Source organism: Natrix helvetica (genome assembly GCF_964273705.1).
Source record: "Natrix helvetica genome assembly, chromosome: 1".
NCBI lineage: Eukaryota > Metazoa > Chordata > Lepidosauria > Squamata > Natricidae > Natrix > Natrix helvetica.
In genome coordinates this window covers 602,297-671,531 of record NC_138548.1, presented here as the reverse complement: position 1 = coordinate 671,531, position 69,235 = coordinate 602,297, and the positions used below count along the sequence as shown (strand labels likewise).

At 53.8% G+C, this 69,235-nt stretch overlaps 2 protein-coding genes across 4 annotated transcripts; one reads left to right on the top strand and one right to left on the bottom strand.

Annotated features, from left to right (window-relative positions):
* Positions 1–34,631: 34,631 nt before the first annotated feature.
* NR2F6 (nuclear receptor subfamily 2 group F member 6) lies at positions 34,632–51,300 on the top strand. 3 transcript variants are annotated; one of them, XR_014175694.1, is made up of 5 exons: positions 34,632–35,404; positions 44,720–44,814; positions 46,218–46,742; positions 49,527–50,208; positions 51,071–51,300. XR_014175694.1 is itself a non-coding variant. In XM_081956920.1 (4 exons), exons 1-4 carry the CDS (start codon positions 35,118–35,120, stop codon positions 49,799–49,801), a joined length of 1,182 nt encoding a protein of 393 aa, XP_081813046.1. In that variant the 5' UTR covers positions 34,632–35,117; the 3' UTR covers positions 49,802–51,300. The 3 variants fall into 3 exon arrangements, 1 of the variants encoding a protein (XP_081813046.1); XR_014175695.1 differs by having other exon boundaries at positions 50,856–51,300; XM_081956920.1 differs by having other exon boundaries at positions 49,527–51,300.
* Positions 51,301–52,656: 1,356 nt separating this feature from the next.
* On the bottom strand, positions 52,657–68,652 carry LOC309394290 (occludin-like). The gene is made up of 8 exons (XM_081957252.1): positions 68,516–68,652; positions 62,098–62,938; positions 59,661–59,819; positions 57,663–57,802; positions 55,835–56,035; positions 55,093–55,264; positions 54,601–54,642; positions 52,657–53,575 (listed from the first exon to the last, which is right to left on the bottom strand). Exons 2-8 carry the CDS (start codon positions 62,818–62,820, stop codon positions 53,474–53,476), a joined length of 1,539 nt encoding a protein of 512 aa, XP_081813378.1. The 5' UTR covers positions 62,821–62,938; positions 68,516–68,652; the 3' UTR covers positions 52,657–53,473.
* Positions 68,653–69,235: the final 583 nt, after the last annotated feature.

Genomic DNA, 69,235 nt, shown 5'->3' with positions numbered 1-69,235 from the left:
TTTCATGCCGGCTGCTAAATTATTCAGAATTTCATCTGTAGTGACGTCCTTCAGCTAACTTTCTCTGCCTCCAGCAAGCCCCCAGCTCTCCTTTCTGTTAGATTCAGGCAACGAGAGAACAGACTCCAGACGATAGTGACAACAACAGCTCTTTATTTAGTAGTAGTGATCCAGCTTTATATGGGGTCGAGTGGATCCCCTTTTATAGGGGTCTGGCAGACCTCCCGTCCAATCAGAACAACCCCTTGTTCCCGCCCTAGCGGCGGACCTGAGTGGAGACTTACAGCGGTTTATGCTAATATCTAACACCCCTCCCCTCTTAGATGGAGTGTTCCGGTTAGTGACAAAGTCCTGTGAGTATGCCGGTTTCTGCCTTACTCGGGTGGACCTGCGAAGTTCGGGTTGTGTTGGAGCGGGCGTGAGATTGGCGTGTTCCTATTGTTCCGTTTCGCTGAATGGGGACGGTAGGTTCCCCTCGCTTGGAGGCTGTTCCGCTCTATCGTTGATCTCAGGTTCCACCCCAGGCTCTGTGGTGCCGTAGTCCTCTGTGTTTGGATATTCGGGTTGTTGCATTGGCTGATTTTCCGACGGGATGAAGTCTTCATTTGCTGATCGTAGGTTGGAGTGCGTTATGCGACCACGAAGTTGGTCTATGTGCCTTTTCCAGTTTCTACCGTCCTCTAGTTCCAACAAGTATGATCGAGGACCCGTGATACCAATTACCTTTGCCGGAATCCACAGCGTTCCCCCTGCATAGTTGTGGGCGTATACGGAATCACCTATGCTAAAGTTCCGAATTTTGCTTGTGGAGTCTGGGGGCGATGTGGCAGAGTAATTTGGGTGAAGTCGGTCCAGATGAGACCGTAGACGGCGGCCCATGATGAGTTCAGCGGGGCTCCTTTTGGTCGTGGCGCTGGGGGTAATGTGTTGGATTAGTAGGTAATGGTCGATTCGTGTTTGCCAATCACCTGGGCCCATCCTAGCGAGGGCGTCTTTTGCAGCTCGCACCATTCTCTCCGCCTGTCCGTTCGATGCCAGATGGTATGGCGCGACGAGGGCATGCCAAATTCCCTGACTCGCTAAATATGTTTCAAATTGCATGGCCGTGAATTGGGGCCCGTTATCGGAAACCAGGAGGTCGGGCAGGCCGTGAGTGGCAAAAAGCCGCTGTAGTACTTTGATGACTGCCTCTGCCGTGATTGAAGTCATCAGGACTACTTCCAACCATTTAGAGTATGCGTCCACAACTATTAGAAACGTTTGCCCTTGCACTGGCCCTGCGAAATCGATGTGTATTCGCGACCAGGGTGCCTTCGGTTTGTCCCATTCCGTAGCGGGCGCTTCAGGGGGGGCTGGTCTGGATTCTTGGCACGGATCGCAAGTGGCTACCCATTCCTCTATCTCCTTGTCCATGTTTGGCCACCAAACGTAACTCCTGGCTAATGCTTTCATCCTTACGATCCCTGGATGCCCAACATGTAAAGCCTCTAATACATTTCTCCGCAATGTGTATGGTACAACAACTTGATCCCCCCACAATAAACAACCTTGTAAAACCGACAGTTCGTCACGTTTAGACCAAAACAGTTTGAATTTGGGTCCCACACTCCCTTTGGGCCACCCCCTCCATACCCAAGTTTGCACTTGTCTGATTACGTTGTCCTTAGCAGAAAACCTAGCAACGTCCAAAGAAGAAACTGGCCCTGAGTCCAAGCAGTCAATCAAAAGGACCGGTATTTCGGGAGTGGGGTCTGTTAACAGTTCTGGAAGTGGGCAACGGCTGAGTGCGTCTGTGTGCCCTAATGTGGAACCCGGTCGATGTATCAGTTTGTAGGAATACGCAGCCAGGAAAACAGTCCACCTGGTCATGCGCGGGGAAAGTGAGACCGGTGTGGGGCGGTTTCCCGCCAAAAGGCCCAGCAGTGGTTTGTGGTCTGTTATTAGTTCGAAATCGCAGCCGTAGAGATATTCGTGAAAACGCTTGACTCCAGCCACAGCTGCTAACGCTTCCCTGTCTATTTGGCTGTAGTTCCGTTCCGCCGACGACAAAGTCCTTGAGTAGAATGCGATGGGGGCCTCCTTTCCGTTTGGCATTCTGTGGCTGAGTACTGCGCCAACGCCGAAAGGTGATGCATCGCAGGTCAATGCCAGTGGTAGAGTCTGGCTGTACTGGATGAGTAGAGAGTCCGTCGTGAGCAGGCGCTTGACTGCGGCGAAGGCGGCCGCCTCGGAACGTCCCCAGGTCCATTTCGCGTTCTTGGCTAGGAGTCGGTGTAGCGGCTCAGCGACGGTAGCTTTCTGTCTTAGGAAAACGCTGTAGAAGTTAAGAAGTCCGAGGAATGCCTGCAACTCGGTCTGATTTCGTGGTGTGGGGGCGTCCTGGATCGCCTTAATTTTCTTCGATGTTGGGTGTATACCCAGTCCATCGATTTTATAACCCAGGAATTCTACGCTAGGCATGTTAATTTGGCATTTTTCCTTTTTTAGGCAGAGACCCTTTTCTCTAATTCTGGCCAAAACAGTTCTGACACGTTTTAATAGTTGCTCCTCGTTTGCAGCCGACACCAAGATGTCGTCAAAATATGAGACGACTCCTGGTATGCCCTGCAAAAGCCGTTCCATGGCGCTTTGGAACAACCCTGGAGCGATGCTTACGCCGAATTGTAATCGGTTGCATTTAAAAGCACCCCTGTGCATCACTATAGTTTGGGCCTCCGCTGTGGCGCTATCCACAGGCAGCTGCTGATACGCTTGTGCCATGTCTAATTTTGCAAAGATTTTCCCTGCCCCCAATGAGTGCAATAAGTGTTGGACTACTGGCACAGGATACGCGCTTTGTTGTAGGGCGACATTAATTGTACATTTATAGTCCGCGCAGATGCGGACTGACCCGTCTGGCTTAACTGGGGTCACGATTGGGGTTTCCCAGCGCGCGTGATCCACCGGTTCAAGGATCCCTTGTTCTACGAGTTTATCGATTTCTTTGTCTATCTTGGGACGGAGTGCAAAAGGCACTCTTCTCGGTTTGAGTCAGATTGGCGCCACTTTTGGATCCAAATTGAATGATATTGGCTTTCCCACATACTTACCCAGGCCAGGGCTGAACACATCCTCGAACTCCTTAAAAATTTCCTCAGCGCTGCTGTTCTCCACGGCGTTGATTCCGGTGACTTCTAGCCCCAGGGCTTCGAACCAATCCAGTCCCAGGAGGCTCTGTAATGGCGCGCTGGCGACGGTCACGGGCAGCTGGGCTATGATGTCTTTGAACTGGACCCAAAACGTGCCTTGACCCACGATGGGGACCCTGTTCCCCTGGTAGTCTCGTAGCAGGATGTCTGGTGTTCGCAGTTGGTGCTTCTTGAGGCTCGGAATTGCCTTTTTCATGGCTGACCACGAGATGATCGTCAGGGATGATCCCGTGTCGACTTCCAGCTCGCAGGGGGAGTCCTCCAGGAGGACAGTGAGTTTCAGCTTTTTAGGCCGCTTTGTGCGGACCTGACCTATCGTTGTGAGATAGGTTCTCATTGGTTCTCTCTGGGAATACTCTCTCTTGGCTCCCTGGGAAAACTCTCTCTCAGCTCTCTGGGAATACGCTCTTTCATCTCTTTGGGGATACTCTCTCTCGGCTGATCCCCTCGGTTCTCTCTCTGGGCGCCCTATGTTTTTTTGCCAAGCCCCTGGGTTGGGCTTCTGCTGGCGATACCTCGGAGGCTGCCATTGTGTGGCAGGGACTTCGCTCCGGCATACTTTTGCGATGTGCCCCAGTTTGTCGCAATGCGAGCAAACAACGTTTCTGAAACGGCAGGTAGACCGGGGATGGTTCCCTCCGCAACTTGCGCAGGGTGGCAAACGGAATTCGGGTTTCCCCGCCGGTCTTGTGTGACTGCTCCGCATGCGATGACTGTCTTCGTATTCGCTGTCCTCGGTCTCTTGATCGGCGGCCTCATAATGCACTCTGGCTTGTCTGGCTCCGGTCTGGATCATGATGTACCCGCGTTGTATTGTTTCGGAAGATCTGTCCGCCGACTCAGAAGCTCTCGCCTCATCTAGCGCAATTTGCAGGCTTAGGTTGGTTTTGGCCAACAATCGTTTTTGTTACGAAATGTCTTTTAACCCGCAAATGAGGCGTGCCAGAATTTGCTCGTCCAGGTCCCTGAACTCGCAATGCGTTGCTGCTTTTCGAAGTGCTGCAACGTACTGGTTGATGGATTCTCCCGCCTTCTGGTTCCTCGTGTTGAATTCCTGGCGGCGAACGTGGCGGGAAGGTTTTGGCGCATAATGTGTTTGCAGCGTCTGTTGCAGCGCCGTCCATGTTACCGCCTGGATGGGGGTTGGCTCCGAGAGATCCCTGGCCGTCTCGAAAACCTCTCGACCACAGTAGCTCAGGAACATATTCTTTTTCCGGGAGTCTGGTACTCCTGTGAGATCGTTTGCCTCGAGGAAACATTCGAATCTCAGCATGTAGGATTCCCAATGCTCGGCGATTGGGTCATATGGAGTAGGTGGAGCGTGCATCAACATCTTGTCTGCGTTCGAATTTGCCGCGCTGAGATGGCTGCCGGAATTTCTGCCGAACTCCGGGGCTGGATCGGATCCGTAGATTCTGTAGGTAGCTTCTTCGTCCTATCTGTCTCTCGATCCCACCTTCGTCGCCAATGTTAGATTCGGGCAACGAGAGAACAGACTCCAGACGAACGTGACAACAACAGCTCTTTATTTAGTAGTAGTGATCCAGCTTGATATGGGGTCGAGTGGATCCCCTTTTATAGGGGTCTGGCAGACCTCCCGTCCAATCAGAACAACCCTTTGTTCCCGCCCTAGCGGCGGACCTGAGTGGAGACTTACAGCGGTTTATGCTAATATCTAACACTTTCCCCTAATATTGGGGCTCCCATCTTGACCCTATCCATCTCTGGGGCTCTTATTTGGAGACACCCCCCCCCCAAGAGAAACCACATTGATACTTTCTGGGTGGTTGGATAACAGATCCCATCTTCCCCAGCCGGTGAACGATGGTGCACACTGCGATCCAAAACATCGGAAGGCACCTGGGAGGCTGAGCCGGGTTCTCTGAGTGCCTTGGGAGAGCTCAGCTACTTGCAGGGTTAGCTGCAGTGAGATTGAGAGAGCAAAAGTTCTTCTTGCTACTTTTATTTATGAATATTATGAATATTTGATCCTGCCTTCCGACAGACCCACCAGGCTGATGCACAGCAGCTGCACTGATAAAAACATAACCATCAATAAAAGCCTCCTATAAGGTTTAGAGGGACGCTGTGGCTCAATGGCTAAGACACTGAGCTTGTCAATCAGAAAGGTTGGCAGTTCGGAGGTTCGAATCTCTCCCACTCTTACAAGTTATGAATGAAATGATGCCTGAGAGCAGAATACCTAAATCATGGTCAGAAGCATATATTGCATTGCTACCCAAAGAGGAGAAAGATCTAACACAAACCAAGAACTATAGACCAATTTCTTTATTAAATTCAGATTATAAGTTATTTGCATCTATATTGGCAGAGAGACTTAAAAAATACCTAAATAGTTTTATCCACTCTGATCAAAATGGTTTTTTACCAAAGAGGCAAATTAAAGACAGTATGAGAATGATTTTGAACACTTTGGAATACTATGAGGCCCATCCTGAAAAACAAATGGCTTTGATGTTTCTTGACGCACAGAAGGCTTTTGACAATGTGAATTGGCAATTCGTGTTTTTACAATGGGAACAGATGAATTTTGGTAAGAAATTTATTCAAACCATACAAATGGTATATCATAAACAAACTGCAAAGATAATGGTAAATGGAGAATTGACAGATTCTATTAAAATAAAGAAAGGTACGAGACACCGTTACTTTTTGTCTTAACATTAGAAGTCTTAAACAGAAAGATTAGAGAAGAAGAAGAAGAAATAAAAGGAATGAAAATTTAAAAAGAAGAATACAAGCTACAAGTGTTTGCAGATGATTTGGTTTTTATTCTTGAAGACCCATTAGAGACAGCATTCAAATTGTTGGAAAGAATAGAGGAGTACGGAAAAGTTGCAGGCTTGAAAATAAACAAAGATAAAACAAAGATTTTGACAAAGAACATACCATTAAGACAAAAGGAAGAGTTGGGGGAAGTTTTGCAGATTCAAGTCACAAACAAGGTTAAATACTTGGGGATATACCTATCAGCTAGATGCAGTACTCTTATGGAGGACAATTATATTAGACTGAAGCATCAAATTGCAACTGACTTGATGAAATGGGAAAACCTACAACTATCAATGATAGGAAGAATCTCTACAATTAAAATGAACATTTTACCCGGAATCTTATACCTATTCCAGACAATCCCAATCAGATCGGGCAAGGACTTTTTTGAAGATATAAACAAAATAGTTTTGAAGTGTATTTTTGAAGGGAAAAAAAGCAAGAATAAAACTCAAATTGCTACAAGATGCTAGAACAAGAGGAGGATTGGGTTTACCTGACTGGGAGTTATATTACCAAGCAACAAATCTGATGTGGATTAAGGAGTGGATAACACTAAAAACTCTAGATTATTGAATGTAGAGGGTCATGATTTACTGTTGGGATGGCATGCTTTCTTATGGTATAAGGGAACTAAAGCACATGGTTATTTTAGAAGACATTATATAAGGGAGGCTTTGCTATTAAATTGGGAAAAGGTTAAAAGATTACATTACTTAAAAACTCCAGTCTGGATATCAACCAGTGGTGGGTTTCAATTTTTTTAGAACCTCTTCTGTAGGTGTGGCCTGCTCAAGAAGCTTGGGAAATTTTGAAAAATGAGATTACAAAAGCCCAGTCTAGCACAATACCAATGAAGAAGAAAAATAACAGCTCCCAAAAACCCCAGCATGGCTGCATAAAGAACACTCTGACAAATTGAAAGACAAAAAAGATAAGTATAAAAAGTGGAAAGGTGGGGGGGGACATAACTAACGTGATGACGTGAAGAAAGCTAAGGCTCACAATGAAGAAAGGCTTGCCACAAAAGTAAAAAATAACAAAAAAAGCTTCTTCCAACATGTTAAAAACAAGAAAAAAGTTAAGGAAACAATTGGTCCATTGCTGGGAGAAAGTGGCAAGAAGGTGACAAGCAACATGGAGAAAGCAGAACTATTTAACTTATGTTTTGCATCTGTCTTTACACAAAGGGATAAAACAGTCCAACCTGTCAAAAACAGCACCACAAAAATCAGATTAGGAACACAAGTTGAAATAGAGAAGAAAATGGTACGTGAGCACCTGTCTACCCTAGAATTCAAATCACCAGGACCGGATGGATTACACCCCAGGGTTCTGAAGGAACTAGCAGACGAAATCTCAGAACCACTGAACTATATCTTTCAGAGATCCTGGAGCATGGGGAACTACCAGAGGACTGGAAAAGAGCTGATGTGGTTCCCATCTTCAAAAAAGGGGAAAAAACAGATCCAGGAAACTACAGACCTATCAGCCTGACCTCAATACCAGGAAAGATTCTGGAAAAGATAATCAAGCAACGAATTAGCGAACACCTAGAAGCAAACAAAGTAATAGCCAAAAGCCAACATGGGTTTGTCAAAAACAGATCATGCCAGACTAATCTTATTGCATTCTTTGACAAAGTGACAAAATTAGTGGACCAGAGGAATGCCGTTGATATAGTTTACTTGGACTTCAGTAAGGCTTTTGATAAGGTAGACCATAACCTACTACTAGATAAAGTGGAAGAATGTGGGTTAGACAGCATCACCACCAGATGGATTCGTAACTGGCTGACCAACCACACTCAACGTGTAGTCCTCAATGGAACTGCATCTACATGGAGGGAGGTATGCAGTGGAGTACCCCAAGGCTCTGTTTTAGGCCCAGTACTCTTCAACATCTTCATCAGTGATTTGGATGAGGGAATAAATGGGGAACTCATCAAATTTGCAGATGACACCAAGCTGGCAGGAATAGCCAACACTCCAGAAGATAGGCTTAAGATACAGAAGGATCTGGACAAACTTGAACATTGGGCACTATCTAATAAAATGAAATTCAATGGTGAAAAGAGTCAGGTTCTACATTTAGGCAACAAAAACGGAATGCACAGGTACAGTATAGGTGGTACTTGGCTCAATAGTAGTAACGGTGAAAGGGATCTTGGAGTTCTAGTGGACAACCATTTAAATAGGAGCCAGCCATGTACAGCAGCTGCCAAAAAAGCCAACACAGTTCTAGGCTGCATCAACAGAGGGATAGAATCAAGATCACGTGAAGTGTTAATACCACTTTATAATGCCTTGGTAAGGCCACACTTGGAATACTGCATTCAGTTTTGGTCACCACGATGTAAAAAAGATGTGGAGACTCTAGAAAGAGTGCAGAGAAGAGCAACAAAGAGGATTAGGGGACTGGAGACTAAAACATATGAAGAACGGTTGCAGGAACTGGGTATGTCTAGCTTAAGAAAAAGAAGGACTAGGGGAGACATGATAGCTGTGTTCCTATATCTCAGGGGTTGCCACAAAGAAGAGGGAGTCAAACTATTCTCCAAGGCACCTGAGGGTAGAACAAGAAGCAATGGGTGGAAACTAATCAAGGAGAGAAGCAACTTAGAACTGAGGAGAAATTTCCTGACAGTGAGAACAATTAATCAGTTGAACAGAATTTGCCTCCAGAAGTTGTGAATGCCCCAACACTGGAAGTCTTTAAGAAGATGTTGGATAACCATTTGTCTGAAACGGTATAGGGTTTCCTGCCTAGGCAGGGGGTTGGACTAGAAGACCTTCCAACTCTGCTATTGTATTGTATTGTATTGCTTTGTGGGAGTGGCTTGCCGGCCATGTGACCGGGTGAGAGTAGCTTGCCAGCCATGTGACCGAGTGGGAGTGGCTTAGCAGTAATGTGACTGGGTGGGTGTGACCAACTTGTAAAATGTGGTGAAACTCACTTAATAACGCTCTTGGTTAGCAACCAAAATGTTGGCTCAGAAACTCTGGCATTTGAAGCACGCAAGTCTTAAAGCTGTCAAATTACAAGACCCTTGCACCCCTAACCCTTTAGAAAAAAAGACCCCAGGGGTTTTCAAACTTGACAGCACTGTTCCCTCTAAGGTGCGCGGCTGCGCGCCCGCGCAGGTGGCAACAAAACACCGCGCAGCAGTTTCCAACTGCCACGCAGTGTTTTGTACGGTCACAGGTGCCGGAGGCTGGCGAGGTCCTTTGCAGACAGCTAGAACTGGCCGCCCGCAAAGGACCTCCCCGGACTTGTTTTGATGAGCGCGGGGCGACTGAGTTCAGGAAAGCAAGCCCGGAGAGGTCCTTTGTGGGCGGCCAATCCTAGCTGCTTGCGCCCGGCGCTGCAGCTAAAGTAAACCCCCAAAGCCTTTTCAATGCTCCCGCCGGCGCCCCCGCCCATGGTAGCGGCACCTCCCCCTCTGTTCGGAGCACCCGCGTTACCCCTGCTGCCCCCTCCTCCTCTGCTGTGCTTTTGAAGAGCCATGAGGCCGCAGGAGCCAGTAGGAAAGCGGCGGAGGGGGCGGGAGCAGGGGAAAAAAGCCTCATGGCTTCTCAAAAGCAGGGCGGAGGAGGAGAAGGCAGGTAACGCGGTGCTCCGCTCCGAGTGGAGGGGGACGCGCCGCCGCTGCTGCCACGGGCGGGGGCGCCAGCGGGAGCTTTGGCGGCTTCACTCCATATGTGGTGGTGTCGTTTGAGGAGGAGGAGGAGGAGGAGGAGGCAGCTGTTATTCTGGTGGCGGCAAGGGCTCGTCGGCATCTTCAGCAGCAACCCTGCCCCCTGTGAAAAAACCCGAAGATGGAGCAGATCCACGCTGATGACATCGCCGCAACGTGACTGGAGGAGGAATTCTGGGAGTTGAAGTCCACAAGCCTTCAAGCTGTCAGGTTTGAAGACCCTGGGTTGTTGTTTTTTCCTAAAGGGTTAGGGGTGCAAGGGTCTTGCAACTTGACAGCTTTAAGACTTGCATGCTTCAATGCCAGAGTTCCTGAGCCAACATGACTGGAGGAGGAATTCTGGGAGTTGAAGTCCACAAGTCTTAAAGCTGTCAAGTTTGAAGACCCCTTGGGGTTTTTTTTCCTAAAGAGTTAGGGATGCAAGGATCTTGTAACTTGACAGCTTTAAGACTTGCGTGCTTCAAATGCCAGAGTTTCTGACCCAACATTTTGGTTGCTAAGCAGGAGCATTGTTAAGTGATACTATATAACACTTTTAATTAAGCGGGTACCTTGAATAAACATAACTTTGAGTTTCAAATAATACTGATTTTGTTGTTGTCTTAGGTGACACCTGTGAAAAAAATTCAGGTGCTGCTCAGGCATAAAATGTGCCGCTCAAACACTATACTTTTCTGCTGACACTGAAAAATAATTAGAGGGAACATTGCTTGACAGCTTTAAGACTTGTGGACTTCAACTCCCAGAATTCCTCCTCTCGCTCTTCATCTTGATGATGTGCGGACAGGCGGGGGGAGGGAGCTGGAACCGGTTCTAAACGGCACTGTACATTTGTGGAAAGAAGAGGTTAGAACTGGCAGGAACCCACCCCTGATATCAACCATTGAAGCATTTTCAAATCCAATAATATATAAAAAGGAACAAACAGATATGTTGAAATATTGACTACAGAGGGTGAACTCAAATCTATCCAAGAGTTGAAACAAGAAGGAATAGAAATGAATTGGTATTCATATGTGCAGATACACTCTAGATATAATGAAGATAGAAAATCAAAAGGTCTTTACAACAAAATGACTGAGCTAGACAAAATTTTAACAGGTACTGATGAAAAAGTAATTTAAAAACTATATGGATATTTATTAGAGGTTAAACTACAAGAGGAAAAGTTAAAGAAACTATGATAGCTTGGGGGGAAAATTTTGGACATGGGGTAGACTTAGAGAAATGGTAGAAATTGTGGTCTCAAAATTATAAAATGACAATGTCAACTGCATATAGAGAAAATTTGTATGATGTTTTACAGGTGGCATCTACCCCCAACGAGAAGCTCAAGAATGTCTAAGGATAAATCCGAAAAGTGTTGGAAATGTCATCAGATACCGGGTTCTTATTACCACATGTGGTGGACTTGCACTGAAGCTAAAAGATACTGGACTAAAATTCACATGTGGTTGGAGAAAAGGATACACAAACACATAGACCTTATACCAAAGATTTTTTTTATTGGGAATCATACCAGAAACTTATAATAAAGACTTGAAATATCTGATTGTCAATGTTTTAACAGCAGCTAGAATTGTATTTGCAAAAAACTGGAAAAATGAAACAATACCAAAACAGGAGGAAGTTATTCAAAATATAATGAAGTCTGCTGAAATGAGTAAACTGACATTTCAAATTAGAGAAGAAGAAGATGCGCAATTCTATAAGATATGGGATTTGTTTTATCAGTGGCTTGATAAAAAAAAACTGGAAACGAAAAATGTTTTATTTATGTTTCAATTGAAGGAGATAAGTGACAATACAATCATGTTGTTAAATAGATTCATAACAATACAATGAAAGGCTGACATATATGAATTGAATAATTTAGAATATTTTGTTTTTAAATGAAGGATAAGAATAATAATGAATCTATGTGTATTTGATAGATGTTTGGTGATATTATGCATAACTCTAAGTAGCGATGTATATTATAAATATATCTTGTTGATAAATAGTTTAATAAGGAAATAATGAATGATTGGTACATGTATGAAGTGAATATTTAGAATACTCTGTTTAAAAATGAAGGAATAACATTTGTGCTTGAATATGTGATGTATAAGGACAACAATGAACATAAGCATACTTGATGGATGATTGGTGGGATTATGCATAATCAAAAGTAGTGATGTATAAACATAAACAGTTGGAAAATTCTTTTACACTGTAAAAATAATCAGAATGAGATAAGTGATTGAAGTTTCCGGTGGCACCATCGGTGTTGGAACGCCAGCCCCGTGACTGAGTATAAGCTGCTCGAACAGCGTAAATCAGCTGTCTAGCGGCTTGAAAACTCCCCCATCGGGAAAAGAGGGGGAGATGAGCAGACGGGCAATTTGGGTAGAGCTCCCCGGGATCCCCAGGAGCAATTCTGGGGCGCGAAGGGTGAGAGCTCCCCAGAAGCCCGACAGAGCTCCTTGTCTGGGACGCTTCTGCTTTTGCAGAAAGGAAACGTCACGACCACCCCGGCCATCAATGTTTCAATCTACATTTGAATGATACGCAGGCAGAGCAAAACAGGAGTGAATATAATTGTAAGTACAAACCTTAATTCCGATGTAATATACTTCCTTCTGTGAAGACAAAGGGACTTAAAAGGAAGATGGCGCCTGAATAATAAAGGGTGTGTCGAAAGTGAAACTTAAAAAGGACAGCACTTGTTAACTGCCTGCTAATGATGTTAAAAGTCTCAACCTTTACCTTTACCTTTTATTTCGATTTTTATACCGCCCCCTCTCCCCAAAGGGACTCGGGGCGGTGTACAGTCAAATGAAATAGATAAAATAGACTACAAACATGGAAACATAAAAACATAGAAACATAGAAGAGGAGGCAATACAACACTGTACAGGTAAAGCAGATAAAAAACAGTATATAAACAATCCTAAAAAATACCCAATTAAAATACCCAGTTAAAAATATATCTGCCAAGAGGTATAATGAGGTTATGAATGGTCCAGGCCGGCTAAACGGAACAGGTGAGTCTTCAGTTTTCGTCAAAAGGAGAGAAAGTCGGTGGTGGTTCTGATATCGGGGGGGAGGTCATTCCAGAGGGTTGGGCCCATCACAGAGAAGGCTCTACTCCTAGGTGTCGCCCGTTGGCATTGCTTAGTGGACGGCACCCGGAGGAGCCCCTCCCTGTGAGAGCGAATCGGTCGCAGGGAAGTGTGTGGTAGGATACGATCCCGCAAGTACCTAGGTCCTGAGCCATGGAGCGCTTTAAAGATGGTGATTAACACCTTGAAAAGCACCCGAAAGACCACGGGCAGCCAGTGCAGCTCGCGCAGGAGCGGTGTTACGTGGGAGTACCTAGTACTCCCAAAAATAGCCCGCGCGGCTGCATTCTGGACTAGCTGCAGTCCTCGAGCGCGTCCCAAGGGAAGCCCCATGTAGAGGGCATTGCAGTAGTCCAGCCGAGACGTCACCAGTGCATGAGTGACCGTGCGTAGGGCATCCCGGTCCAGTAGGGGGCGCAATTGGCACACCAGGCGAACCTGGTGGAACGCCCCCCTTGCCACGGCTGCCACTTGGTCATCCATTGACAGCCGAGCATCTAGGAGGACGCCCAAATTGCGCGCCCGTTCCACAGGGGGCAATTGCTCGCCCCCTATGGTCAGCGATGGAATCAACTGACTGAACCGGGGTGCCGGTAGCCACAGCCACTCAGTCTTGGAGGGGTTGAGCTTGAGTCTGTTGTCCCCCATCCAGACCCCGACGGCTTCCAAACACCGGGTCATCACCTCGACAGCCTCGTTGGGGTGGTCTGGGGTGGAAATGTACAGCTGCGTATCATCAGCATACAGATGATACTCCACCCCAAAACCACGGATGATCTCCCCCAGCGGCTTCACATATGCGTTGAACAGAAGGGGCGAGAGGACCGACCCCTGAGGCACCCCACAAGTGAGTGGCCTCAGAGTCGACCTCTGCCCCCCTGCCAACACACATTGCGTCCGGTCGGAGAGGTAGGAGCCGAACCACCGCAAAACGGTGCCTCCAACTCCCATCCTCCCCAGCCGGCGTAATAGGATACCATGGTCGATGGTATCAAAAGCCGCCGAGAGATCTAATAGGACCAGGATAGAGGAACAACCCCTATCTCTGGCCCTCCAGAGATCATCGACCAACACGACCAAGGACGTCTCCGTGCTATGTCCGGGCCGGAAGCCGGACTGGCGTGGGCCTAGATATTCGGATTCCTCAAGGTGTCGTGGAAACTGCTGCGCCACCACATTCTCTACAACCTTCGCTAAAAAGGGAAGGTTGGAGACTGGACGATAATTAGCTAGCTCCATCGGGTCAAGGGAAGGCCTCTTGAGTAAGGGCCTCACCACCGCCTCTTTCAAGGCGGCAGGAAAGGACCCCTCGCTCAAAGAGGCATTCACCAGGCCCAGTAGCCAGCCTCGTGTCACTTCCCAGGATGCCAGTACCAACCAGGAGGGACACGGGTTCATTAAACATGTGGTCGGTCGCAGCCGTCCACGCAACCTATCCAAATCCTCGGGGGCAACAGACGCAAACTCCTCCCAGAGTGGTCTCACAAGACTCACTGCTGGCGGCTCCTCTGGTCAACTGAAGGGGGTCCATCCGCTCCGGATCTGAGCGATTTTGTCCTGCAGATATTCCCCAAACTCCTCTGCTCTGCCCTGTAGAGGGGCTTCCCGCGTCCTCTGTGATAAGAGAGAGCGGGTCACCCGAAACAGGGCAGCAGGGCGGTTATCGGCGGAAGCAATAAGAGTGGCACAATGTCTGCGTTTGGCCACTCTTAATGCCACAAGGTAAGTCCGTAAATAGGCTCTTACTTGTGTTCGGTCAGATTCGGAGCGTGAAGACCTCCACCTGCCCTCTAGGCGTCTCCTATGGCGCTTCATCACCCTCAGGTCCTCGGTGAACCAAGGAGCCCGGGTGGGTCATCACCGCAGGAGAGGCCGCAAAGGCGCAACTCGGCCCAGGGCCCCAGCGGCCGCCCTATTTCAGGCGGCCACTAGGTTCTCGGAGCGAGAGCAGGTCAGGGCTACAGGGAATGGCCCAAGCTCCGTCTGGAACCTATCCGGTTCCATCAGGCGCCTGGGGCGGTACCAACTTGGACAGTTTGGCTCCGCCTCCTCGCGGTGGGGGATAGCGCCAGGGAAGTCCAGCCGGAGACATGAGTGATCTGACCATGACAGGGGAGTAATGGTTACATCCCCTCTTCCCAGATCACTCCCCCACTGTTCAGATACAAAAACAAGGTCCAGAGTGTGGCCACCTTCGTGTGTGGGGCCCTGAATTAATTGGGTCAGGTCCATGGCTGTCATGGAAGCCATGAACTCCCGAGCTACCTCGGATGCTTCCCCCGTCGACGGCAAGTTGAAATCCCCCATAACCACAAGCTTGGGGGTCTCAACTGCCGTCTCTGAGATCAGCTCGAGGAGCTCGGGCAGGGCTGCTGACGTATAGCGAGGAGCCAAGTATATAATCAGCAAGCCCCACTGCCTCCCTGGGCCCCATTTCACACCAAGGGTCTCACATCCGGGTATCTGAGGTACAGTGAGGTACACTCAAGAGCTTAAGATCAAAGAAAACAGTATTAGTTAACAAATCTGGGGGAATAGGTGGACTTTTTGGACTTAATAAACTGGCTGTTGAAAAGTTTGACTGAATATTTGGAAATGGCTTCAAAACAAACAAAACTAAGCGTGTCCAAGAGCGCTGGAAGTTCCCCAGCCCAGATACAGAAATTGCAATCTTTATTACCCCCAGTAGAAACACAAACTCTGACACTTGAGGCTCTTCAAAATGCACTAAAGGACCAAGCCGATGTTTTGGAAGGAAAAATTTCAAATGCTTTTAAAGACGTGTCTGATGAAATGTCTGGAATTAAGGATTTAATCCAAACCCGTAATTAGCAGATTAGGGAAGACATAGTGGACGCATTTAAGAGCTTACTTGGTTATGTAACATCTCTGGATGAGAAGGTGCAAGAAATTAATCAGTCTAATATCAAGTTGGAAAATAAAGTTGAGGAGGCACAAAATAAAATCGATAGATCAGAGGCAGAGGTTACAATGATACAATACAGAACAATGGAATTTGCTCTAAGAATAAGAGGTCTGAAAGAACATAACCAAGAAGATCTGAGAGATATTTTTGCTGAAGCTTTCGCTCAATTAACCAGTGAACCAAAGGCAGAGTGTGCCTGGCAGATTGACAAAATTCACCGTGTCAATTCATGGATTGCTAGACAGAGACAACTACCAAGAGATATTGTAATTTATTTTGTAACCAGGAAAACTAGGAATGGAATATTGCAAGCAACTTACAAAAATAAGTTACAAGTGTCAGGACAAGACGTGATAGTATTGAAGGAAATTCCTCCAAAAATGTTGAGATCCAGAAAGGATTATGCATTTTTGGTGGACAAATTTAGAAATTGCCAGATACAGTATAGATGGGAGGTCCCAGCCAGATTGGTGGTGAATTACCTAGGAGAAAGATATCATCTTAATTCAGTTTGGAAAGCAAGAGATTTTTATAGCAATGTATTAAAGGCTGGATACCCTCCATCTCCAGGATCTAGAGGAAGAAAAAAAGCAAGGGAGACCAAACAGCAAGATATTCAGGCACAAGCGGGAGCTGCTCAAGCTCTGGATTTCCCTGAGGAGACAGAAGAAATTATGGAACAAAGACAAACTTGAGCGGCCACTAAACACAAAGAGCAAGAATTAAAGATCCAGCAAGCCCAGACAATAATCCAAGAAATTACAAATACGAACATAGAAGCTGTGGGGGGAGCAAGACCAAAGGTGAAATCCCAGCAAGATTTCCAGGCAGCTCTTAGAAAGCTTCAGGGAGCTGAAGATGACAATTAAATTTCTAACCTGGAACGTTAATGGTTTAAATTCACCACAAAAAAGGAAAAAAATATTTCACTATCTGAAACAATTTAAAAATGATGTAATTTGTCTGCAAGAAACACATATTAGAACACAGGATCAGAAATACTTGATGAACGCAAGATTGGGACCATACTTTGTGGCATCTGCTCCAGAGAAGAAAAATGGTATAGTTATATACTTAAGAAAAGACTTAAAGACTGAATTAATTGAAGCAGATCCTCAAGGAAGATATATTGCAATTGAACTACTAATAGAAGGAAAGAAAACACTCTTAACAGGAGTATATGCTCCCAATCAACAACAAGAAATTTTTTTATAAGTTGCTTCATACTAAATTAACACAATGGGATTATAGATCGTGTATACTATTGGGTGACTGGAACAGACTATTGGACACCATCAAAGACAAGAAGAGACTCCTGCAAAATAGTCAAACACGAACAAGATTGCCTAAATCCTTTTTTGAGCTGATGGATGATATGGAACTGAGAGATATTTGGAGAGAACGGAATGTTAAAGAATGGGACTTTACATTTTTTTCCAATAGGCATCAATCCTTTTCCAGAATCGACTTCATACTAATTACAAATGATTTCCTTTCTAGGGTGAAGAAGATGAAGATATGCCCGAGAAATCTAACAGATCATAATCCAGTTTGGATGGAATTGGAATATAGAGAGGGATCTAGGAGGTCTTGGAGGTTAAATGAAAATCGATTTAGATATGAGATAAATGTTATAGAATGTAAAAAACTATTGAAAGAATATTTTGCTTTTAACATGCATAAGGGAACATCGATGGAAATGGTTTGGGATGCAAGCAAAGCTTACATGAGAGGTGTCTTAATAAATTTGAACACTCTATATAGGCATAGATAGGGGGGGGGAAACGAAGGGAATTAGAAGAAGAGATAAAAAAGAAAGAGCAGGCATTAATATCTAACCCAGATGATAAGAAGACAAGAGAAGCAATTACTTTACTGCGAGGGCAGTTCAATATGTTGATGTCAGATTAAGTAGCCACTAATCTGATATATGCTAAACATAATACTTTTTGTAATGCAAATAAACCAGGTAGATGGTTAGCATACATGTTAAGGAAAAAACAAAAGTCTCGTACTATAGAGAAAGTAGAATACAAAGGCAAAGAAGTCTATCAACAGGACATGATTAAAAAGGCTTTCTCAGAATATTATACTAGATTGTACGCTGGTGATAAAATACAAGGTTTAGATATAGATAGATATTTGGAGAAAGAGAAAATACCTATAGTTACAGATGAACAAAGAGAAAGACTGAATCAATCTGTAACTACGGAGGGAATTCTCCTGGCAATTAAGCAGTTAAAAATTGGGAAGGCCCCAGGTACAGATGGATTGACAGTGGTTTATTATAAAAAGTTACTATTAGAAATGGTAGAACCTCTTAAGGAATTATTTAATAAAATTCAAACGGAAGGAAGGTTACTGCCATCTTGGAGAACAGCCTTTATTTCCCTGATTCCGAAAGAGGATCAGGATCACACTCAGCCAAAAATCTATGGGCCTATTTCATTACTTAATGCAGATTATAAAATTTTTGCTAAAATATTAGCAAATAGGTTGATGTCAATTATACAGCAAATGATTTATAATGATCAATCTGGTTTTATACAGGGGAGAAAAATGAGAAGTAATGTAGGACAAATTGTTAATACATTGGAATATTTGGGGAAAAACAACCAAGTCCCCGCAGTGCTTTTATTCTTAGATGCGGAGAAAGCATTTGATCGAGTGAATTGGCAATTTCTAATAAAAAATAATACAAAAGATGCAGTTTGGAGAGTATTTCACATGATCTATTAAGGCAATATACCAGAAACAGACAGCACAAATTATAGTTAATGGTAGTTTAACAGAATCCTTCAAAATTGAAAAAGGAACAAGACAGGGGTGTCTCCTGTCTCCATTATTGTTTATCTTAACCTTGGAGTTACTGCTGAATAGAATACGTGGGTCAGATGACCTACAGGGAATTAAGGTTAGGCATTATGAATATAGAGTACGAGCATTTGCGGGTGACTTGGTTGTAACTTTAACCCAACCGGGGAAATCAGTTATAGGTTTAATGAATATAACTAATCAATATGGTCAAGTATCCGGGTTTAAAATAAATCTAGGGAAAACAAAGATGATAGTTAAAAATATGACTATAAATCAAAAAGAAGAATTAGAAAGAGTAACAGGATGCGAGATAGTAGAAAAGGTTAAATATTTAGGAGTTTACATTGCAACCTCAAATGGGAAATTATATAAGTATAATTATGAACCATTATGGCATAAAATACAGTTAGAGATGAATAAATGGAAAAAATTACAATTGTCCTTGTTGGGAAGGATAGCAGCAGTAAAAATGAATGTTTTGCCTAAGTTTCTATTTCTCTTTCAAATGATACCAATACTTTAAAAAGATGCAAATTTGGAAGAATGGCAGAAAGGTACTAATAACTTTGTCTGGGCGGGGAAGAAACCAAGAGTAAAACTTAAAATAATGCAAGATATACGGGAAAGAGGAGGTTTGAAAATGCCTAATTTAAAATTATACTACGAAGCAGTAGTTTTATCAATAATTAGTGATTGGATTAATCTAACAGAGGATAGAATACTGAATATTGAGGGATATGATTTGGTATATGGTTGGCACGCTTATTTAATATATGATAAGAAGGTGGATAAGATTTCTAAAAGCCATATATTAAGAAATGCCCTATTGCGTGTCTGGAAAAAATACCAATCAGTGACGTGCAGTCAGGGGAGGCAGGGGAGGCACAGCCTCACCACTGTCATCATGAAAAGAAAAGAAATGTAAAGAGAAAAAGGCGAGAGCTGAGGTCAGACTGAGCTAGTTGCTGCCTGAGCCTGCCTCACTGTGGATGACTGCTTAACTGTTTAAAAAAGCCTCTAAAAAGCGCCCTTTACTATGAGGCAGGAGAACTGCGTGCCGCTCCTATGTCAGGAATTTTAAGTTAAGCAAGGGTTAAAAGGCTAAAAATTCCTGACGTATGGGAGGCACCCAGTTCTCCTGCCTCAAAGTAGAGGACGCTCGTTTGGGCGGGGCTTCTTCAGAGGACCCGAGGCAAGAGCAGAGTTGAAATCCTCTCTGAAACAGCTGGAAAAGGTATATGTGGGTCGGAGGGAGGGGGAGGAATTCAAACTTCATCCTCCTGGTGCGGGGCTTTGGCAAAGGCTGGAGGGAAGGACTCTGGCTTGCTTGTGCTCTCCCTTGCAGGCAGAGCCACGTTGCCTTTTCAAACCTGTAATCAGTGAAGCTGGGCTGGATCCTTCCGGGGCTGTGGGAAAGTGTGTGTGCTCCCGTATGGCTCTTTGACTGGCTTCCTGCCTCCCCCTCACATACTTTGTGTGTGTGTTTGTTTGAGAGAGAGAGAGTGAGAGAGAGGGAAGGGGGTAGGATAGTCCAATCCAACTTCTGTGTGTGTGTATGTGTGTGTGTGTGTGTTTGAGAGAGGGAGAGGGAGGGAGAGAGGGAGGAAGGAGGGGAAGGAAGAAGAAAAAGAAAAAGAAAGAAGTAAACTTCTTTCACAAAGGAGAAAAACAAATGCTGTCACTTTAAATTGGAACTGAGGATGCCTGGCTGTGGAATTCTGGGAGTTGAAGTCCACAAGCCTAAAAAATTGCTGCCTCACCAGCCATAAACCTCACCGCAGGTCACTGATACCCATATAGGCTAAATGATAAGATACCTATGTGTGTAGCACCCAGTCTGGTAAAACAAATTAGGGACCAGAGTCAAATGCATATAAAAAGGTTGTGTAATATACTGATAGAAATAGACTCAGAAAAAGAGTTAGTTAAAGGTTGTATGATAAAATGGGCACAAAACTTCGAAGAGCCAATAATGATGGAAACATGGGAAAAGATTTGGGTAATAAATGTAAAATTTACGCAAGCTCAGAATTTGAGAGAGAATTTTTATAAGATGATATATAGATGGCATTTAGATCCCAAAAAATTATCTTTTATGTATCCGAATTTACAACCTAAATGTTGGAGATGTGATTGTGCTGATGCTATGTATTACCATATATGGTGGACTTGCAAAAAAGTCAAAGCATTTTGGATAAAAATATGGTGGGTTATTCAAAATATACTTAAAAAGAGGATAAAGTTCACTCCCCAGTTGTTTTTGGTATAATTACAGACTGTACAGACTGTGATGCGGTTGTGAGACCCTTACTCAAGAAGCCTTCCCTGGACCCAATGGAGCTAGCCAATTACCGTCCTGTCTCCAACCTTCCTTTCTTAGCGAAGGTTGTAGAGAGTGTGGTGGCCCAACAGTTCCCATGTCACCTGGAGGAGAATGATTATCTAGACCCGCGCCAGTCCGGCTTCCGACCCGGGCACAGCACAGAGACGGCCTTGGTCGCGTTGGTAGATGATCTCTGGAGGGCCAGGGATAGAGGTTGTTCCTCTATCCTGGTCCTATTAGATCTCTCAGCGGTTTTTGATACCATCGACCATGGTATCCTCCTGCACCGGTTAGAGGGGCTGGGGGTAAGGGGCACTGTTCTACGGTGGTTCTGCTCCTACCTCTCCGACCGGACGCAGCGTGTGTTGGCAGGGGAGCAGAGGTCGTCCCTGAGGCCTCTCACTTGTGGGGTGCCGCAGGGGTCAGTCCTCTCGCCTCTCCTGTTCAACACATATATGAAACCACTGGGTGAGATCATCCGTGGTTTTGGGGTGGGATATCATCTGTACGCTGATGATACACAGCTGTACATCTCCACCCCGAACCACCCCAACGAGGCCGTTGAAATGATGTCCCGGTGTTTGGAAGCCGTACGGGTCTGGATGGGTGACAACCGACTCAAACTCAACCCCTCCAAGACGGAGTGGCTGTGGCTTCCGGCCCCCCGGTTCAATCAGCTAATCCCAACACTGGCCATTGGGGGTGAGCAACTGGCCCCCATGGAACGGGCGCGCAATTTGGGCGTCCTCCTAGATGCCCGGCTGTCCATGGATGATCATGTGGCAGCCATGGCGAGGGGGGCGTTCCACCAGGTTCGCCTGGTGCGCCAATTGCGCCTCCTATTGGACTGGGATGCCCTTCGCACAGTCACTCATGCGCTGGTGACATCCCACCTAGACTACTGTAATGCTCTCTACATGGGGCTTCCCTTGAGATGCACTCGAAGACTGCAGCTGGTCCAGAACGCGGCCGCGCGGGCGATTATGGGGAGTACCAGATACTCCCATATAACACCTCTCCTGCGCGAGCTGCACTGGCTCCCTGTGGTCTATCGGGTGCGTTTCAAGGTGTTGATTACCATCTTCAAAGCGCTCCATGGCACAGGACCTAGCTACCTGCGGGATCGCATCCTGCCCCATACATCCCTACGACCAATTCGCTCTCACAGAGAGGGACTTCTCTGGGTGCCATCCACTAAGCAGTGCCAAAGGGCGGCGCCCAGGAGCAGGGCCTTCTCTGTGATGGGCCCAGCCCTCTGGAATGACCTCCCCCCGGATATTAGGATTACCACCGACCTCCGCTCCTTCCGTTCAAAACTCAAGACCCACCTTTTTCAACTAGCAGGCCTGGCTCAACCATAGCTCCATTTGATTCCTCCTAGCAATTTTTAAACTTGTACTCTCCATTGGGGTATTTAATTTTAACTTATTTTAATATTTCTATGTTATTATAATGATTGTATTGTGTTTTTATACCTCCTCCGTACAATGTGTAATTTTATAATATGTGTTTTTATTTATTGTACGCCGCCCCGAGTCCCTTTGTGGAGAGGGAGCGGCTAACAAATTTTATTATTATTATTATTATTATTATTATTATTATTATTATTATTATTATTATTATTATTATTATTATTATTATTATTAATAATAATAATAATAATAATAATAAACATAAACAGTTGGAAAATTCTTTTACACTGTAAAAATAATCAGAATGAGATAAGTGATTACATAAAGGTATATTGTTATTAAATAGATAATTAAGAATGCAAGGGAATTAGGTTTGCTGAAAAGAAAGAAATATTAACTGTAATTGAATATATGATGTACAATGAAAGTGAGGTACTTAGTTATATTTGATGGAAAATTTGTGATTGTATACGTAATTGAAAATATAGATTCACAAATGCTTGTAACCAAACGACAAGCTGTATGTAATGGATGAGAGTTTTATATGTTGTCTTTTATGTTTAAAAAAACCCATAACCATCAATAAAAGCCTCCTACAAGGTTTAGAGGGACGTGGTGGCTCAGTGGCTAAGATGCTGAGCTTGTCGATCAGAAAGGTTGGCATTTCGTAGGTTCGAATCCCTAGGGCTGCGTAATGGAGTGAGCTCTTGTTACTTGTCCCAGCTTCTGCCAACCTAGCAGTTCGAAAGCACGTAAAAAATGCAAGTAGAACAAGAGGAGGATTGGGTCTGCCCAATTGGGAACTATATCGCCAGGCAGCAAGTTTGATGTGGGTTAAAGAAAAAATAGTGTTTTACTAAGGAATACCAGACTACTGACCCTTGAAGGACATGATCTGTTGTTGGGATGGCATGCCTTTTTATGGTACAAGGGAACTAAAGCACAGGGGTATTTTAGAAGACATTACCTACAGGAGGCCTTGCTACTAAATTGGGAGAAGATTAAAATATAATATTATTTTAAAATTCCAGTCTGGCTATCAACTATTGAAGCCTTTTCATATGCAATAATTTACAAAAAGGAACAAACAGTTAGATATGGTGAAATATTGAATGCAGAGGGTGAACTTAAATCTATGCAAGAATTGGAAAAGGAAGGTATAAAGATGAACTGGTTTTCATATGTGCAAATACAACCTAGATATGACAAGGATTGTAAAGAGGAAGGTTTTTATGATAAAATGACTGAGTTCAATAAAATTTTGATGGGTACTGATGAAAAAGTAATTAAAAAACTTTATGGACACTTACTAGAGGTTAAGTTAGAAGAAAAACAAATTAAAGGAACTATGACAGCTTGGGGGGAAAATTTTGGGCATGGGATCGAATTAAGAGATGTGGCAGAAATTGTGGTCTCAAAATTATAAAATGACAATATCAACAGCATATAAAGAAAATTTGTATGTTTTACAGGTGGCATCTACCCCCGACAAGAATAGCAACCTGTTGTTGGGATGGCATGCATATTTATGGTATAAGGCAGCGATGGCGAACCTTTTTTGGCTCGCGTGCCACAAGTGGGGGGAGCGCGGGGGGGTCGTGTGCGGGCGTGCCACACCTATAATGCAACGCGCAATCCCCCCTGTGCACATGCGCGCACAACGCGCGCCCCTTCCCATTTTTACATGCTTTTTTCGCCCTCCCCAGGCTCCAGAGGATTTATAGGAGCCTGGGGAGGGCGAAAAGAGCCTCCCCCCCCCCCGAGGCCCTCCGGAGGCTTCAGGGACCGTCCGGAGGCTTCCCTGAAGCCTTCGGAGCGCTTAAAACCACCCTCTGAGCAACCCGGAAGTCACTTCCGGTTTGCTCAGAGGGTGGTTTTAAGCGCTCCGAAGGCGTCAGGGAAGCCTCCGGACGGTCCCTGAAGCCTCCGGGGGGGGGGGCGGGGAGGCTCTTTTCGCCCTCTCCAGGCTCCTATAAAGCCTCTGGAGCCTGGGGAAGGCGAAAAATAGCTTTTAAAAAGGTGAACTCAGCTGGCCAGCGCGCACATGCGCGCTGGCCAGCTGACAGGGCAGTGCCTCGTGTGCCCTGACAAATGGCTCCGCGTGCCGCTTGTTATCACTGGTCACTGGTATAAGGGAACTAAAAGGCATGGTTATTTCAGAAGGCATCTTATAAGAGAGGCTCTGTTATTAAATTGGGAGAAGGTTAAGAGGGGGGGGATGGGAGTTGGAGGCACCGTTCTGCGGTGTTTCGGCTCCTATCTCTCCGACCGGACGCAATGTGTTTTGGCAGGGGGGCAGAGGTCGACTCTAAGACCACTCACTTGTGGGGTGCCTCAGGGGTCGGTCCTCTCGCCCCTTCTGTTCAACGCATATGTGAAGCCGCTGGGGGAGATCATCCGTGGTTTTGGGGTGGAGTATCATCTGTACGCTGATGATACGCAGCTGTACATTTCCACCCCAGACCACCCCAACGAGGCTGTCGAGGTGATGACCCGGTGTTTGGAAGCCGTCGGGGTCTGGATGGGGGACAACAGACTCGAGCTCAACACCTCCAAGACTGAGTGGCTGTGGCTACAGGCACCCCGGTTCAGTCAGTTGATCCCATCACTGACCATAGGGGGCGAGCAATTGCCCCCTGTGGAACGGGCGCGCAATTTGGGCGTCCTCCTAGATGCCCGGCTGTCGATGGATGACCATGTGGCAGCCGTGGCAAGGGGGGCGTTCCACCAGGTTCGCCTGGTGCGCCAATTGCGCCCCCTACTAGACCGGGATGCCCTACGCACGGTCACTCATGCACTGGTGACGTCTCGGCTGGACTACTGCAACGCCCTCTACATGGGGCTTCCCTTGGGACGCGCTCGAAGACTGCAGCTAGTCCAGAACGCAGCCGCGCGGGCTATCTTGGGGAGTACTAGGTACTCCCACGTAACACCGCTCCTGCGCGAGCTGCACTGGCTGCCTGTGGTCTTTCGGGTGCGTTTCAAGGTGTTAATTATCATCTTTAAAGCGCTCCATGGCTCAGGACCTAGGTACTTGCGGGATCACATCCTACCACACACTTCCCTGCGACCGATTCGCTCTCACAGGGAGGGACTCCTCCGGGTGCCGTCCACTAAGCAATGCCAACGGGCGGCACCTAGGAGTAGAGCCTTCTCTGTGATGGGCCCAACCCTCTGGAATGACCTCCCCCCCGATATCAGAACCACCACCGACTTCCCCTCCTTTCGACGAAAACTGAAGACTTACCTGTTCCGTTTAGCCGGCCTGGACCATTCATAACCTTATTACACCTCCTGGCAGATATATTTTAACTGGGTAATTTTAATTGGGTATTTTTAGGATTGTTGAAATATTGTTTTTATCTATTTTACTTTGTACAGTGTCATATTGCCTCCTCTTCTATGTTTTTATGTTTGTATGTTTGTATTTTCAATTTAATTTTTTATTTGACTGTACACTGCCCCGAGTCCCTTTGGGGAGAGGGGGCGGTATAAAAATCGAAATAAAGGTAAAGGTAAGGTAAAGGTTGCACTACTTGAAAATTCCAGTCTGGATATCAACTATTGAAGCTTTTTCATACTCAATAATATATAAAAGGGACGAAACAGTTAGATATGCTGAATTATTGAATACAGAGGGTGAACTCAAATCCATACAAGAATTGAAACAGGAAGGTATTGAACTCAATTGGTATTCATATGTGCAAATACATTCTAGATACAACGAAGATCAAAAAATTAGGGTTTTTATGATAAAATGGCTGAACTAGATAAAATCCTGACAGGTAATGATGAAAAAGTAATTCAAAAATTTTATGCCTACTTATTAGAGGTGAAATTATATGAAGAACAAGTTAAAGGAACTATGTTAGCTTGGGGAAAAAACTTTGGGCATGGGATTGATTTAGAAAAATGGCAAAAACTGCGGACTCAAAACTATAAAATGACAATGTCAACTGCATATAAAGATAATTTGTATAAGGTGTTTTATAGGTGGCACTTATCCCCATCGAGAATAGCAAGAATGTCTAAGAATAAATCCGAAAAATGCTGGAAATGTCAACATACGCCGGGCACATTCTACCACATGTGGTGGACTTGTTCTGAAGCTAAAAGATACTGGACTAAAATACACATGTGGTTGGAGAAAATGATACATAAACATATAGACTTAAAACCAGAACTCTTTTTATTGGGGATAATACCAGAAATATACAACAAGGACTTGAAATATTTGATTATAAATGTGTTAACAGCTGCTAGAATTGTATTTGCCAAAAACTGGAAAAATGAGAAATTACCAACAGAGGAAGAAATCATTTGGAAAATAATGGACTGTGCTGAAATGAGTAAACTTACATTTGAAATTAGAGAACTAGAGGATGAGCAATTCTATAAAGTATGGGATTTGTTTTACCAATGGCTGGATAAAAAAACCTGGAAATGAAACTGTTTTTTTTTAATCATATATGTAATAATAGAAAGTTATATTTAATGTTGTGAAAGTTTTTTTTCTTTCTTTTTTTATATGTTAATTTTTTACTAAGAAATAGATTACTTGCTTATACGATATATGAAGAATAATAATGTACTTAATGTATAAGACTGGAATGATTTAAATCGTTACATATAATTGTAGGTAGTGACTATTTTATAATATAAAATGGATTAATGATTATGTAATGAACAATGGATACATATATAAATTGAAATACTTAATGACTACATGGATTGATAATTAACAATGAAAAATTATATTTAGAGTTGCGGATGATTGAAAATTTTATGGTTAACTGAAAGTAGAAATGTGTAATATGAAGTAATGGGAATTTTTTGATTTAATCCTTATTCTTATTTCTTAGAGATTGATGATATTATAATCCTATAAAGACTTACTGTTACCTAATAGATAATTATGGATTTAAGGAAATAAGGGCTACCACAAATGAAAGAATACTAATGGTAATTTGAACACACAATGCTCAATGAAATATTTAGTTATGTTTAATGGACAACCAGTGACTTTATTCTTAACTGTAAAAACCGCTGCACAAAAACTTGTAACCAAACGACATGCTTGATGAAATTGTTTTTCCTTTTTTTTTCCTTGCTCTTGTTCTATGTGTTGTTTTGTCTTTTTTAAAGAAAAATAAATAAATAATTATATATATAAAAAAAAAGAATAGCAAGAATGTTCAAGAATAAATTGGAAAAGTGTTGGAAATATCATCAGACATTGGGTACATATTACCATATGTGGTGGACTTGCGCAGAAGCTAAAAGATATTGGACTAAGATTCACATGTGGTTGGAGAAAATGACACAAAAACTTATAGACTTAAAACCAGAGATTTTTTTATTGGGAATTATACCAGAAATATATAATAGAGATTTGAAATATTTGATTGTAAATGTTTTAACAGCAGCTAGAATTGTATTTGCAAAAAATTGGAAAAATGAGAAAATACCAACGCAGGAGGAAATTATTCAAAAAATTATGGAATGTGTGGAAATGAGTAAATTGACATTTGAAATTAGAGAACAAGTAGATGAACAATTTTACAATGTTTGGGATTTGTTTTATCAATGGTTAGATAAATATCATGGTAATGGGAAAAGTGGGAGAACTTTTTATATTTTAAGAATAGAATGATACATGCAATACTATATGGGTTTAGCGTTGTAAAACAGATTAGAACGATGTAATGGATGTTTTTAATATATAGAATATTCTGTTTAAAATGTAGGAATAATAATTAGAGTTGAATCATTGATGCAAAATGATGTTGTATGTATGGATTCAATATTTAGAATACCTTGTTTAAAATTAAGGAATAATAATTATAGTTGAAATATTGACACATAACATTAATGTATCTTATGTTTACCAAATGAACAATTTGTGATTTGATATATAATTGCAAGTGGTGACCATGGAAAAGACGCACAAAATATTGTAACCAAACGACACGTTATATGAAATGGAAGAAGGATGTATGTGTTTTACGTTTTTGTTTGTTGTTTGTTTTTTTTAAAAATGCAAGTAGAAAAACAGGGACCACCGTTGGTGGGAAGATGACAGCATTCTGTGCACCTTCGGTGTTGAGTCATGCCGGCCCTTTGACCACGGAGATGTCTTCAGGCAGCGCTGGCGCTTCGGCTTTGAAACTTTTTTTTTTTTAATTTTATTAAAAGAGTTTTATACAAACAGATTTTCCCCCTTTTCACCCCCCCGCCATACAATGTAAATCTCATACAAATGCTATACCCCCCCAACCCCCCCGCAAAAATTCACATTCAAATATTATACCAAATACTTTGCCCCCTCCCCTCCCCCCGTCTTAAAGTAAATTACTTGTAACCCCTCTCCTCCCAACAAACACAATATAAATTTCTCTTAGATTAATAATAACACATTGATCCCATTTTCTAAGCTAATTTAACATCTATAACTCTTAATATAAATTTCTCCTAAAATAACGTTTCGTTAATCCCATCTTCTAATTTATTCATACATATATATTGCCCCGCCCTCCACCCTAACCCTCCCCCACCTCCCACACAAACCCACCCCCCTGACTTTGAAACTTTGAAACCGCCCCCTAAAGTCGGGAACGACTAGCACCTATGTGCGAGGGGAACCTTTACCTTTTAAAAGGTTTAGAAGAATAATAAACTCAGTGAAAACCATTTTCAGAGGCCAAGTTTTGTTTTTTAGATATATACATATATATTTGTGTGTATAAATGGGCTAAAAACAAACCAAAGCATTTTGTTCTTTGATGTTGGGTGGTTGCGTGACATCCTGAATCCTTTTGTTTGTGGGTGGTTTGGTCTTCCTGCCCACGTCCCCTCTGACAATGGCTTGCTGGGGCCAAGATGGGCCCATGGACTCACAGCAGTCAATGGGGGGGGGGGTCCTTGGTGGTTTCTGTCCATCTGGTGGAGGAATGTAGTGAGGTGAAGGCCCTGAAGCAGAAGAAGAAGAAGCAACGGGGGGGGACGGGGGGGGACGAACGACTCACCAAGGAGAGAAGCAACCCAGAAAGGAGGATAAATTTCATGACAGGGAGAACAAGGAATCAGTGGAAGGACTTGCCTCCAGACGTTCTGGGTTCCTCAACATTGCAGGCTTTTAAGAATAGGTTGGACAACTATTTCTCTGCAATGGTATAGGTCTCCTGTTTTGGCAGGGGGGTGGACGAGAAGACCTCCAAGGTCCTTTCCAACTCTGTGATTCTGTTACCTTGAGGTTCTGCCTTGGGTCCAGAACTCCTGAACATTTTGAGTAAATGTTGACAGTTTAGAAAGAGAGCAGAGAAGAGCAACAGAGACGATTAAAGGTGACTAAAACATATAAATAAGGTTTGCAGGAACTGGGTAGGTCTAGTTTAATGAGAAGAAGGACCAGGGGAGACATGATAGCAGTCTTCCAATATCTCAGGGGTTGCCACAAAGAAGGGGGAGTCAAGCTATTCTCCAAGGCACCTGAGGGTAGAACAAGAAGCAATGGGTGGAAACTAATCAAGGAGAGAAGCAACTTAGAACTGAGGAGAAACTTCCTGACAATGAGAACAATTAATCAGTGGAACAGAAGTTGCCTCCAGAGGTTGTGAATGCCCCAACACTGGAAGTCTTTAAGAAGATGCTGGATAGCCATTTGTCTGAAGTGGTGTAGGGCTTCCTGCCTAAGCAGGGGGCTGGAATAGAAGACCTCCGAGATCCCTTCCAACATTATTTTAAATAACCAAAGACAATGGAGAAAAAGGATCTTGATAACAGTTTTGGAGGACCCAAAGCTGGAGGGATTGCTAGAAGGCCAGAGAAGCTCAGGAGACCAGCTGGGTTCCAAAAGATCTCGACAGACTTGGGCTGAAACGTTGCTGAGGGTTCAGGACCGTAACGGTCTGCACTTTGGCAGAGAACCAAGAGAAGGGACACCATGGAGGGTAAGGAAGAAGGTCTGGACCAAGGTGGGCCAGATCCATTTCTCAAGTGACAAGAGGGAAAACAGAGCTTAAGTCCAGAGCAAGCAGGAAGCCTGTGGAGAGAGACTTCGAATTTGGTCTACCTGGCAGGGCTGGCATTGACTGCAACAGTCCTACTCCTTGCCAGAAGGATCTTGGTTCCCGGGTGGGCCAGAGAGTCAGTGGGAGCCACAGCTGCCGTAAGAGCCAGTGCCATCCTGGGCTGTGGCAACAGAGTTTAATACCCGAGATCACAGGAAGTGATGATGTCACTCTGTGCCACCCTGGTCAGGCCGCAGCTGGACAATTGGAAAACATGCAGAGAAGAACAACAAGGATGGTGAGGGGGTCCTGTAGGCGAATTCCCCGGAAGAGAAATCAAAGGAACTTGGCTTAAGGAAGAGAAGGCTTGTAAAGGGAGTCCGAATAGAGGCGGAAGGGACCTTGGAGATCATCTAGTCCAACCCTCTACCATTCCAGAAAGGTGGCTGTCCACTCTCTTCTTCAAAATTCTTCAAACTTTTAGGCCCAGGCAGCCTCATGCCATCTGCCCTTCCGCCCCTGGGGGTGTTCAGGCCGAGGCTGGGCAGCCTTGGGTCTGGGATGGCCAGAGGACTCCGGCCTTGGTGGGGGCGAGGGGTTGGCCGGAGTCTCTTCTGCTCCCCCTTCCTCCCAGCAGTGGGGCAGAGCCAGGCCCTTTGGCTCCCAGGGCAAGGCCTCCTCCGACGGGGGCGGGGCGGGGGCCCTTTCCAGCCAAGGCAGGCAACCCCCGCCCCCCCCTTCTTCAGGGCTGATGCCCGCCTAAAGAAACCCCCTTTTTCTAACCCCCCCCCCGGCCCCTCTTTAGAGGAGATTCCGGGCGGCCGAAGGGACGCAGATCCGCTGGCTCGGCCCCCTTTTGTGTCTCCGACCAGCCCAGCGTCTCCGGAGCGGCCCCCGCCGATGCCCCGCAGTTCAAACGCGCCGCGCCAGCTGGACGGACCTGCCCAAAGAACGGCGGGCCGGGCGGAGGGGCGGCCTGGAGAGCGCCGGCTCCGCTTTCGCCCTTTGTCTCCCGCGGCCGCAGCGCCCGCAGCGGGGGAAGAAGCCGGGGGCTGGGCCGCCTGGGCTCCCCGGTCCTCCGCCCCCTCCCAACCCGGGCCTCTCGGGCCGAAGGGCGCAGCGGCCTCCCCGGACTCCATTGGCCGGACGCCCGCCCGGCCTGGCCTTTGCCCCGGGAGGCCCCGGCCCCTCCTGTGCGGGCAGCCAGCGCGGGCCGCTTCCGGTCACTTGGCCCTCTGCCCTTTGTGTGTCCGAGGGCGGCCAGGCTCCGTAAATAACACGCTCCGGAGATTCAATGTCAGGCTTCGTTCCTGCCAACTTTCTCCTTCGGATGAGCTGCTTGGGTTTAGCGGGGGGGGGGGGGGAGGCGGTCCCATTTAAACTTGAATCTGCTTTGGAGAAAACGATCCAGTTGCTTTTAATTTTGATAGGGATCTGCCCTATACTGCTAGAGAGATGGATAGATGACAGCTATAGATAGCTGGATGATAGATAGAGATATAAATAGGCAACAGATAGATGATAGTGGGGGGGGGGGGAGAGAGAGAATGTGTCTGTGTGTGTGTTTGGTCCTCACAATGTAAAGACGATGAGACTGGAGAGTGCAGAGAAGAGCAACCAAGATAATCCACGCTTGGAGGCTAAACTACATGTAGGAATTATGCATGGTTAGTTTAATGAGAAGAAGGACGAGGGGCAAGCTGATAGCAGCATTCCAATATTGGAGGGGCTGCCAGAAAAAAGAGGGGATCAGCCTGTTCGCCAAAGCGCCTGAAAGCATAGATGTGTAAGGAGAAACTTCCTAACAGTGAGGACAAAAAGCCAATGGAAGGGAAGTTGCCTTCAGACGTTGTGGGGCCTCCATCCCTGGAGGCTTTTAAGAAGAGCCTGGACAGCCCCCTGTCTGAAATGGAATAGGCCAGGGTCTCCTGCCTGAGCAGGGGGCTGGACTAGAAGACCTCCAAGGTCCCTCCAACTCTGTTATTCTGTTAAATTCTGGTAAGATAGATACATGATAGATGATAAATTTGCTGTAGACAGGGAGGTGATAGAGATATACGTAAATAGACCAAAGATAGATGACAGATGATAGACAGATATAGATGACAGATGCAATAGATGGTAGTGGGGGAGAGAGGTGGATAGACAGACAAAAAGGTAGGCTGTAATTTGTGGCAAAAGAAATAATCAGATGTGGCTTATCGGATATCACCTTTTCTGAATTGTCACACTCTGAATTCAAAACCAGAGGCCCTTCCGTACAGAGCCAGAAGGGGCTAAATAGAGGCAGGATTGAACTTGAGGCAAGGAAAGGGGGGAGGACAGGATGGTTGTGCAGATGTGAGTTACATATAACCTGCATGTGCACCAGCAGCCTATATCTCCCCCCCCCCATCCCTTCCCTTCTTCACACCCCAATTTCATTCCTGTCTCATTCCGGCTACTCCTGGCCTCTGAAAAGATTTGAAGCTTTTCATAATATTTATGAGTCATTAAAGGTGCTTTCAGGCTCCTTTGAATATTTGGCTACTACCGAGTAACTCCTTTCTCTTCCTACAACAGTTTTCCACCTTGGTAAATTTGAGGTGTGTGCACTTCAACTCCCAGAATTCCCCAGCCAGCCTTGCAGGGAAGGAAGGAAGGAAGGCGGAAGGAAGGAAAGAGGGAGGGAGGGAGGAAGGAACCTCCAGTCGTGGGTCAGCATCTCACAGCCTGGTGTAAGGCCTGAGAGGCCAGTAGAAGAGGGGCCGAGCACCCTTCCCAGCTGGGTGTGGTGCACCTTCTTAGGTGGACTCCAATGTGTGAATAGGCCTAAGACAAGATCAGCAGAAGGTCCCCAAAATGGATAATGGATAACCCATCAAGGAGAGAGGCAACCTGGAACTGAGGAGAAATTTCCTGACAGTTCAAACAATTCATTAGTGGAAAAAACTTGCCTCAACACTGGAAGTTTTTAAGAAGAAGTTGGATAGCCGTTTGTCTGAAATTGTATAGGGTTTCCTGCCTGAGCAGGGGGCTGGACTAGAAGACCTCCAAGGTCCCTTCCAACTCTGCTATTCTAAATCAGGCGTCCTCAAACTACGCCCTGGGGGCCAGATACGCCCCACCTGAAGCCATTAATCCGGCCCCCAGGGGAGCATGAGGCTGCCCACATCACCCCGCCTACCTGCTGGCCCCCACCTGCCTTCTGGAGGCCAGGGTGGCCAAAAAACGGGCCCATTTTTTCCTCCCCTGCCACTAGAGAGGGAAGGAGGGAGAGAGAGAAAGAGACAGACAGACAAACAGAAGTCCCTCCTATACACCCCAGGGCAGCCACCTCCCTTCACTAACTTGCTTTCCACTCTCAGGAGCAAAACAAAGTTTGTGTGTGTGTTTTGGACCACCCGGTCACATGACCACCTAGCCACGCCCACCCAGCTGTTCCTGCCCCCCAACAGTCTGAGGGACTGTGAATTGGCCCCCATTTACAACATTTGAGGACCCCTGTTCTAAATGACATTCGGCCTGGTGGCTCCAGCTGCTGTGTGATGAGATCCGGGGTTCTGTCCCCCCATGTTGACCTCTAGCCCAGCCTACTTCACACAAGGCTCCCCCAGTGCTCCCCCCTTTCAGCTGCCATAAGGGCTGGACGGGGACCAGTTCCTGCTACGCCTACAAACGGGCAGACATGGGGGTGGTCCAAGGGAGCCTGGGGGCCTGGAAGTGGGGGGGGGGCTTCCCTTGGCCAAATGCCTGAAGCATTGGGGGGGGTCAATTTCAGCCCTTGGGGCTCTGAGCGGAAATGTTTTCAATGCCCACAAGTTGAAGGGGGTGTCAGGAGTGTTTGGGGGGGGGGATTGTCCCAAAAGGCCTTGCAAAGAGGCCCCTGGGCTCCACCTGGCCTCCCCTTCACTCTCAGGAATGGGCCTGGAAAGACCCCACAGGCTCCTTGGCCAGCCTGACTGGTCATCATCTGGGGGTGGGGGGGTTGTAGACCCTCACTCAGGCACGGAAAGGACCCTCCGGGCATCCCCCACCCTAAAGGGAAGGAGAAGCAGCGACAGTGTTGCAAAGGGATCCGCACCTTCCTCCGCCCTGCTGGCTCTCTCGCCGCGCTCTCCGGAGCTTCTCCCGCTGCGGGACGCCCCCCGCCAAGCGGCCCCCTCCTAGGGCTCCTTCCCCTCCAGCCTGGCAGGCGCGCGGGGCCGCCTGGGGTGCCCGGAGCGGCGGCGGCGGGCGGGCGGGCGCCGGGCGCTCTGCACACGCTCAGAGGCGGCCTGCGGCCAGGGCAGCGGCGCGGGCAGGAAGCGGCGGCCGGAGCGGGAGGCGGCCCCGGCGAGCGGGCTGGCGGGCAGGCGGAAGGGGAGGGCCGGCGAGGGAGGAGCGAGCGAGCAGCCAGGCAGGCAGCAGGAGGAGGAGGAGAGCTGTGCGCGGCGGGGCTGCAGCCGGAGCCCGCGCGGCCCTGAACTTTGCGCCGCCGCCGCCGCCGCGATGCGTTGAGGGCGGCCGGCCGGGAATCCCATCGCCGCCCGCCCCGCCATGGGCGCCCGGGACGAGCTCCCGCCGCCGCCTCCCCGCCCGGCGCCCCCGGACCCGCCGCGCTGCTAGGCGCCCCTCTCGGCCGGCCGTCGGCGGGGGCGGCGTCGGGGGCGGCGCCGGGGCTGGTCCGGCCAACTTCGGCAGGGGCCGCGCCCGCCCGACGCCCCTAGCCGCCCCGGCCCAACTTTGCCTCGCCGCCCCGGCCGGGACCCCTCGCGCCCCGATCCAGGGAGAGTCCGTCCGGCGCAGGAGCGGCAGCAGCAGCAGCAGCAGGCCGGCCGGAGAGCCCCCCGCGCACCCCCGGCCCCGCTCCGCCGCGCCCCGGCCGCTATGGCCATGGTGACCGGGGGCTGGGGCGAGGCGGCGGGCGGCGGCGGGGAGAGCAACGGGCTGGAGAAGGGCTACCCGCGGCCCGCCGAGGACGACTCGGCCTCCCCGCCCGGCGACCCGGAGCGCGGCGGCGGGGGCGCGGAGGAGGAGAAGGCGGGGGCGGCGCCGGTGGACTGCGTGGTCTGCGGGGACAAGTCGAGCGGGAAGCACTACGGCGTCTTCACCTGCGAGGGCTGCAAGAGCTTCTTCAAGCGGAGCATCCGCCGCAACCTCAGCTACACCTGCAGGTGCCACGCGGGGGGGCGGAAGGGGGGGTCGGCCGGAGTCCCCCCCCCACGCCCTCCGGCCAGGCCGCTGGGGGGGGAGGGAGGCGGGGGCGAGGCCGGGAAAAGCCCCCCCCCCGGCCGGCCTGCCTGCCTGCCTGGAGAGGAGCGGGGGGGCTGCGGCGGAGGGCCGGTCTGGCGGGCGGGAGGGGGAGGCGGCCATCCTCGCCGCGGCCTCTTCGGCTCCTTTGCCTGGGCGGCTGCGGGACTTTTGCCCGGCGGGCGGCCCCTCCCTTCCCGCGCGGGGGCGTTGCTCGCGGATGGAGGGCCAAGGCGACGGGGGGGGCAGCCCCCCAGGAATGGCCGGTCGTCAACGGGGGACGCCCGGGGGGCTTGGCGAGCGACGGGGCCCCCGGAGGGGGGTGCCGGCGCCAGCGACCCCCGGGGCCCCGTGACGCCCTCCCAGCGCTGCAGGTACTTCGCCCGCCGGCACCTGCCGCCCGGCTGGGCCACGTGGAGCTGCTTGTGCCGCAGATTGCCCGGGCGTCCCGGCTGCCCCCTCGTCACCCCCGGGCCCACCTGAGGCCACCCGGGGCTTAAGGCACCTGTGGCCCGGCTGGCTTGGCGTGGGAAGGGTCCCTGCTGGGCCGCTGCGTCCAGGGAGGGGCCTGCGCTGGTCCCTTGATCTCCGGGGGGGGGGGAACGGTGAAGGGCTGAGCGGCTCAGGTGGGGCGCAGGGGGAGGGGGTCCAGCTGGCTCCCTTTGCCAGCCCAGCCTGGAAGAAGCCCAGCTGGGGGGTCTGGGTGAGGACTCTGGGGGGCAAACAGGACCTGCAGTTTTGGGGAGCAGTGAGTGGGCAGTTCAGGGTCTTAGAGGGTCAACACTGGGCCACGTTGCTCCCCCAGTCCCCCCTCTCCCCCCCATTCCTGGGGAGATGGGAGGATTCTCAGCTGGAGTCTCCCACCTCAATCTTCTCCTGCCATCCCCATTGGGAAAGAGGCGAGGGGGGCTCCTTCCTGAGATTGGGGTGCTGGACGTCTGGGGTCAGCTAGAGGCATCCCACCCCCTGCCCAGGATTGCCCAAAAGAGACCCCTTTCCCATAGCTGTGGTCCTCAGGGGTCTCCGAGACCCTGCAGATGAAACTCTTGTGCTGAAGCTAAGGCGCCAGTTCTCATTATGCACTGGAAGCCCTTTTTTCCTTTGCCTTCCCAATGGCCTTTCCATGCTCCCTGGCCAAGGTGGGGGTGGGGGTTGGCATGGGCAAGACCGGATAGGTTCCTGAGAGCTGATTGCCATTGGATTGGCAAAGACCGTCTACCCCCCCACCCCAAGTTTCCAGACCTCATGGTGTGAGTCTCAAGGGAGAAGCTGCAGCCTCCAAAGCAGTTGCGTACACACTCCACACCAAGCAGGAGGGGACTTTCCCTACTTGGAGACGGTGGGGGCCGAACTGGACGCCCCAGTGGTCAGCAGGGAGCCCCCTCCCCCACTTCTGCCCAGGCCTCTGATGGGCTGGGCCCTCCCTGGAAGGAACTCTGTCGGCATCAAGGCCCCGGCCTGCCCTCCCCTCTGAGCCTCTGTGGCTGCTGTGGCTCCTGCCCCAGGGAAGGGCCACTGACCCTCCCGGTCAGTTTGTGGCTCCTCTTGAGTGGGTGATGTGACACTGAAGAGGGATCTGCTTTCAGCACTTGGATAGCCCCCACCGTGCCCCTGCCCCTCCAGAGCCCCCCTTGCCTTCTGCAAAATGGGGCAGACCTTCTCAGGAAGCCTCTGCCTCTGCTGGGCTGCTTCCCTGACTCTGTAAGACGCTAGTCCTCATGAGGCAGGTCTGAATGGTCGGTCGGTCTGCCTGGCCTTCCCAAGGCTGCTGCTGCTTTGCCCTGGTCTTGTCTCCCCCTCTGCCCACCGGACAGTCCTTGGCTAAGGCCCGGTCAGTCTCCTGGGGGAATGGCCTGCTTTTCCTCCTGGGGAGGGCAGGTGGGGGCTCAGGGAAGGAGGGAGAAGGAGAATAGTTTCAGGGTCAAAGTTCTCCAGAGGCCGCTCAGCTTAGCAGTTTTTCTCATGGGCACATGCCACCCCTCCCCCCCCCCAACTGAAGGCAATTGGCACATTTCTCCAGCTGGGCTGTTTTCAGGCAGGGGGCACCTCTGGCCCATTCTGGATCCCACTTCTCTCTCTCAACTTGCTTTCTGGGGGGCTCTGGAGGGCCATGCTTGCCCCCCCCCCCCGAATTTGCCAGTCTTTTGTTCCTTCTTGTGCCCAGTCTAGGCCCGACCAGCGGGCAGCATCCAGGCCGATGCCCAGCCTGTGTTGCAGCCACAGAAGGCAAAGCAGCCAGACAGACGTCCCTTTGATCCGGCCTCTGCCTGGGAAGGAAGCTTTGGAGAAAAAGGGATGCAGAAGAACAGCTTCTCCCCCCCCCCAATATCCCTTGGGGGAGGGGCATTGCAGAAGGATGGGACTTCCAGACATGGGGGGGGGTGTCCGCTAATCCCCTGCCTCCCCCCCCCGTATCCTATCTGAGCACCCTCTGCGCTGGGCTTCCCAAGACAGACAGCCTCATCTGCATCTCATTAATCCCCCCCCTCCAGATGGAAACAGCGGTGGGGGGGTGTCACATAGCTGGGAAAGGGAGGTCCTGGGGGGGGGGTGGCTTTGGGTCTCTTCCCTCCCCAAAGGGGTGAGAATCAGCCAATCTCCCCAACGCAGCTGTCTGGCTTGCTCTTTTGGCCATATCCACCTGGGCCTGGGTCTTTGCGTGGGGGGGTGGGGGGGGCAGTTGGCTTCCCCCCCTCCCTTTGGCGATTCCTGCAGCCAGGTGGGACTTTTGACCTGCCTCCCAACCTGCGGATGAGTCACCTGGCGCTTGCAAAGTGTGTGTGTGTGTGTGTGTGAAGGTGGGTGAGGCCTTGTGAGTGTCTTAAAATAAAGGTGTCTCCAGTTTCCGCAGTCGGTGGGGCTCCCGCTGTGCAAATTATTGTGGCACCCGGGGGGGGGGCTGTTTGGGGTGTGTCAGATAACAGATTAACAGAGTCAGAAGGGACCTTGGAGGTCATCTAGTCCAGCCCACCCCCCCAGCAGGAGACCCTACACCATGCCCTTGTCGGTGGCAGCCCAGTCTCTCCTTGAAAGCTTGTTGACATGGTTTGGTCATTTGTCCAGTCAGGGAAGGTGGCAGGTGGGTCCCCACCCAGGGATTCATCAAAGCCTCACCCAGAAGCCCCTTCCACATGCACGGGCTCTTCCTGTGAAGGAGATTGGGGTGACTCTGAGGGGTTGGGGGATCCCTGGCCCCATAAGCAGCGATGGCTGACCTTTCTGTCGTCAGGGGCCAAAAGCTCCCCCACCTGCACCCATAATGCAATGCGCTCATGACACCTCTGCATGCTCCCTGCCCTGCAACCCCCCATGCTCCCCCCTCCCCCCCACGCATGCACCCGTAGCCCCCCTCCCCCTGCACCGTTTGGGGCCTAGTAGCCGCCTGGGACCAAAACAGGCCATGATGGGGGCGCCACCTCCCCTCCCCCCGCACATACACGCCCGTCTCCCGCATGTGCTCCCCCCGAAGATCAGCCGGCCGTCGGGAGGCAGGCACACAGGCGCAGTGAAGCTGAGCTGGGACAGGGGTGTGCGTCTCCCCTGTGGGACTCCCCATCCCAGACCCAAATGGGCGGACATCTCTCGACTTACCATCAGGCCCAAAATTTATGATGCAAAGCGAGATGGTTGTTAAGAGAGTTTTGCCCCATTTTAGGACCTTCCTGGCCACGGCTGTTAAGTGAATCACTGCAATTGTTAACATTAGCCGCACGGTCGTTACGTGAATCTGGTTTCCCCCATGGGCTTTGCTCGTCAAGGAGGTCTCAAAAGGGGGTCCTGTGACCGTCATAAATACGAGTCAGTTGCCAAGCGTCTGAATTTTGAGTGGGTGGGCAGGAGGAGGCTGTGAGGGTTTTAAGTGTGCAAAACTGCCGTGCTGCTTTTTCCTGTGCCCTTCAAACGGTCAGTAAGTGAACTGTTGTAAGTGGAGGACTCCCTGGGTGCATAGGCCAGGCTGTGTGGGTTCCCAAGGGAGGCGGGGGGGGGGGGCAGGAAGGGGAAAGAGAAATGAAGGAGATAAAGAGGCTTTGACTTGGGGCCGCAGGGGGGGGGGTTGCCCTGGGGCGCCCACCCGACTCCAATTTGGTTTCCCCCCCCATGTCCTTCCTGCCCTACCCGGCCCCCCTTATGGGGCAGGAGGGAGGGCAGTCCTGGGACCCCCGCCTGGCTGGCCTGTTTGCAAGAGAAGCCCCTGAGCCACAAAGGGTGGGAAGAAGCTTCTGGGCATTTATGGGCTACGTTGGCACTTGGGTGCCAGCCTAATAGAGGCTGCTTGCAGAAGGCCAGTGGATGCTGCCTCCTGGTGCTTTCTCCTTTTGGGGAGGGGGTCTTCGGGCAGGACAGGGATGCTTGGGGGGAAGAAGCCTCCGGAGGGGAGCATAACCTTTTTCACTTTGCCCTCCACTGAAAAGAGCCTTTGGTTGCCAGGAAAATCAGCACCCAGAGAGTGAAAGTGCCCCACCCTTCGCACCGTGTCTCACCCCCCCCACCCCACCCCACCCCCGGTGATTGGCACACCCTCCCCTTTTCTCTGCCCCCAAATCAGGCGGCTGTTGGCCCAGAGCCACTTGGAAGAGTCCCCAGTTCCCGGAAGGGGCACCCTTGAGGCTGGCAAGCAGCAACAATGCAGGGCATCCTGGCTGGGCACCAGGAGTGACCCTCAACACAACGGTTCCCTTCAAGGGCTCTGAAATGCCATTTCCTCCCCCCCCCCTGGCCCCAAAGTTGGTTCTCTCCCTTCTCTGCTTAATTGAGCAAATGCTTCTCTCTTTCACCCTCTGTATCTCTCTCTCTCCCTTTTCTCTTTTGCTCTCTCTCTTTCCCCCTCTCTATCGCCCTGCCTCCCCTTTCTCTTTCTCTCTCTCTCTCTCTCTCCTCTTTCCCTCCCCCTTTCTCTTTCCCTCTCCTTCTCTTTCCCTCCCCTTTCTCTCTCTCCCCCTCTCCTCTTTCCCTCCCCTTTCTCTTTCCCTCTCTTTCCCTCTCCTTCTCTTTCCCTCCCCTTTCTCTCTCTCCCCCTCTCCTCTTTCCCTCCCCTTTCTCTTTCCCTCTCTTTCCCTCTCCTTCTCTTTCCCTCCCCTTTCTCTCTCTCCCCCTCTCCTCTTTCCCTCCCCTTTCTCTTTCCCTCTCCTTCTCTTTCCCTCCCCTTTCTCTCTCTCCCCCTCTCCTCTTTCCCTCCCCTTTCTCTTTCCCTCTCTTTCCCTCTCCTTCTCTTTCCCTCCCCTTTCTCTCTCTCCCCCTCTCCTCTTTCCCTCCCCTTTCTCTTTCCCTCTCTTTCCCTCTCCTTCTCTTTCCCTCCCCTTTCTCTCTCTCCCCCTCTCCTCTTTCCCTCCCCTTTCTCTTTCCCTCTCTTTCCCTCTCCTTCTCTTTCCCTCCCCTTTCTCTCTCTCCCCCTCTCCTCTTTCCCTCCCCTTTCTCTTTCCCTCTCTTTCCCTCTCCTTCTCTTTCCCTCCCCTTTCTCTCCCCCTCTCCTCTTTCCCTCCCCTTTCTCTTTCCCTCTCTTTCCCTCTCCTTCTCTTTCCCTCCCCTTTCTCTCTCTCCCCCTCCTCTTTCCCTCCCCTTTCTCTTTCCCTCTCCTTCTCTTTCCCTCCCCTTTCTCTCTCTCCCCCTCTCCTCTTTCCCTCCCCTTTCTCTTTCTCTCCTCCCTCTCTCTCTTTCCCTCCTTCCTCCCCCCCTCTCCTTGCTTTAAATTTTATGACTTTGACACATGCTCAACCAGCAGGGCCGGTCAGGGCCTTTGCCCGCATGCGCTGGGAGGGAGCCAGACTTTTCCGGCCTCCCTTCCGTGGGTGGCTCATTCCAAGCACAGCCGCCTTGCCCTCCTCCGTGCCCCCAGCCCACCCCCCAATAAACCGGGGGGGGGGGGAAGAGGGGGGAGGCTTGCTACCTTTTCCAGCCCAAGCAAGGAGGCGGAGGGCTTTTCTCCTGCCCAGCTGGAGCCCACCTGGCGCTGGGATTCTGGGCTGGGCCGCTGGGCCTATTTAAAAGCCATGGTGGGCTGGCAAGTGGGGCCTTTAATTGGCTGCCCTAATGAGCTCATTAGCCCCACGCAGAGGGAGGAGGGGCTCTCCCCACCCCACCCGAAGGGGGAAGCCCCCCCCCTCAGCCTCCTCTTAGGCCTGCTTGGCTCACGTGCCCCCCAAGGGAGTCTCTCCGCCCCCTCTGGTGTCCTTCCCATGGAGGGAAACCTCTTGGGGGGGGGTGGAAGAGGGAGACCCCCCCATAAGTGCTGGCAAAGGCCCAGTCCCCCCCCCGTGAGTCCCCCATCACCCACTTCCCCAGGGGTAACAAGCTGCCACCACAACTGAGCCCAGAATTTAATGCTGCTAAGCGAGTTTCCTCCCACTTTACGACCTTTTTTGCCTCTGTTGTTAAGTGACTCACTGAATGTTAAGTTAGGAACACAGTTTTAAGGAAATCCGGCTTCCTCTGTGACTTTGCAAAAGGCCTGACCACGGGGACACTGCAACGGTCGTAAGTGTGAAGACGGTCATAACTCACCCTTTTCCGTAACCTTGAACGGTTGCAAAATGAGCTGCAATTGAAGATGCCGACGGCCGTTAAATTTTCATCCTTGATTTGGTCCCCCCAAGGGTTGTGCCACGGGGCTGGCACTCCGAAGCCCCTGGTGCTCTGCCCGCTCAGGCTTTTCCAGGCCTTCTGGGGTGGCAGGATTGGCCAGGGGTGCTGCAGGGGCAGAATAGGAGGGGGGAGCTGGACGGGACCTTAGAGGCCTTCTAGTCCAGCCCCTGCTCCAGCAGGAGAACCTGGCCGGAGCCATCTCAGACCAGGGACCCTCTCCAGAGTCTGGGCTCTTCTTGGGGGGGGGGGGGAGTGTTGTGATGTACGAATGCCGGGGGGGGGCTTGTTCGCTTGCCAGTGATGTCTACAGGCAGAGGGGGGGGTTGCAGGGGGTTGGGGGGTCCAGATGGGGCTGGAGGTGGTCACATGATGTGCAGCCCTCCCCCCACGCCCCCTGCCCATTGTGGGCTTTCATTTGGGGAGCCTCTTAGCCGGCTCTTCTGTGGGGCCCCCTCTGCCTCTCTCTTAAGTGAGCACATGGGTCACTAAGCAGAGTATATGGGGTACCTCTGGTGGGGCAGACCCCAGGAGACCCCCAAGCCCGCCCCCCCCCCCGTGCTCAACCTACTCCAGCCCCTCTAATGTCCTCGGGGGTCCTGGAAACAGCTGAGCCTGAGACAGGGCAGGGAAGAGGGTTTCAGGGGGGGGGGTTTCTCGGGCATTTGGTCCTTGGCTAACAGCCGTTCATTTAGTGACCGTTCAGATTTACAACAGTGACTTAAGACCGTTTTTCATATTTACGACCATTGCAGCGTTCCCATGGTAACGACTCACTGTGATTCAGTGATTCACTGAACGGTGGCAAAAGGATTGTAAAATGGGGTGAAACTCATTTAACGACTGTCTCGCTTAGCAACATAAATTTTGGGCTCAGCTGAGGTCGTAAATTGAGGATTGCCTGTATTTGGCCCAGCAGGAATGAAGGGGTTGGGGTTTAAGATTAGGCCCGTTCTTAGTGCTTGGATGGGAGGCCATCAGGTGATCCCAGGGTGGTAAGGAAAGAGGAGAGGCAGAGGGGGATAAAAGGGAGACCACTTTGGGGTCACCAATCTCTGCCTGAAGCTCAGTGGGCTTCCTCTGCTTGTGTCTGATGCCCCCCTTGGGGGGGGCTCTTGGGGGGGAGGGTCTCGTGGTGCTTGCTCCCTCTGTGGGTGGTCAGACGTGCAGGCCCCACGGAGCCCCCTCTGCCCCAGGCAGGGTCCCTCCAGGGAAGGGAAGGGAGGGGGGGGCGAAGGGCATGTGGGGAAAAGACCCCCATGGAAGGTTTGATGGGGGGGGTGAACCGGTGCCTCCCTCTGCCTGCCTTCCCGGAGTTTGTGCAAAGTGTGGGGAAGGGGCCTCTCCTTGGCTTCCCCTCCTGAGGGGGCTTCCTGACCCCACGCTGCCCCACCCCCTGGCCCTCCAACAAGCTTTGCAAGGGGCCCAAGAGGTCTGGGACAGAGCCCGACCCACCTGGGACCCCCAACCGCCCCTCCCCCACAGCTCCTGCCTGGGCAAAGGGAGGAAATTGCTGGAATTCCTCCTTGCTCCTGTCTGCCGCGGGGGAGGGGCGGGGGGCGGGGGGGGCTGGCTTTGGAGCAGGGAGGTCACTGGTTTTTTTTTTGTAACTTTGTATTTTGTTTATGCAAACTTTGCATCTTTGCAACACATGACACTTCTTTTAAATATCTGTTGTGATTCTTTTATCTGCACATATAAGGCTGTAACTATAACTTTATATTATTTCATGCATCTTTTTTTCTTTATTCTATATATATATATAACATTCTATATATTCTACATATAAAAACCTTTATTACATTGGAGTCTTTTTGCATCCTAATCCCGCCACCCTCCCCCCACCCCCACCCCCTGGCGGTCATGGCCTCCTCTTGATTGCAACCAGGAGGGGGCTGGCGGGGGGGGGGCTGCCCTTTGCTCTTTCCCCCTGCACCCCTGCCCCCTAAGTGGAGGGGTCAGCCAGCCGGCCCCCTTTGCACCCTTAGGAGCCGCCGGGATTGTCCTGGCCAAGGCTTCCTCCTCTCTTCCTTTCTTTCCCAGCGATGGGCATTGTAGTCCCTTAGCTGACCACCAAGCATTGCCAGCAATGGCATGGGGGGGGGGTGGAGTTGCTTCCCACCTCCAGACCTTTTTCAGCATTGATTTACCTAAGGTCCATCCAGCTGGATGCTCTCTGGGTATCCCCTGTCCAAATCCTGCTCACCCGGGTCAACGGTCCAGCCTGCTCCAAGCAGCCCCCCTCTAAATCAGCCCCCTTGCGGTCAAGGCCCCGAGTGGGGGTGGGGCTTGCAACAAGCCCCCATTTGGATAGTGGAGGGCTTTGGGCCTGGGGGTCCGGCTCCCCTTCCCCAAAGCCTGGCCAGCAGCGGGGCCACAACCCCCACCCAGATTGGGGGGGGGGGGGGCAGATGCTGCTAAAGACCTCCAGACCAGCCCTGGTGATTGATGGATGGCATTTAAAGCCCCCCCACCCCCGTCCTTGCCAGGGCTCCTCCCAATTGGCCGGTTTGAAGGCTGGGGGATTCTGGGAGCTGAAGTCCTCCAGCCTTACAGTTCTCCAGCTTAGAGATCACTAGTCTAGGCAGATTCGGGGGGGGGGGGTGGAGACCCTAACCCTTCTCGAAGGGGGCTTGAAGCCGCTTCTCTTCTGTCCTCCGCAGGTCCAACCGGGACTGCCAGATCGACCAGCATCACCGCAACCAATGCCAATATTGCCGGCTGAAGAAGTGCTTCCGTGTCGGCATGAGGAAAGAAGGTGAGGCCGGCCGCTGGAGGGGGGTGCGGGGGGGGGGCTCAAGGGCAGGCGTAGGGGGGGCTGGCTACTCCCCAGGAAACTGAAGCCAGAGGGAGGATTGTTGGGGGGGGCAATCAGACCCCCCCCCCATTGGGCTGCTACTGGGGAGGGCCCCCAAGGGTATCTGGGGAGTTGCAGGAAAGAGGGGAGGGGTCTCGGGCACTGATTGGGCTTCCAACGGCTCCTTCTGGTTCTCCAGCCCAGGGTGGAATCTGGGTGGGGAGAGGGGAACTGCAGGGGTCCACCCTTGGCTCCCTCCAGAGCCGAACCCCTCCCAACCTTTCCCCCCCCCCCAACATCGCACAGGGAGGGCAGCAGCCGCTGAGCACAAGAGGAGCCGGTGCCCTTCCTTTGCTCCCCAGGCAAGTCAGGGCAGGCCTCCCCCCCCCTCGCCCTCCCCCAACTGCCCTCTGGGAATGAAGTCAGACTGGCTGAGAGGCAGCCCCTCCTGGTGGGGGAGGAGACCCTCCCCTCCCTGCTGGCTGGGGGATCGGCTGTCCCAGGGCAAGGGGGCTCTGGTGCCCGGGCACATAGCCAGGCCAGAGGGAACCCAGGAGCCACCTAGAGGACACGGCCCCCTTCCCTCTCCCCCCCCCACCACACTTAGATTGCACTGCAGTCCACCCCCAGGTCTTTGGGGGCAGACCCCTCCCCTCCCTTCCACCCCTGCTGGGCAGGGGCCCCTTGGGGAGGGGCTGGACAGGGCTCTGGATTAACTATGGGGCAGTTTGCAGCTCAGGACAGAGAGCCAGTGGACAGGGGGGTCCCCAAAGCCTCTCTTAGATTTGAACTGCCAGGGAAGAGGTTGGCGCCCCATCAGGGTCATTCCTTTTGTTTCTGCCCCTGAGTTTGCCCACAGCTCCTCCCACCCGAGGGGCACCAGCTAGCAGAAGAGAATTCCCAGGCAGAGGGGGGGAACTCCTCCTCCTCCTCGTAGAGCCTCTTTGCTTAGGAGCACTCTACCTGTGAGGGACGGCTGCTGAGGAGAGCCAAGCGGTGGGAAGGGGGTGGCATGTAGGGCACGGTTCAGAAGGGGGGCAGGGAAGTGCCCGGCTTTGCCAGGGAGGGACCGGTTGAGCAGGCCTGCCGGGAGGGCACGGCACCCGTGGGGCTGGGGCGGGGGCTCACGTGACCCAGCTGGGGCAGAGGTCACACCTGGAAAAGGAGGCCAGAGGTGGGGGAAGGCACCAGGTGGCCTCAGGCCCTGGCACCTTTCCCGGGCAAGCAGCAGCAGCAGGCGCTCCCGCCGATGCCAAGCCAGGGCCTCGGGGTGTCTTCCCAGCCTGCCGAAGTTGCCTGGATGGGAGGGGGGGAGGGTCCTGCCCGCCCCTTGACCCGCCCTCTCCCTTGCCCCCTCCACGCAGCCGTCCAGAGGGGCCGCATCCCCCCCAGCCACGCCAGCGCCAGCCCCAACGCGGTGCAGAGCGGGGACTACTACAACGGGCAGCCGGTCTCGGAGCTGATCTCGCAGCTGCTGAGGGCCGAGCCGTACCCCAGCGCCCGCTTCAGCTCCCAGTACGCCCAGCAGGGCAGCGTGATGGGCATCGACAACATCTGTGAGCTGGCCGCCCGGCTGCTCTTCAGCACGGTGGAGTGGGCACGCAACATCCCCTTCTTCCCGGAGCTGCCCGTCTCGGACCAGGTGGCGCTGCTGCGGCTCAGCTGGAGCGAACTCTTCGTGCTCAACGCCGCCCAGTCCGCGCTGCCCCTCCACATGGCGCCCCTGCTGGCCGCCGCCGGCTTCCACGCGGCCCCCATGTCTGCCGACCGGGTGGTCTCCTTCATGGACCAGATCCGCATCTTCCAGGACCAGGTGGAGAAGCTCAGCCGGCTGCAGGTGGACACGGCCGAGTTCAGCTGCCTGAAGGCCATCGCCCTCTTCACGCCAGGTCAGCCCCCGGGCATCGGGAGGGCCCTCTGGGCAGGCGGGTGGGTGGCCTCCCTTGCCGGGCTCTGCACCCTCCCAGCACAGCCGGTCCTCGACCTGCGACCCCTTTGAGGCCAAAATTTCTGTGGCTGAGCGAGACGGTTGTTAAGTTGGAGTTTGGCCTCATTTTACGACCTTCCTTGTATCCGGCTCCCCCCGTCGAGTTCGCTGGTTGGAAGGTCGCAAAAGGGGATCGCAGGACCCCGGAAGGCTGCGACCGTCATAACTCTGAGTCAGTTGCCAAGGGCCTGAATTGCGGTCACACGGCCACGGGGGATGCTGCAACGGCCATAAAATGCGAACAATGGTCGTAAGTCGCATTTTTCAGAGCCGTTGAACAGTCACTAAATGAACGGTTGTAAGTTGAGGACTACCTGAGGGCCAGCTTGCTTGGGGCATTGGGCCCTGGCGCAGACTCAGCCTGGGGCAGGTTAGTATTGAAAGTCCTTGACTTACGACCCTTCCAAAGTGCCGTAAGTCATGACAGCCGTAAAGCAGGTCATCCCGTGACTTTTCGGATTTTCCAACACCCAATTTTGCGACGGTCATTAAGCAAATCCATGGATTGCTACGGGGGTGTGTGTGTTTTTGCCAATGGTGGCCAGGTGACTCTGAGACGATGCCAGACGGTTGCCAGCCCCCCAAATGGGATGCCCGCGGAGGGGAGGGCATCGGAGGTTTGGAATTGGGTCATTGGCAAGTCATCGTGTCCGTCGTAAGCAGAGGACTGTCCAAGGCTGCCTGTCCAGAGGAGCCCCCTGCTGCAGGGCCTGGTGGGGTTGCAGCCCCCCTCCCTATCGCCCCCCCCTCGCCTGGGCAGGGCTGGCACTCCCCCGGAGGAGAGGAGGGGCCGGCCTTGGTACGGGAGGGCAGAGGCTGGGCAGGGAGGCCTGGCCCCTGGCGAGGAAGAGGGGGCTGGGCAGGGCAGGGGGCTCCCCTCCAGGAAGAGTGCGGGTATTCCTTGAATTCTGACCACCATGACGGTCGCAAAGCAGGTCGCTGCCTGAGTCGGCCGGAGCCTAGGCAAGGCAGATGGAGAGGGAGATGAGGCAGAAAGAGGCAAAAGGCCCTTGCAGGGATTCAGTTTGGCCAGTCGAGAGAACAGGGGGGCCGGGGGGCACAGGAGAGCCCTCTCCCAGCATTGGGGGGGGGCTGCCCCAAAGAAGAGGGGGGGGTCAACCTGTTCTCCAAGGCCCCCCGAAGGCAGGAGAAGAAGCAACAGGTGGGAACTCATGAAGGGGAGAAGGAGAAACTTCCTAACAGGGAAGACAATTAGCCCGTGGAACTGCTGGCCACCAGAGGTTGTGGCTGCTCCAACACTGGAGGTTTTAAGAAGGGACTGGGCAGGGAATTAAATGATTGATTGATTGATTGATTGGTTGGTTGATTGATTGGTTGGTTGGTTGGTTGGAGAGGCCCAAATTGAGTTGGGTTCTGTTCTAAGAAAGGGAAGCCTCAATCGGCCTATTTCTCAGATTTGCATTTTGGTTTAGCTGAAAGTTAAGTAAAGAGGTTCATTGGGGGGGGCTCCTCATCCCCCCCCAATCCCCAGCCTTGGATTGGGGGGTGGGCATGGGGTGTGGAACAGCGACACCCTGTGGCCAAAGGGGGGAGATGCACCCAAGGTTTCTGCAAAGGCCCTTGGAGGGAGAAGGTGGCCAAGGCTTTTGGGGGCTTCTCAAACGTCTTTTACACACACACACACACACACACACACACACACACACACACACACACACACAAAGAGCAACTGCTGTGCAGGCAAAGAGAGGGGCAGCCCTCGGTGGGGGGGGTCCTGAGGGGAGATTCCTGGCTTTGTCTTGGCGTCTTCCTGGGCCCTCCTGCCAATTCCGCTTCTCTCACTGCCGCTTGCCAGCAGGGTGCACCTTCTGGGAAATGGGGAAGCAAAGGCTGCCCGGGGGGGGGGGGGGGTGCCCTGCCTTGGCTGCCTGCTGCCCCCTTGATCACCCCTTCCCAAAAGCTGTTTTCCTGCTGCATCGGAGGCTTTGGGGGGGCTGAAGCGAAGGGGGGCAGCCTTCCCTGGCAACAGTGACAGTCCCCAGCCCTCCTCCAGCCGCTCTGCGGGGCACCCTCCTTGGCAAAGGCATCTGGCACTTTGGGACTGGCACCGGCACCCCCCCCCGCCTCCGCTTTGCTCTTCCCAGCCCAAGAAGGCAGCTGTGGGGGGGCAAGGTCTCGGTGCCCCTGGGCTGCCAACGCAATTCCCAACGTCCCAGGGGCCGAGCGCCTTGGACTGCCCTTCTTCTCCCGTGGGATGCTGGGTGTGGAATTCTCAGCAGTGCCAGCGCAGGAGGCAGGCCGTCTCCGGTCTCTCGGGGGGGGGCAAGGGAGCCTCTCGCTCATCAAGGCCAACCTCTCAGCTGGGCATTCAAGCAATAAAGGAGAATATTCAGAGCTGGGGGGGGGGGGAATGGGGGGTCCCCTGGGGGGCTCCCTGAGCCGGGTGGCTTTCTTGCAGACGTTTCATTGTCCAACTAGGTAACAGCATCAGTGCTAGAAGGGAGGGGTTTACATAAACAAAACACCACTCCTTACTAGCACTGATGATGTTACTTAGTTGGGTCATGAAACGTCTGCAGCAAAACAGCCAATATATCCGACAGCACCAAAGACCCCCCGAGTATTCCACCTCCTGCAGAAGCACCATGAGGACTAGAATGTTTCACAGAAGGGAGCAATTGGGGCTGGGGGCACGCGGGGGCTCACTTCTTCCTCTCTCCTGCAGACGCCTGCGGCCTCTCGGACCCGGCCCACCTGGAGAGCCTGCAGGAGAAGGCCCAGGTGGCGCTGACGGAGTACGTCCGCTCCCAGTACCCCTCCCAGCCACAGCGCTTCGGCCGGCTGCTCCTGCGGCTCCCTGCCCTTCGGGCCGTGCCGGCCTCCCTCATCTCGCAGCTCTTCTTCATGCGCCTGGTGGGGAAGACGCCCATCGAGACCCTCATCCGGGACATGCTGCTCTCCGGCAGCTCCTTCAACTGGCCCTACGGGACGGGGCAGTGAGGCCGGACAGGCGGAGGGACGCTGGCCTCCCCACAGCAGCCGCCCCTCCCCCCTCCGGCCCCCACCGAGACTTTGGAGGGGGGCACCTGGGCTTCTGTGGGACCCCTTTGGGAGGGGTGAGGCTGGAGAGCCCCCCTCCCCGTGGCTGAGGACAAAGCCCACCCCCCAATGCCAAGAGAGACTTGAGGTGGGAGCGCTTGGCTTCGTCTGTTTCTCCCGGGGGGCACGCCAGCCGTCTCTGTGCCACATGTAGTCGGAGGAGGAGGAGGAGGAAGAAGGAGAAGGCCTGGGGGGCGAGGGGGGGCTCCGAACCCCTCCCCCTTCTGCTTGGTTCTTCCCAGCATTCGCAGCAGCACCTTGAAAGAGGTCAGGAAAGGCTCCCCGGGGGCCTACAAAAGATCCACCAGGTTTGAGAGTGCTTGAAAAGACCCCCTTGTTGGGGGGAGGGAAGTGGGGAGGGCTGCCAGTTTGCAGCCCCCCCTTTTGCAGCTGCAAAGGGCCCTTTAAAGGAGGGGCCCCATCCTGCCAGGTTTTGACTGGCAAACTAGTCCCTGTCCCCCACTTGCATGGTTTCCTCATGCAGCTTCTCCCCCCCCCCCGACCCCTGTGCCCCCCCCTCAAAGATTGCCCTCCCGTCCCGGCAGAAGAGGCACCAAAGAGAGGGGGGGGGACTCCCTGCCCTTCTGTGGGGTCTGGCGTTCGGCTCGGGGCAGCCAGGGGCATCAACAGAATTGCAGCCCCTGCATGGCAGAGTGTGGGGCCCCTGTAAGGGCCACAGCGAGAGATGCCCCCTGGGAAGGGGCTACAGAGAGGCACGGGGACTGCCCTGGCATGTGCCCCAGCCTGGATCCTGGCCCTCCCTCTCCCGGGCCCCTGGGGCCCCTTTGGGCAGGGACAGCCTCTGCCTGGGCAGGTGGGTGGCCCCTGCTGGGCGAATCCCCTGAAGAGACCCTGGTGGGCGATGGATCCTCTGCGGATGAGATGCTTGTTGCTCCTCTTCCTCCTCTCCTCCCCCGGCCCACGTTTTCTTTTCTTTCTGCCCCTCCCCAAAAAGCGGCAGGCTGTGCTAGCTCCATTTGTGAAGACGCTATGCAAGACGTTGGCCTGCATGCCCCTCTGCCATCCACCCTCCTTGCCCGCCCTGGTGTCCCCGTGACCTTCGCCAGACGCCCGTTCGGCTGACGTGTGTGATCACTTTGTGGCCTTTTTTCCTCTTCCCTTCTGCTTTCCCCTTTGCGTGTGTGTGTGTCTACGACGGTCTCTTCACAGAGCATGGGATGGAAATTCGCCATTAAGCCCGTTTTGCAGACGGAGGAAACGGAGGCCACGAGGCCGGCTTTTCTTCAGTCGTCGAGAGTGGTGGGACTCGATCTCAGGTCTCGGAAGTCTAAAGTACCGATTGTAATCTATGCAAACTTTTCCTCTCTTTCTCTCTCTTCTCTCCAAATTCCGGATCAAGGAAGCGCCACTTCTGTGCTTGGAATAAAAATATTTGGGTATCGGATGTGACTTATTTTAGCCTGGTTGGACGAGGGGGGGGCACTCCAGTGGAGAGAAGGGGGGCTACCAGAAGGGGGTAGGGGGCCTGTGAGGGCCAACTTCAAAGACCGGAAGTCTCCTCCCCCAGCCCCCCCCCAGCCCAGTCCATCAGCTCTGTGGAAGATGGTTTTTCTGCTCCCCCCCCTTCAGCCAGGGTCAAACTGGTTTGTTGCATCCTTGGGGGGGGGGCTGGGGGGGCTGGGCCTTGTCTCTCAAGGGCTCCCTGGCTGCATCCTCCAGATAATTGGGGGCTGGGGGCCTTTTGTGTTCCTGTTGGGAGGAAGGAGGCCAGTCTGGAGCCACGCAAAGCCTCTGAGCCCAGGACTGGCAACCTAACCTTCCCCACTTCCCTTTATCCCCACCCCAGTCTGGCCTTGGCACCCGCAGCTGTGTGGCTGCTTTCCCTTCCAGGCTGAGGGCACCAATTGCAAAAACACAAAGGTTCTATATATATATATTGTGTGTGTGTGTTTGTGTTTGTGTGTGTGCGGGCGCCCCTGCCTCCCACCCCAGGAGCTGCTCAGGGCTGGGCTGTGGAGTGGCCCTTCAGAGCAGCCGTGCCTGCCGCTGCCCCCTCCCCGCCTTTGCCAGCCAGGCTCCCTTCCCTGCTGCAGCATGCCAGCCTGGCAAGGCCTGATCCCACCGGCTCCAGTTCTGTGCCTGTGCCCCCTTTGGTGCCCCCGAGCCGGCTTTGCTCTTCAGGAGGGGCCTGGCAGGAAGGCTGTTCACTGCCAGGTTTCCTCCCCATCTTGTGCCCAGCGGAGCTCCTTCTTGCCTCCGTCTGGCCCAGGGCTCTCCCGTGAAACACCCCCCCCCCCCGGCTCCAGTCAGCCGAGGGCTCCCCTCCTCCCCGTCTGCTGCTGTGGGGGTCTCTGTAGCCCAAGCCCACCGGCAGCAGAGGGAGTCGGGCCTTAAGGATGCTGGAGGTCTTCAGGAAGAGTTGGGAGAGGCGTGCCTGAAGTGGTCTGTGGTCCCCTGCCTGGGGAGGGGGTTGGACTAGAAGGCCTCCGAGGGGCCCTTCCAACTCTGCTCTCCAGCTATTCCTCGCTCTCTTCTCCAGGGGCTGCCTGGGGCCCCTTCCAGCGTTGCCACCTGTGACGGGGGGGGCAGAGGGAGGGGCTCCCTCCAGCTAAGACCCCTTCCAAGGCTTGCAGACAAACGCTGGGGCTGTGATGGGGCAGCTACACTGGGGGGGGGGCAGCCTGAAGGGGGGTAGCAGAGCCTGGGCATCCTTGAGGGTCCCTGGCAGAGAACGTAAGAGATTCTGGAGAACCATTTCGCACCCGGGACTTTGGCAACAAACAGGCAAACCAAGAGAAATTTCCCCACTTTTATTCAAAGAATAGCTTCACTGTGATTTTTTTTAAAAAAAAGGTCTGCCCCCCTCCCCATTCTCACAATATATGCATCCCCTCCCCCAATGGACAGATCCTGCTGGACTGGGAGGTTTTTTTAGGGGGGGGTCTCAAGAGCCAGCTGTCTCGGTCCCAAAAGCAGAAACCCTCCATGGGGGGGGGTGCTTTTGCTTGGAACCCCTCCCCCGCAGGAGAGCACCCTTGGCCTGCTTTTGGCAGCAACAGGAGGCAGAAATGCCATCTAGGGTGGCATTGCCAAGCTGTACCAAGTTCCCAACCGCAACCTGGGTCCTTTGGAGCAGCAGCGTTTGCCAAAGAGACACAGGTTGGCACAAGGGAGGGGGGAATCGGAGGAGGGGGGGAGCAGAAGGAAAGGGAGGACAGGTGGGTGCCAAGCGTGTAGCTCTGCCCCTCTGGGCAAACTCCTGCTTCCTTCCTTTTCAGATGCCCCGGAGACCACAAAAAAAGAGCTTTGGGTCAATGCCCACCGTCCCCTCTGCTTGCCCAAGAACTGGAGGCCAGCATTTTGGCACGAAAGGGGAGAAAAATGCATCAGCGTAAAAACAAGGAAACCTACAAAATCACACACACACACACACTGGATGGGCATCCTCGTCTCTTGGGGGGCACCAGCACACGGGCACCCCAGAGTCTTGGAGGGCTTCACCAAAGGCCCCAGGCACAGAGCAAAGGAGGGGGGCCTGCCTGGCAGATCAGAGTCCGTCCTTCTGGGCCCCGGGAGGAAGCTGGGCCCCTCACGGGGGGGGGCTCCCCAGGCTCAGCCGCGGTGCTTGTCGTACTCGCTGACCATCCTCTTGATGTGGAAGAGCTTCTTCCTCAGGGACTTGGTCTCCAGTTTCTTCCTCTGGTACTCCGGTGTCTGGCATTGGGGGGGCAGGGGAAACCTTGTGTAAGCAGAGCTGGTGCAGCCCCCCCCCCCTCCGAGGCTGGGAAAGGTCTCCCCCTCAAGGGGGCTGGACTACAGCTGCCTCATCCCCAGCCCTGATCCAGGAAGCCCCAGGCAAGAGCCCTTCGGGGGCATCCATGCCAGCCCCAATCCAGAGTGGAAACCTGGCATCCCTAAACCGCAGCCGGGCGGCAGCTTTGGACGTGGTGGGAGCTCTGAAGGGGAGGCCGGGCGGCCACCTGTCAGGCATGGCGTGCAGGGCCTCCTGCTTGGGCAGAGGGGGGTTGGACTAGATGACCCACGAGGTCCCAAGCGACTTACGACCCTTGCGGCCTCCCTGTGCTCACGTGATCAAAATTCGGATGCTTGGCAACCGACTCATACTTATGACGGTTGCTGCGTCCTGAAGTCACACGAGCCCCTTTTGCGACCTTTTGACCAGCAAAGCCAATGGGGGAGTCAGATTCGCTTAACGAGCATGTGACTCACTTAACAACTGAGGTGAGTCACTTTTCAATTGTCCCCTGCTGGGCTTTTAATGTTTTTTATGACGTCGCTTGTAAACCGCCCAGCGTCACTGAGGCGAGACGGGGGGGGGGGGGCTGGGGGACGTTTGATGAGTCAATGCAATGAATAAATACGGTCGCCTTGGTAACGGATCTGCCCCCCCCCATCAAGGGCAGGAGATGTGGGAGGGGCCGATTTCCCCCAGAAATGTCACCTGGGACCACTCCCCCCCCCAAAAGGCAGAATCGGAAGACAGGTTTCCTTAGGCTCCCTTTGCAGAAATGGGGGGGTCTCTTTGGATCCCTCCAAAGGCCTCGTCCTTCTGCTCCCCCCTCTGGGCCCCAATTCTGGGGGTGTGGGGGGAGGAGAGAGGCCCAGGGGTCCCAATAAGGGGGCGGAGCTATGTCTCTTCTCTCCCCCACTGCCTTCCAACCCCCACGTAATGGCCGCTGATGGGACCTGGGGGGGGGCAGCCGGGTGAGGGGACTCACCCGCTTCAGCTCCTTCAGCCGGTTGTACTCCTCTGCCACGCCCTGCCAGAGAAACACCAGAGTTGGGAGAGGAACAGGCAGGGATACCCCATGGAGCCTCAGGCAAGAGCCAGCTGTGGGCCAGGCCCCCTACCAGGAGCCGTGGGGCTGTGGGACTCCAGCACCTAGTGGGGGGGGGGAGAGGGACTGCGAGGGGGGTCGGGGGCTGGAGGAGCAGGAGGACAAAGCCTTCCCCAGAGACGGCCCTCAAGCGCTCCCCCCCACTCAGCTGGCATAACGGCAGGGCATCCCCTACCAGGAAGCTGCCAGCCACAGAACAGCCTTTTCCACCAGGCCCGTGAAAAGCTGGGCACCGCTGGCAGCTCAATTCCGCAGGCAACGAGCCAACCTGGCACTATTGGGGTCCTTGGGGGGGGCGAAGGGATGCCTTGGACAGCCCACCCCCTCCCGGTGGCTGCTCCCATTCACCCTAGCAAGGCCAGCCCTGCCCACCTGGTACTGGAGCGTGTCCTCCGGGAGCCGGTCCAGCTGCCTGCTGAGCTGGTTGATCTGGTCGTTGATGCCATCCATCTCGCCACAGAGCTGCTTGTAGCGCTTGAGGTCACTGTCAAAGTCTTGCTTGTACCTCTGCCGGGCATCGTCGGACGGGATGGGCGGGTAATGGCTGCGGGGAGATGGCAGGAGGAGCTCAGCGCAGGCCGGGGGGGCACCGGGGCTCCCCCAGCACCCCCCCCAATCTATGGAAGGCTGGCACGGGGGGAAGCAGAAGGGGGCACCCCCCTCTTCACACGCTCTGAGGGGTTCGGAGTTCTCCTTTCTGGATGTCGGGGGGGGGTGTCTGGGGAAGAGCCGGGGGGGGGGGGGGCTTCCTGCAGGGGAATGTCTGCCAACTCAAGTCAGAGGACCCCCAGCAAGACCCAGGGCCTCTTCCCCCAATGGGGCTCCTCCCACAGGGTCCTTCCACAGGCACCCCAAAATTTAGATCGCCCACCAACTGTGACCTGTCCTGATCTCTGCCCACTTTTGGTGCCAACCTCTCTGGCCCAGCCCCAGCCGCCCTCCTGCAGCCCCCCCCCTTTTCCCCAGGTCAGTAAGTGAAATGTCTTAACTCAAGGGCTGCCTCCGGCGCAGGTGGTTAAGATGAGGGGCATTGCGCTTTTGCAGAGCGCTTGGGGAGGGTTCTCTCCAATCCCCCCCCCTCCCATGCCAGCCCCCTCCCCGCGAGGCCCCTCACCTGCCCCACTCGTCCGGCTCCTGCTCATCGCTGGAGTCCACGGCCGTGGTGTAGTCGGTCTCGTACTGGGGCTCCTCCAGGGTGGGGCTCCTCTGGCGAGTCCTCCGGCCCCTCTGTGTGGGGGGCTTCCGGGGGGTCTCCTCCCAGGTGCTGGAGCTCAGCGTCCGGGCACGTTTGTCCAGGGGGGGCTGGAAGGGAGGGCTGGGGGGGGAGACAGGCCAGGAAATCAAGGACAGGTGACGGGGGGGAGGGTTATTCGGAGGCCCTCTGACTGCGCTGACCCCTCCCCCTCAGGCCTCAGTGAAACCTAGCCCCTCATAGCTGGAAGGGACCTTGGAGGTCTTCTAGTCCAACCCCTGTCCGGTCGCTTCTTCAAAGCCTCCAGGGATGAAGGCCCCACAACTTTAGGAAGCAAAATGTTGATTGTCCCCTCCCTGTTAGGAAGTTTCTCCTCAGTTCTAGATTAGAACAGAATATATAGAATATAGAAAATAGTGGAAAATACAAAAGGGAAAGGAATGTAGATGGCATAGAAGAGAACAGTGACCTTGTTCCCATCGTGTGCCAAAAGCGGGGAGAGCCCAGGGGGGTCAGGCGCTGGTGTGCCCACCCCCCATAATGCTATGCGCCCCCTGAGCGCATGCGTGCGGCACCCCCCCCTCTTTCGGCGAGCGATGGACCCATTTTTTGCCCTCCCCGGGGGGTTCCAGGGGCTTTCTAGGAGCCTGGGGAGGGTGGAAACAGCCTCGCACATCCCCCCCCTCACCCAGAGGCTTCCCTGAAGGCTCCAGAGCAGAAAAAATGGCCCAAGGCGCAAAGCGGAAGCCCCTTCCCCAACTTCCAGTTTGCTCGCTGGGTTGTTTTTCGCCCTCCAGAGGCTTCAGGGAAGCCCCCGGATGGCATAAAATGGCCGAAAAAGAAGGCCGAAGTCAGCTGGCTAGCTGGAGCGGACAGGGCAAGGCCTCGCGGGCCCTAACAAATGGCTCCGTGTGCCACCCGTGCCACGCTGCCATAGGTCCTCCATCAGAGGAATGGAACCTGCTGGAATGGACCCCGGAGGCCTTCTGGTGCAGGGTGTGTGTGTGTGTGTTTCTGCCTGATCCGATTCCAACCGTTCTCCGGCTTCCAGAAAACCTCCTGGGACGTTTCAGCCGCCTTTCAGTCATAAAGCCACTGCCGCGATCATTAAGCAAGCCTGGTGGTCATTAAGTGAACCCATGGGGGGTGGGGCTGTGGGCTGGAAACTAAACCGTCGTAAATCGCAGCCATGTGACCAAGGGCCGCTGCAAAGGGTTGTGATTGCTGGCTGACTGCCAAGCGCTAGAAGTGTGACAAGGACGCAAAGCGTAAACCAAGGGCTCCGAGCAATGGTTCTCGCACCCAACGCCCTCTCCGTCACTCCCTGCAGAGCCACGGGAACAGCGGGGCTGCGTCTCAAGACCGGCCAGGAGAGAATCAGGCCAACGGGGGGGGACCATGGCTCCTCAATGGAGCCCCCCTATCCAAGAGCAGTCTACCTCTTCTTAGCATTAGACAACAAGAGACAAAGAAAGAGAAGGTCTGCTTGTGGCCGATGGGCTCTAGGCCTCCTCCGTGGTCCACCGTCCCCAGCCCTGGCAGCCCATAAGGTCCCTCCGCCCTGGGTGAGTACAGGGGCCCAAGGGAGAGTCCCAGGGCTGGGCCATTCAGTGGAGCCTCCACAGGCAGCCGCAGTCTTCCTCTGGCACTAAAGGCGGCGTGCGTTGCCAGGAGGAGGGCTGGCAGTGTCCCCCTCGTGGCCAAGCCCTGCCACCCCCTCCCCCTCCCCCGGGGGTCCCCTTGGCCTCACCTGCCCCTGGCGTCCATGGAGTAGTCGGTCTCGGTGTATCCGGGGGGGCTGGCGGGAGCGTGGAGGGGGCCAGTGGGCTTCTCCGAGTAGGCCAGGGTGACCGTGTCGGTGGGGCTGCCTCGGCCGTCCACGTTCTTCACCTGCAGGGGGGGCCAGAATGTGACCTCTGACCTCGGTCTCCCCCGACCTCCCGGAGAACGTACATCGGCCAGCATCCCCTGCTCACCCACCTGTAGCAAGCCCATTCCTGCCTGGTCCCCTCCCTAGGGGGCCCAGGGCTTGGTAGGCCCCCCTCCCCAAAAATCACCCCCCACCACTAAGAGGTCAGCCTTGCCTACCCAGGGAAGACACAGCAACAGCTGGAAAACGGAAGCGAGGAGGAGGGGAGGGGGTGAGGCAAGGGCTCATGGCAGTAACATCTGGCAGGCTGGACTCAGCCCCCCCACCCGGGCTTTCCAGATGCCCACTGCCCAAGCCCTTCCCCCCGCCCAGCCCAGCCCACGGCTCCCCCAGAGTTGGCCGGTGCCCTCCTGACCAAGCTGGCCTCTCCTTCCCTACCCCCCCCCCACTTGGCTGTTTCACCCACCCCATAGCTCCACCTTCCCGGCCTCCTGAGCCCTCTGCCCACGCCTGCAATCCCACAGCTGGGAGGGTCGTGCAGGGCTGGGCACTCCCCCTCCTCTCCTCCTGCCACAATGCCCCCCTTTGCCGTTCAGCCCTTCCCTGCCCACCTAAGCAGGGGGTTGGACTAGAAGACCTCCCAGGTCCCTCTGGTTCTGCCCACCGCATGGGCTGACCCTTGGCCAGAGGGGGAGTGGCATGGCTGGCTGTAGTCCAGACTTAGAAACAGCTTCCTACTACACACACACACACACACACACACACACACACACAAACGCTGCAGAACCGTCTTTGGGGGGGGGCCATTGTTGCCCTTTATCCACCTGCCCCCCCACCCCCGATTCTCCTGATGAACTCTGCCCCCTCCTGAAGGCCCAGCAGGAGGCCAAAGTCCCTGGCTAAGCCACCGTTAGAGTTCAGCTCCGGGACAGAGGCAGCCAAACGTCCGGCGGGGTGGAAGGCTTTCATCTGGGGAGGGGGAGGCCCAGCCCTGCCCCCCCGGGCCCAGCCAGGCCCCACGCCCCCCCCCCGCCCGGCCAGCTGGTGCTGCGGTCACAGCAAGGGCTCCTTCGTGGTTAATCATTCATGCAACCGAAAGCAGAGAAGCGATAAACAGCCGGCTGTACTCTCGGTTACACACAACACAAACACACACACACCCCGGGGGCAGGCCTGTCAAGGTGTCGCTGCTGTTGCGGAGGAGGCCTAGGGGGGGGGGGGATTGTGGAGGGATTGGGGGAAAAGGCCCAAAGGAATCGGGAGAGGAAGATTCCTAAAGAGGAAAAGGGAAAAGAGGGCTGGGCATTTTGTCCTGAGCTCAGTCCGGCAGACCAGCAGCCACCCAGAGAGGGTCTCCCGGGGGTCTCTTCCCAGCCAGGGGGCTGCCAAAAGAGCCGAGAGGCCACTGCAATCTCACAAAAAAGCTCAGATCTGGCACAGAATAGCAGTGCTGGAAGGGGTCTTGGGGGTCATCTAGTCCAGCCCCCTGCTCAAGCAGGAGACTCTAAGCCCATTTCAGACAAACGTTAGCAACCTCCAGGGCTGCAGCGTTCGCCACTTCTGGTGGCAAGTCGTTCCACTGGTTAATTGTTCTAATGGTCAGGAAATTCCTCCTGAGTTCCCGGCTGCTTCTCCCCTTGGTTAGTTTCCAACTTTGAGGCAGAGTTTGCGATGGGCGTTTTCCTCCCTGTCTAAGGAGGACCAGCACCCTTCAGGGGTCCCAGAGGAAGCCCCCTCCCCAAAATGGCTGCATTGATCCCTCCGGAGCCTTGGCCCGTCCCAACCTCCCAGCCCAGCTGAGGGCTGCTGCTGCTGCTGCCAGAGCAACCAGGGTGTCTGGGGGCAGCTGCCCCCCACAAGAGCCCCTGCTCCACTCACCCATTCCTCCACGTTGGGACCCTCCTCCAACGCCGGTGGACGATCCCAGAAAATGTTCGGCTTCCCAAACCTCCAGATCTTCTGCCGGGTCTTGTGGGCGAAGAAGCAGATGACGCAGAGCAGGATCACCAGGAGGAAGCCACAGACGATGGCCACGGCCTGGGGGGTGGGGGGGTGGGGGGCAGGAACAGAGGGGGACAGTTAAGCCCTTCTGGTCTCCCTCCCCTCCCCCAAATTCCTGAGAGCAAAGGGCGGCTCCCTCCCCCCACCCGAAGGGACTCCCGGCTGGGGCTCAGGGTCTCCACGGATGAGTGAGGGTCTTGTCCTCTATAGAGCAAGGAGAGCCCCCTCCCAAGAGCCCCCCACTGCGGCCAGGCCCCCAAAGGAAGCCACAAAGAGGCCGTGCCCATCCGCAAAGGAGCAATTAGTCCAGGGCGCTGTGGGAAGTGTGAGGTCAGTGGCCTTTCGTGGCCTCCTTGCAGACCACCCTACAGCTGTGCCGTCTGCCCCAACGTCCTCCAGATGCCCCTCCCCCCTTGGGGACAGTGAGGGTGCCCGTTTTGGGGGGTTGGCACGATTCTCTGGGCATCCCACCCACGAAGCCTTTTGGGATTCCAGGGCACAAAACAGACCCTGAGCCAGGTGGAAAACCTCCAGGGGGGGGGGCTTGCTATGGGAAGGTGAGAATTTGGGGAGGGGGCTCAGGGCATTGGGCACCAAGCGTTTCCCGAGGGGGATAGCCAAAGTGGAGATGAAAAGGCAGGAATGGGGGAGGGGAGTGACACCCCCCCCCCAAGCAAAGCTTTCTTGCTTTGCAAAACCATCCTGCCCTCCACGGCCGGACACAGCTCAGCCCCCCCAGGGGTCCCCCCCAAACCTTCTTCCCTCCCAGGCCAAGAGACCTCAGGTCCCCCCTAACACAGTCTGAGCTGGTCAGTCCTGGGATGGGACACCACCAGGAAACCCAGGGAGTTTAAATTGAACTAGGAATCAGGGAGGAAGCCGGCAATAAAGCTGCAAATTTCGGTTACACGGTGTCTCTCTTAATGACCCAATTGCTTTGTTATTAAGCAAAGACTAATCTGTTGCAATGATGAAGTTGGCAGATATGATTCCTTCCCCTGCCCCCCCTCCCCCTGAAGCCCCCTTGTGCCTCCAGACGGAGCCTGGGCTGCTACTCGTCTCCCAGAATTTCTTGAGCCAGCCGAGCCCACCAGTCTCAGAAAAGTTGGCCCATGGTCCACCCACCCACTCCCAGGCCTTGAGGACGCAGCAGCCTTTCGGCCGTCTGCCCAGGGGATTCCCGAGCCCAGCAGCCACTTCCCCAGGCCAAGCAGGCACGGCGGCTGGGCTGGGAGCCTCCGTGGGCTTATCTTGTTTGCTCAAGTGGGCAGCTCCAAGGGTGCCACGGCCGTGCCCAGGTCATTAGTAAGCCTCCCGGATTGCCCTCGCCTGAGCCCGAAACCAATTGCCTGATAAGCCCTCCGGCTCCTTGGGAACAAGAGTCGCTCCTCTTTGCTTACACACACGCACGCACACACACACACAGAGACACACCCTGGTGACTTCCGGGGTTGGGACAAGCAGCCGATAGAGAGAGAAAGGTGGCGAAAGGCTGTGCCAGGCAGGCCCTGGGGCCTTTTCCACCACTCGGTGAAAAGGCAGCCTCACCCGCCGCTGGCACACTCCTGCCCACCTGTGTTCAAGGGCTCCTGTCCCCTGGCCCCACCGTCCGGTTGCTGGGCCAGTTCAGCCAGCGTCAGGGCGGAAGGGCGAGGGTCAAACCCTGCTTGGAGGGAGGGGCAGAGGAGGGGGCAAGGGCTTTGATTGCGTTGGCCAAATACGGGCACTGCTAAGCCCTATCTAGTGTGTGGGTGCACCTGAACCCATCGAGTGTGTCTGTAGTATCATTTATCCTTTCACCACCTTTTTCTTCCGCTTCTACAGGTGGGACCCTTTTGCTATGACCGCTGCTGTTGTTGTTACTGTTATTCCTGACCGGTCCTCCTTATTCTCATTTCCATTTGTGTTATTGTCTCCATTGTTTTGTCTTCCCTTGCCAGACACAAATCCCTTTTCTCTCCTATTCTGGTCTGTCCTGCATTCCGTATTCTAGAATAAAAATTTCCTGACAAGTGAGGACAATAAAGAGGGCTTTGCCTCCAGACATTGCGGCTGCTCCAACACTCGGAGCTTTTAAGAGGAGACTGGACAGCCATTGGTCTGGGATGGCCTCCTCCAGCAGGGGGCTGGACTAGAAGACCTCCAAGGCCCCTTCTGTTCCATTCCATTCCTGTGCTCCTATCATTCCATTCTATAATTCGGCTCCGTTCTACCCTACCCTGTTCTTAGCCTAACCCACCAGCCGTGGGCCCAAGAGAAATCACAAGGGCCAGGCAGCCCCCCGTCCCATCCCATCCCCCGGCCAGACTCCTACCTCCTGGGGGTCCACCATGCAGTAGTGGTAGAGGTACTGGTTGTAGAGGCCTCCCCCGGTGTAGACCTGGTTGCACAAGGCCAGCATGGGGTTGGCAGAGTAGTAGCTGCCCCCCATCTGGGCCTGGGGATTGACGCCCACGACGTAGACGATGGAGGCGATCAGCATGACGAAGGCCATCAGGGCGCAGACCACCAGGGCCACCAGGTAGAACCTCCTCGTCCGGGACCCGCCGGACTTCATGAGGCTGGTGATGGCCAGGGCCAGCAGGCCGATGAAGCAAAGCACCGACATGGCGATCATGAAGCCGTTGGCCGCCCGGGGGTTGGTCACGCCCCCGTAGTAGCCCCCACCGTAGCCCCCGCCATAGCCACCCAGCCCCCCGCCGTAGCCACCATAGCCCCCGCCATAGCCCCCACCGTAGCCCCCACCGTAGCCCCCGCCATAGTAGCCGCCCCCCATGCTGCCGTAGAGGCCGCCGTAGCTGTAGTCCCAGACCAGGGTGGAGGCCACGCAGGCAAAGATGGCCACGCAGAGGAGGAGGCCCAGGCCCTCCAGGATCCTCATCACGCCGGGGGGGGAGCTCCACTTGTAGAAATGCTGGGGCTCGTCCTCAATGTAGTAGGAGCCCGGGGGGGGCGACTTGATGGGGTACCCGTAGTCCTCCCCAGGGGGGCCGTAGCCGGCAGGGGGGCCGTCGTAGGCCTTCGTCGGACTGAACATCCTTGGCACAGAATCAGGGCAGGTCCAGCGGAGAAGCCCCAGAGGCTACAGCTGTGGGGGGGGCAACGGAGCCCCGTCAAGGTTCCCAGAGAGTCTCTGGGGCCACGTCTGGCTGGCACTGCCAAAGGAAGCGGAAAGGGGAGGTCAGTGTCCTTCCTGCCGCTCTTGGGCAAGTCTTGCACCCCCTCCCCACCCGTGATGGTTGAACAAAAGCAGCGGCAGAAGTCATGGGGGAGGGGAAGCTAGGCCTGGCCCCCAAGGGTCAAGGGGAGGGAAGGATTCCAGGATCCCCTGGCGCCAGAAACCTCATCCGGCACAGGCCGGGCCTGGTGGGGTCTTTCTACAGCGTTGGCATATGTGGCCGTTGTGAAAAAGAGGAGGGGCTGGAGGGAGACACGCCTCCCTTGGGGACTGTGGGGTTATTCCCTGCCTGGGTCCCAAAGAAGGGGGGAAATTGCCCCCCCCTTTGTCTCCTTCCAGCTGACCTTGGCTGACTGAGGGGCTCTTCCCGGCCACTCCCGGGGGGTTTGATGGACGTCCTGGGTGGGTCTAAGGCCCCGGGGAGGGCTCCAAAAGTGAGCAGGTGAAGAGAATCCCTGATCTTTAACCCCCAAAAGAGGAGACCGGGAGGCTGAAGTACCCGAAGCCCATCAGAGGGAGGAGGGACCCAGCTGCTCTTCCCTGCTGCCCAGAAGCAGCTTCCCTCTAAGGCTCCCAGGTGTTTTTCCACAGCAGAGGGGATCCAGCCCTCCCACAATAACATTGCAAAAGTATCTTTATTCGAGTCGTTTTAGATCGACAAGCTGCTTGCCTCGTTTTTATAAACTCCGCCTGATCGCAACTCTTCACCGCAAACGGTTATGGCCGGCTGCCACCTATTTGTCCCACTGCTGTCAAAGGTGTAACGTTGTTGTTTGATGCTGCCCCTTGGAGGGCTGAGCACCCCCTGGCCTGCCCCGGACTCTGGGCTCTGCCACCTGCCTCTTGCTGAACCCGGGAAAGGGGCAACGTATTAAATTTGCAAGACAAATTGGGGGTGCTGGATTTTTTTGGCCTCTTAAAGATGTGGGGACTTCCAATCCCAGAATTCCCCAGTCAACAACCCCAGATCCTGGTTGGCCATGGGGCAGCAGTGGGGGGCAGTTGCTCTTTCGGGGCGCCAGAAAGCCTGCCGAAGGGTCGATCCCGGAGTCTTCAGCCCTCAGCGGCTGTGGTAGGGGGAGGGGTGAACCTGTCCCCCGTCACCCAAAGGGGCAGGGCGAAATCCACGGAGTTGAACCTCCAGGAGGAACAGATTCCCAGAGTTAGGAATTAGGAGGAAATTCCTGGCAGGGACAGCTGTCAACCCACAGAATTGGGGCTTCGTGAAATGGGAAGCCATTGGTGGGAAACGCTTGAGGAAACAGTGTACTGGCAGGGGCCAGGCTAGATGACCTCTGAGATCACTTCCAGAACAGAGAATGCCAGAACTGGAAGGGACCTTGGAGGTCTTCTAGTCCACCCCCCCCCCTACTGAAGCAGGAGACCCTGGCCTGTACCATTTCTTATAAAACGGCTTCCAGAAAAATCCCAATATCTCAGGGGCTGCCAAGAACCAAGGAAGAGGGAGTCCAGCTGCTCTCCAAGGCACCTGAGGGCAGGACAAGAAGCAATGGGTGGAAACTAACCAAGGAGAGAAGCAACTTAGAGTAGAGGAGGAATTAATCACTGGAACAGCTTGCCACCAGAGTTGTGAGTGCTTCATCACTGGAAGTTTCTGAGACAGCCACCACTCTGAAATGGTAGAGCAGGGGGCTGGACTAGAAGACCTCCAAGCTCTGTTCTGATTGATTGATTGATTTGGGTGGGTGAGGGGAAGGAGGAGGGGTGTGCTCAGTGCTGCTCTCAATCCTGCTGCCCTGATTGGAAGAGGGTGAGAGGTTCGCCCTGCATAGCGGCATCCCCCCTCCAGTGCCAGTCTTATGAGACTGAGAAGGGGCACATCTCCCCCCCCCCAATATCTGAGACCTGGAAGCAGCCCAGCCCTCCTTTCTACCAAGTTCTGCTTGGCTGTTCCCAAGTGCCCTGGACACCCTTCGCTCCCTTTCCCAGGGCCGGAGGGGGCGGGGGGGATGCTTGCCCCCCTCCACTTCCTGGCCAAGCCTGCCGTTCCCAGGGGATCCAGCTGCCTCACACCAGAACGCCCGCCTGCCCGCCCGCCTGCCAAATCCCTCCAGGCAGCTTTGCAACTCTGTCGCCGGATTTCAAGGCTGTTCCTGGAAGCCAGGAAAGGAAGGCAGAGGTCCGGCCTGCCTCTCTCTGGCCCAAAACCAGGGAGGGTTTTTTTCGGCCAGAAAGCCTTCCTGGAGCCCCTCAGCACTTCCTTCCCTGCATCCAGGACGCCTGTCAGGTGGGCTTCCTCTGCCCCACCCCCACCCCCTGCCAAACCACAGACCTTCCCCCAACTCTGTGGGCTGAGCTTTAACACAAGAGGCAAGGGGGTTTGTTCTGGGCAGCCAAGAAGCAAAGAAGCAAACACACGAATGAGCAAATGTTGGTGCAAGCCACAAATAGCTGCAGCCAAGTGAGCCCTTCCATCCGGAGGAGATGCCCCCCCTCCCCCCCCAGCCCTGAAGGGGAGGGAGGGACCCACTGCAGGGCTTTGCTAATTCCACCAGTGGTCCCCCAGCTGGCGCCTCTGGGGCTCTGTGGGCCCAGCCTCGGGATTTACACGGGGGGCCTCCTGTCTGAGCCCCCAAAGACTCTCTTCCTGCCAGACTCTATCCTGGGCAGTTTCTCAAGAGTAATGGGCTTGCTTACTCTGTCTGGGCCCCCATCCCCAAGGCAAGCCCCCCCATCCAAGGGAGGGAGCATTTATTGTTTCCACCTTTTGTTGCCCTTTTGCAGAGTCTCCCCCAGCGTCTGCCTCTCTGGGTGCCTCTTGCAGGGACACCAGGAAGCCTCCCAGTTACAAGCGAGTAAATACAAGCCAGGTTGCAGCCCATAACTGTGGGTCCCTTTGATTCTGATCAATCAATCAGAAGAGAGCTGGAAGGGATCTTGGAGGTCTTCTAGTCCAGCCCTCTGCTCAAGCAGGAGACCCTAGCCTAGGATATCATTTCAGACAGGTGGCTACTGTACACTGTCCGAAGGTCCCCTGGTTAATTGTCCTCCCTGTCAGGAAGTTTCTCCTTAATTCCAGCTTGCTTCTCCCCTTGGTTAGTTTCCATCCGTTACTTCTTCTCCTGCCTTCTGGTGCTACAGACAATAAGTTGACTCCCCCTCTTCTTTGGGGCAGCTCCTCAAATCCTGGAAGACTTCTATCCTGTCCCCCCTAGTCCTTTTCTGTAGGCCGGCCAAACCCAAATCCTGCAACCGTTTTTCATTCCTTTTAGTCTCCAGGCCTGATCCTCTAAGTTGCTCTTCTCTGCACTTTTTCCAAAGCCTCAACCTCTTTTTTGTCACTTGGGGACCAAACGTGGATGCAGTGATTCCAGGTGTGGCCCTACTAAGGTTTTATAAAGTGGTACTAAGACGTCTGTGATTTTGATTCTATGCCTCTGTTTATACAACCCGGGATCAATCCAGGTTTTCTTTTCTGCATAAAAGGAGGATTGACTGAGAGGTTGGTACCTGGGAAAGAGGCTCTCGGGAGGCCAGAAGGAAAAGCCCCCCACACACACACTCTGTGGGGCGCCCACGGCTGGCCTGAGCACAGGGGCTGCCAGCAGGGCTGGGGAGGAGGAGACCCACGGAAGCCTTGGGTGGAGGAGGAAGGGCCCATTCAGAGGGGAGAGGGGAGCAGAAGCCAGTCCCATTGAGGGGGGGGGGGAGGAAACCTTGCCAAAGCCTAGAAAAAAAATCATCTTTTCGGATGAGCAAAAGCCAATTTATATTTTATTCTCCCTATCTTAGCTATAAAACTGAATGTTGTTTGCCCAAAGGAAAAGAGATGGATTATTTGGTTTCTTTCATACCTGGATTTGTATTTATAGTCTTAACTTCTGCCTCTTTTGGGTTGGGTAAGGAAACGCCAAGCCTCCCAGCCCAGAAATAGCTGAAGCCCAGATCCGGCCCGGGGAACTTAAAGGACTTTGGAAGGCAGCAGAGAATTGGGGAGGGGGCGGCAACGGGCTTCCCTCCCCAATCGCTGAGGCCAAGGCCAGCCCTCCCCTCCCCTCCGCCGTGGAAAGAGGGAAACTTTCCTTACTTGCAGACGCCCCCCCTCCCCACACGCCCACTTTGGCCGGACTACGGCAGGGCGGCTGCGGCTGCTGGGATCGCAAAGCCCCCCCCTCCCTTCCCCCATCCCGGAGTCTCCGGCGGGGAGACTGGCGAAGCGAGGGAACATTTCCCGCCGCTCGCTGCCTCGCTTGGGGCCCGGCCAAATTCCTGCGAGCCACACCGGCGCTGTGGACGTGCGCGGCCGGCTGTCTTTAGGAGCCCCCCGCGGTTCCGGGGCACAATGCCTGGCGGGGCCGGGAGCTTTTGCTCCGCCCCGGCTGGGACGGCCGGCCGGCCGGCAGGCAGGCGGGGGCCGAAAGGGAAGAATGCGGGGCGGGGAGGGAAGAGAAGAGGGGCGCCTCGCCTCGGGGGGGGCTTCCTTCCTTCTGACCCCCCCCCTGACCCTCCCTCGCCATTCCTCCTCCTTGGGAGGAGGAGAGGAGCCGCTTCCCCCCACACGCCCTTCGGTCCGGGGGCTGAGCAGCGCCCTCCGCCGCCCCCTGGAAGCGCTGGGAAGGGGTGTCCATGCCCGCTTCACCCAGCGCCCCTTCCCGCTGCCCTCCTCCTCCTCCTCCGTGCCCAGGAATGGAGGCGGGGCGCTGGTTTCCCAGACTGAGCTGCTCTCCCCCCCCCCCCGCGAGGAGTTCGCCCGGGAAGAGAGGGCAGGAGGAAGGAAAGCAGGTGGGAGGAAGAAGGGAAGGCGGGGGGGGGGGGCAAAGAAGAAAGGAAAGGAAGAGGAAGGAAGGAAGGAAGGAAGGAAGGAAGGAAGGAAGGAAGGGAGGGAGGGAGGAAAGGAAGCTGAAGAAGGGAGGGAAAAGAAAGAAGATGGGAGATGGGAAGAAGGAAGAAGAGGGAGGGGAGAAGGAAGTGGGGGGAGGAAGGAAGGAAAGAAAGCAGAGGAACGGAAGAAGGTGGGAGGAAGAAGGGAAGAGAGGGAGGGGGCAAAGAAGAAATGAAAAAAGCAAGAGGGAGGGAGGAAAGAAGGAAATAAAGGAAGCAGAGAGGGAAGAAGAAAAGCAGTGGGTGGAAGGAGGGGAGGAAGGAAAGAAATAAAGAAATAAGGGAGGGAGGGAAAGAAGGAAGGAAGGAAGGAAATAAAGCGGAGGGAGAGCAGAAGGAAGGCAGGGAGGAGGAAGTTAAGAAAGAAAGAAAGGAGGGAGGGAAGGGAAAGGGAAAGGGAAAGGGAAAGAGCGGGCCGGCTGAGCAAGCGGAGCCAAGGCGGGCAGCGGAGTCCCGGCCGGCCCCTTGCCCGGACGAAGCTGCTTGGGCGGCGGGGCGAGGCCTCCAAAGCCCTTTCCGAGTTGCTGAGCCGCGAGCAGCGCCGCTCAACCGGGACGGCCCCCGCCTTGACCCCCCCGGCCCCCGCTGGGCAGGCGAGCCCCCCAGGAGGGAGGGATGCAGGTGGGGCCCCTCCGGGCTCTCCTGCCGGCCGCTCCAGGGTCGCCGCAAACCCCGCCCGCCCCGCCGCGCACCTGTCGCCCGCCGGCCTCACCTTGCTGCGCCCGCAGCCTGCGGGCCCTTCGCGTTGGACTGGAAGCCTCGGCGCCGGCAGCGGACTGAGCCCGAAGGGGCGGCCCCCAGGCCCTCCCCCTCCCCGCAGGCCGCGCACGCCCCCCGCCCCTCCCTCCCTCCCACCTGCTGCCCGCCCCGCCCCCGCCCGGCCCTGCGGCGCTGTACCTGCTCTGCCGCCCCGGACGCCCCGCGGCGGCCTTTATCCCGGCCCTCCTCCCCTTAGCCCCCCCCCGCAGCCAACTCAGCGCTCAGGGCCGCGATGGGCTTCAGGCAGCGGAGCCTCTCCGCGTGCCCCCCCCGGGACCCCCCCAGCCGACCCGCCTCCCAGGCCCTCGACTCCCCCCCAAGAAGCGCTCTGGGAAAGTTGGGGACTCAGCGCCCCAGGAGCGGCGGGGAGCGGCAGCCCAAAAGGCCGGCTGGGCGTGATGGGCCTTGTAGTCCAAGACCCCCGGGCTGACAGCGGCTGCTGCGGGGGAAGCCAGCCGAGGTCAGGCGGGCAGAGCTCGGGGCGTTTCCGAGGGTTCTTCGGCTCCCCCCCCCCGGCTCAGCCCCCGAAAGCGGGGAGGGGGCGCGGCGTCCTTGGCGCTCTCGGGCTGCTCGGCTGGCGGAGGTTTCGCTGAGCGCCCCGGGAGCAGGTGGAGGCGGCGGGATAAGGGGGGGCGCCTTCTCCCCCAGAAGGCAAGCACCCCCTGCGCCCTTC

What these genes read in the sequence shown, in the direction of transcription:
- NR2F6 (XM_081956920.1), top strand. Translation starts at nt 35,118, where the DNA reads ATGGCCATGGTGACCGGGGGCTGGGGCGAGGCGGCGGGCGGCGGCGGG. An exon ending in AACCTCAGCTACACCTGCAG is followed by an intron (nt 35,405 to 44,719) that starts GTGCCACGCGGG and finishes TGTCCTCCGCAG; the next exon opens with GTCCAACCGGGACTGCCAGA. An exon ending in CATCGCCCTCTTCACGCCAG is followed by an intron (nt 46,743 to 49,526) that starts GTCAGCCCCCGG and finishes TCTCTCCTGCAG; the next exon opens with ACGCCTGCGGCCTCTCGGAC.
- LOC309394290 (XM_081957252.1), bottom strand. Translation starts at nt 62,820, where the DNA reads ATGTTCAGTCCGACGAAGGCCTACGACGGCCCCCCTGCCGGCTACGGC. An exon ending in GCATGGTGGACCCCCAGGAG is followed by an intron (nt 59,820 to 62,097) that starts GTAGGAGTCTGG and finishes CCCACCCCCCAG; the next exon opens with GCCGTGGCCATCGTCTGTGG. An exon ending in GAGCCGGACGAGTGGGGCAG is followed by an intron (nt 55,265 to 55,834) that starts GTGAGGGGCCTC and finishes ATCTCCCCGCAG; the next exon opens with CCATTACCCGCCCATCCCGT.